The sequence below is a fragment of the Brassica napus genome, chromosome A1, assembly GCF_020379485.1.
Source record: "Brassica napus cultivar Da-Ae chromosome A1, Da-Ae, whole genome shotgun sequence".
Classification (NCBI taxonomy): domain Eukaryota; kingdom Viridiplantae; phylum Streptophyta; class Magnoliopsida; order Brassicales; family Brassicaceae; genus Brassica; species Brassica napus.
This window is the reverse complement of record NC_063434.1, coordinates 20,289,510-20,361,598: the sequence shown is the minus strand read 5'-3', so window position 1 is coordinate 20,361,598 and position 72,089 is coordinate 20,289,510. Positions and strand designations below refer to the sequence as shown.

At 34.3% G+C, this 72,089-nt stretch overlaps 6 protein-coding genes, 2 non-coding genes and 1 pseudogene across 9 annotated transcripts in view; all 9 read left to right on the top strand.

Moving 5' to 3' along the window:
- Nucleotides 1–1,447, top strand: part of LOC106422494 (helicase-like transcription factor CHR28) — a 5,490-nt gene extending 4,043 nt beyond the window's left edge. The window contains exons 9-11 of the mRNA XM_013863275.3: nt 178–666; nt 774–983; nt 1,066–1,447. Coding sequence (XP_013718729.2) covers nt 178–666; nt 774–983; nt 1,066–1,173 — 807 coding nt within the window. The 3' untranslated portion in view covers nt 1,174–1,447. The remainder of the gene's footprint in view (nt 1–177; nt 667–773; nt 984–1,065) is intronic.
- Nucleotides 1,448–5,806: 4,359 nt separating this feature from the next.
- On the top strand, nt 5,807–9,821 carry LOC106422487 (serine carboxypeptidase-like 32). The gene is made up of 10 exons (XM_048736207.1): nt 5,807–6,444; nt 6,547–6,654; nt 6,878–6,973; nt 7,789–7,881; nt 7,983–8,068; nt 8,543–8,836; nt 8,909–9,039; nt 9,137–9,232; nt 9,389–9,494; nt 9,601–9,821. The coding sequence occupies exons 1-10, from the start codon at nt 6,192–6,194 to the stop codon at nt 9,745–9,747; spliced, it is 1,410 nt and encodes a 469-aa protein (XP_048592164.1). The 5' UTR covers nt 5,807–6,191; the 3' UTR covers nt 9,748–9,821.
- A 9,580-nt stretch (nt 9,822–19,401) lies between these two features.
- LOC125579310 lies at nt 19,402–19,508 on the top strand. The gene has a single exon (XR_007317297.1). It is a non-coding gene; the product is annotated as a small nucleolar RNA R71 (small nucleolar RNA).
- Nucleotides 19,509–24,927: 5,419 nt separating this feature from the next.
- On the top strand, nt 24,928–25,034 carry LOC125579309. Its single transcript, XR_007317295.1, has one exon. It is a non-coding gene; the product is annotated as a small nucleolar RNA R71 (small nucleolar RNA).
- Nucleotides 25,035–34,390: 9,356 nt separating this feature from the next.
- On the top strand, nt 34,391–37,065 carry LOC106422445 (TIR-only protein). Its single transcript, XM_022691630.2, has 2 exons — nt 34,391–35,008; nt 35,334–37,065. Exons 1-2 carry the CDS (start codon nt 34,527–34,529, stop codon nt 35,500–35,502), a joined length of 651 nt encoding a protein of 216 aa, XP_022547351.2. The 5' UTR covers nt 34,391–34,526; the 3' UTR covers nt 35,503–37,065.
- A 2,149-nt stretch (nt 37,066–39,214) lies between these two features.
- LOC125576253 lies at nt 39,215–39,574 on the top strand. Its single transcript, XM_048735826.1, has one exon. The coding sequence runs from the start codon at nt 39,215–39,217 to the stop codon at nt 39,572–39,574; it is 360 nt and encodes a 119-aa protein (XP_048591783.1).
- A 3,537-nt stretch (nt 39,575–43,111) lies between these two features.
- Nucleotides 43,112–46,916, top strand: LOC106422502 (COP1-interacting protein 7-like). 2 transcript variants are annotated; one of them, XM_048736202.1, is made up of 9 exons: nt 43,112–43,307; nt 43,401–43,577; nt 43,647–43,774; nt 43,863–43,897; nt 44,236–44,273; nt 44,391–44,543; nt 44,630–44,811; nt 44,892–46,291; nt 46,536–46,916. In XM_048736202.1, the coding sequence occupies exons 1-9, from the start codon at nt 43,249–43,251 to the stop codon at nt 46,656–46,658; spliced, it is 2,295 nt and encodes a 764-aa protein (XP_048592159.1). In that variant the 5' UTR covers nt 43,112–43,248; the 3' UTR covers nt 46,659–46,916. The 2 variants fall into 2 exon arrangements, with proteins under 2 accessions (XP_048592159.1, XP_013718735.2); XM_013863281.2 differs by having other exon boundaries at nt 43,113–43,307; nt 44,630–44,826.
- Nucleotides 46,917–56,513: 9,597 nt separating this feature from the next.
- Nucleotides 56,514–60,614, top strand: LOC106422475 (annotated as a pseudogene).
- A 5,072-nt stretch (nt 60,615–65,686) lies between these two features.
- Nucleotides 65,687–66,411, top strand: LOC125576349 (defensin-like protein 5). The gene is made up of 2 exons (XM_048736199.1): nt 65,687–65,830; nt 65,955–66,411. The coding sequence occupies exons 1-2, from the start codon at nt 65,698–65,700 to the stop codon at nt 66,122–66,124; spliced, it is 303 nt and encodes a 100-aa protein (XP_048592156.1). The 5' UTR covers nt 65,687–65,697; the 3' UTR covers nt 66,125–66,411.
- Nucleotides 66,412–72,089: the final 5,678 nt, after the last annotated feature.

Below are 72,089 nucleotides of genomic sequence, written 5' to 3'. Positions count from 1 at the left end.
AAACTACTTGATTTTTCTTTTGTGTTTCCTGATGAATGTGAAAGTGAAGTCCTGAAGCTCGAGTGAATGTTAAAAATCATAATGCAGATCTTTGAGTTGTTATCTTATCTCTTGCTGTCAAACCATAATGTAGATATCTCGACTAGGTCTAAATCTATCTCTCTACTTTACTTTCAGGATTCACCTGAGGATGCTGTTGTGTCAGTCTGTGGTCACGTATTCTGCAAGCAGTGCTTTTATGAATGCCTTACGGGAGATGATAATCTATGCCCGATTGCAAACTGCAATGGCAGTCTCTCTGCTATGCCTTCCATGCATGATAGTGCCACTTCAGTTCATGTTGAGACTGTTGACTCTTGTTCTGAAGGTCTTCCATATGAGTCATCAAAAATCAAGGCTGCTCTAGAGATCTTACAATCACTTGCCAGACCGCAAGATTTGACAGATATGAAGCAACTCACTCAAAAGGGAGCGGACTCCAGTCTTTCTGCAACTCCACGCAAGGTTGTTGGAGAAAAAGCCATTGTTTTCTCTCAATGGACGAAAATGCTGGACCTGCTTGAAGCTTCTCTTATAAGTTCGCGTATTCAGTATAGAAGGCTCGATGGAACAATGTCAGTTGCTGCTCGAGATAAAGCAGTGCAGGATTTCAACACTCTCCCTGAGGTACATAGCAATTAATGAAATCTTGAAGAATTGGGTTTGGCTCGCTTTTTTGATATGTCAAGACATGATGATAGTTGATTGATTGACTTTATTTTTTGTTTGGGTAGGTTACTGTAATGATCATGTCACTCAAGGCTGCTAGTCTCGGACTGAACATGGTAGCAGCGTGTCATGTTCTAATGCTAGACTTGTGGTGGAACCCAACGACCGAGGATCAGGCTATCGATAGAGCACATCGCATAGGACAAACAAGGCCAGTAACAGTGGTTCGATTCACAGTGAAAGAAACAGTCGAAGATCGCATATTAGCCCTTCAGGTATGTGTAATTGGTTGACTTGATTCTCTTTCATCTTTAATATTTCTCGCATTTGATCTCTGAACAAGTTTTGTCAATGCAGCAAAAGAAGAGAATGATGGTAGCGTCTGCATTTGGTGAAGATGAAAAGGGAAGCCGACAGTCTCACCTCACAGTGGAGGACTTGAACTATCTGTTTATGGCAGATTAATGAGAGCTCTTTTTGACCAGTGCATGGGTGGGTACATACATGGTAGGATTTTTCTTTGTGCAGTTTATGGAGGGTGGAAGAAACTATTGGTATAACTGACTACAGGTATGGGGGAATATGAAAATAGGAAAAAAAACTGAATTTGATTGGTTACTATTCTATTTGGACTTTTTTAGGTATTGCAATGAAGACATAGTCCTTTGCTTTTGAATCACTCATTGTAAGAATACATTTTGATTGGTCCGTCAGGTTATTAGAGCTTTTACTTCTTCAAGATCTTCTCTTTACTCGTTACATTGCTATAAGTAGTTTTCACAAATTGTTTTTGTTTTTTTTCTGTTTTAGCTTAGATCGAAGTTTGGTATAGATGGATTTTTAGCGAATTTGATAAAATATGGTCAAGCATCTTAAACCGAGCATGTCTTACTTCACAAAAACTACTAATCAAATTAGGATTTGAATATTGGTTTCCATATATCATCTCTTTAGGTTACACTGAAAAATTACTAAAAAGCAATGCACTAGAAAGCATAAAAGACAAAAACTACTAATCAAATTATTGTCAACCCATATTCAATATGATTAGTAGTTTTTGCCTTTGAAAGTCTAGATTACCCATCAACAGCCATATATCATCTCTTTAGTTATAGTAGTTTTTTCCATATACCTTTTTGGCATGGGTTGACAATAATTGTCATTCGATCTTCAGTGTCTTTCTGCTCTTCTTAATTCGTTTTGGGAACACTTCACCATATATCATCTCTTTAGGTTACACTGAAAACATATGAACGACGTTGCTTCATAATTTTTGTATTTGGGTTTTCAGTCACTTGAACCCCCAAAATCTTCTAACTTCTTTGTTTTACTTGTAACAATAAGCCCTCTTGGTTAAAGCTCATCATGTCTATTGTTCCTAGACAAAATCATAGAGCTTAAAGATTACAGCTAACTATGAAGGAGAATAGCATTTTTCCTGCCTCATTTAACTTAATAAAGATTCCATGCTTGGGTTCGTAAAACAAAAAGCCTTCACCTCTCTCAAGACAACAAGTGTACAACAATAACAATGGAATCAGAAGAACAAAATCTAAACCAGGTAAGACATTACAAAAAAAAAGAGAGTATTTGTAGGCTACACAGTAGTAACCTTTACAACAACTAGGATATTATAATGGGTTTTGTTAATGGAGTTTTAATGGGTTTTAAAAATAAATAAATGCACATTTAGATCCATTTAGATCCATTTAGTTTAGATATGTCGATTCAACTCCACCGGTTTGGCTTGCTAGATCGGCTAGAAATTCTAGTTAGTATTTGAATGTTGTTGTCAAAAAAAAGAAAGAAAGATCTATTTAGTTAAATGGGTTTTAAATAGATAGTTATGTTAAGACTCATTTATTAAATGAGTTCTATTTAAAATTAGTGGGGGGCCCTGTTAACTCATTTCACTTAATATAAGAAAAAATCGCATAAAAAACTTTGAAAGTGTCATTTACTATCACTTTAATTATTTAATTAATAAAATAAACAAAAAATTAATAAAATTAGAAAAATTTAACAAAAAGCTCATAAATTAAAAAAATGAGAAAAATAAATAAAGATTTAAAAATTAAATAAAAAATAACAAAAAATTCAAAAAATAAATAAGATCAAATTAAATGGAGAAAAATAATAAAAAAAACTTTTTTGAATTTTCAATTTTTTGAAATTTATTATTATTTTTTCTGTACTTTAATTTGATCTTATTTATTTTGAATTTTTAGTTATTTTTTATTTAATTTTCTAAATCTTTGTTTATTTTCTCACTTTTTGTAGGAAAATGTGATTTTTTTCTGTATTTTAATTTGATCTTATTTAATTTGATCTTGTTTGTTTTGAATTTTCAATTTTTTGAAATTTATAATTATTTTTTGTAGGAAAATGTGATTGTATAGTTTTGGCGAAAAATTCGATTTCACGATTTATGCGGAAAAATTCTGATCTTGCAGTTTTGGCAAAAAAATTTGGATTTTATAGTTTTGACGGAAAACACATTTCATGGTTTTGGCGGAAAAATCTGATTACGCGGTTTTGGCGAGAAAACTCATTTTTACGGTTTTGGCGGAAAAGCTCGGTTTTTTGGTTTTAGCTGAAAAACTCGATTTTACGATTTTGGCAGGAAAACTCAATTTTTATGATTTTAGCGGGAAAACTTGATTTTTACGGTTTGGGGGGGGGGACTCGATTTTACGATTTTGGCGGGAAAACTCGATTTTTACGGTTTTGGCTGGAAACTCGATTTTTACGGTTTTTGGGTGGAAAACTCGATTTTGTGTTTTGCCGGAAAAACTCGATTTTGCGTTTTGCTGGAAAAACTCGATTTTACGGTTTTGGCGGAGAAGTCTGATTTTGCGTTTTGGCGAGAAAACTCGATTTTACGGTTTTGGCGGGAAAACTCGGTTTTACGGTTTTGGCTGGAAACTCGATTTTACAGTTTTAGCGGGAAAACTCGGTCTTACGGTTTTGGCGAGAAAACTCGGTTTTACGGTTTTCGCTAGAAAACTCGATTTTACTGTTTTGGCGGGAAAACTCGGTTTACGGTTTTACCAGAACAATTTGATTTGCGTTTATATAATAAAAAATTAAAAATCAGTTTAATTTTTTTTATTTAATTCATTTGATTTTTGTTAAAAACCATAAAGTTAAAACAATTAAAAATTAAATCAACAATAGTTTAAATGGATCTAAATGAGTTAGTAGTTAGTACAAAATTTGTGGATCTAAATGGGTAACCCTAATAGACCTATTTTTAAATGGGTCTAAACAGGTATGGTTTTAAATAGGGTGGGTCTTAAACGGAGTGGATTTAAATGAGGTGGGTTTTACCATTTTAACTAGGGGTGGGCGTTCGGGTTCGGGTCGGATATTTCGGATATTCTGGTATTTCGGTATAAGAGTATAGAACCCGTTCGGGTATTTTGACATTTCGGATCGGGTTCGGGTTTTTTCACTTCGGGTTCGGATATTTTCCGATATATCCGAACTTCAAACAAATTTTTTTTTTGAAACATGTTTTGACCTGTATTGAAACCATTCCTGAAACATTATACAAACAGGAGCACAAACAAGTAAATCAAACCAAACTTCTACTGAACACAAACAAGTAAACCACGTTTCATTCCTCTACTTGTAATAAACTTTACAACCAAAAGTCAAACAAAATCGACGAACTTTTACGCATCAAACAAACGGAATCAAACTTCTAATCATCGTACACGCAAAATCAAAACAAAAGAAATAAATTGAAAAAAAGATCGACAATTACATTTGTTCGGTTTCTTTACATCACCGAGTAAGAAAAAAAAAGATGAGTATTTAAGGTTTCCAGTTTGTTAATTTATGAGATTAAATCTTAACCACTTAAGAAGAATCTAGGAAACATAATTTTCGGGAACACTAAACGATTTGTATGATGCTTGGATATATTGCACGACACAATTTTAGGAAAGAGAATAAATCATAAATGGTAAGGTTTTGGTTAAGTTCGGTTATGTTCGGGTAGGTTCGGGTATCGGGTAATAACCGATCGGGTTCGGTTAACCGAAAAGGGATAGGATGAAAACCGATCGGGTATTTGGCACTAACCGAACCCGAACCGAACCACTTACTTCGGATCGGGTTCGGGTTCGGGTTCGGGTATCGGTTATTATGCCCACCCCTAATTTTAACATCCTTAACTTCAACTCCGTTAACAACTATTTATGAATCCTTTTTCGGATTACACCCAGTATCTCAAGTTTTGGATCGAACTAATCTATTGATTGAAAATGCATTAACGGAGTTGAAGTTAATCCAAACCCATCAAAATCAACCAAACACAAACTGAATGTCTGTGTTTCTGAATATTTATTGATCACTGCTATAAAATAATTCAGAACTCGCATTCAAAAACATAATAATGTTGATATAAACGTATTAAAAACAGATTTAATTAACAAAAAGTTATACACAATATAAATCTAAAAAATCAATAAATAAAGCTAAGCTTTAAAAGCATATATGATTTATAGACACGAAGGTACATTCTTCTACAACAATGAGACAAATTGAAATAGTTGAAATGAAATTTGGTAGTCTATACATAAAAGTGTTAATTTATAATATGAACAATCAAACATTATAACAAATACTAAACTTTATGTTACACAATTAACAAATATTCCGTGCGAACCGCAGACACACCACTAGTATAAAAACTTCAAAACATATTATGTGCAAAAAATCTGTGTTTTTAATATGTAATGAAAAAGTAAATAATTGTGTTAAAAAAAACTAAAAGTAATTAAATTAAAAGGCCAGCTATAAAGAAAAAAAACAGAAATTAGCAATACATATATCTACATATACGGGTGATTTAGCAATTATTATATAATATATAGGATATATTCTAACCATTAAGTTGCTATGTGTATTTGGTTAATTATAGTTTTTTTGTTATACAATAAAATTTCCTTAAATAAAAAGGTAAGAAGAGTAAATATTAATAATGATATTAATTATATATAATAAATTTAATTTATCAAAAGTATATATGTAGTTGATTTTGGTGAAAAAAAAACATAAGTGCAACACGTTAAAAAAAAAAAACATAAGTGCAACACAAACAAAAAAAAACTAAATTTGATTTTTAATACTATTATATAATTATTATTTTTGCAATATATAACATGTCAGTTCATAAAATTTTCCGTTTCCATGTTCTATCTTTGACTAATAAGATGGCATAAAATCTCTTTTTCTTGGTCAAGGTCATTAAATCTATTAACTTCCACGAAAGAAAATAATTCGTATTCACCTAAAACTAATTATTTCCATATACAAAAAAATACAAAAAGTAAAAAATCGAATCACAATCTTTTCCATATTAAATAGATTAAAATTCAAGCCTTACCTCTAATTGCAACAAAATCTCACTTCGTTGCGTTACGTATCAACCACCCATCACATCTTCCAGTCTTTTCTCAAAATCTCACTTCCTAATGATTCATCAAACTATTTACAATGTGTCAATTGCATTGTGTCTTTGCACTCTTTTCGCGTTTGTTTTTTCTGATAGCCCAGAAGCAATGAGAGATCTCGTTACGGATTTGCCTGGTCAATCTGGTGTGAGGTTCAGACATTACGCCGGCTATGTCCCGGTTGATAAAAAACATGGAAGGGCTATGTTTTATTGGTTTTTCGAGGCTATGAGTCTTCCAAACCAGAAGCCTTTAGTACTGTGGCTTAATGGAGGTAGTTAAACTCAATTTTAGCATCCAAGGCAACACGTTCATGTTAATGTCTTAGATTTAGCGGGACGCGTGGTTTGATTCGTCTTTTCAATTAATTATATAGGGCCTGGATGTTCTTCTGTGGGATACGGAGCAACACAAGAGATTGGTCCATTTCTTGTGGATAACAAAGGAAACAGTCTTCAATTTAATCCCTATGCATGGAATCATGGTATACCAAATTTTTTATATATTAAAAGTTCATTATCAATTCATATCATTACTATGTATATACCGTACATATATATAGTTTCATCTCTAGGTGCATGGTCTTTTGGCAATGGATGAAACTTGTCTTTATATATTACTGTAATTCCATTTCCTTTACCAGTGTGAAAATTGTTAATTATATAAATAAATGTTAGTAAATACGTTAAATTTGGTAATGCGTGCAGAGGCCAACATTCTGTTTCTAGAATCCCCTGTTGGTGTCGGGTTTTCGTATTCAAACACAAGTAGTGACTATAAAAAGATCGGCGATGAATTTACAGGTATGTATGGATGTATTTATTTATTTTGTTTAATCAGTATGTTCATTCACTTAGATTAAGGGTGACCATGTACCATGTAATAGATGTCCGTTTTTTTTTTCTGTGATCCATTTTGTTATTTCGAAACTCGTATTAATGGTGGAATATATATGTGCAATCCGTATATATATTCTTCCAAACCTAGTCGGGACTCGTAGCTGTCATGAATACCCAGCGCGTCCGTAAATGTTATTTGAACTCTAAGTTTATATATTTATTTAGATTTTACATTTTATGAAAATAAATTGCAGTATATGATTATATATCAAAAAGATTTTTAGTCTTTTCTTCCTTAGATTTCAAGTTTTAAAATGAAATTTATATATTTCTGTTTATCCATATGTATATAGTTAACAAATATGTTATACGAATCATATCGTGTATAGGGGGGATCTAGAAACAAATATAATTGGGGACACATGAATTTTCTTCACTGCGTTTTAGTTTTTGGGTTGGAGGCATTTCTATAGACCTTATGGTATTTGTTAAAGAAAGTTAGAAATTAGACGGGGGCACCTGACCCCGTACGCTACTCTCTCCGTTCGTGTATCTGTGTCGTCAAATTTGAGTACTAGTGACCGGTTTTCTTTAAACGAGTTTTTGTAATCGATATTTTCTTTGTTTTGTAAATTTACGGTTATTTATTTTCAAAATTTGTTTTGATAAGGTATCAAACCGATGTTTACTATATTTTTCAATTACTATCTTAGACGTCAAATATATCACTATAAAATTTATTACACGAACCTGACGACTGCGTATGACATGACCTACAGCGAGAGACGCATACTCCTTTATTCAAAATTGGTTGGAGAGGTTCCCAGCTTACAGAGAAAACAATTTCTATATAGCTGGCGAGAGCTATGCAGGTTTGAATTTAGTACTAAAAAGACTTTATATCATAGTTTTGGGTCAACATCATTGTCTATGGTTTTTATTCATGTTCTTATTGACAAACAAATGCATGCAGGAAAGTATATACCGGAGCTTGCAGAGGTCGTTTATGACAAGAACAATGAAAATTCCTCACTTCATATCAAGCTTAAAGGCATTCTGGTATGTTTGATCTTTATACTACATACAAAACATCATCTTGCTTGATTGATATCTACTACGTTTAGTTGTAATAATATTGGACAAACTTACATCATCCATTATTCAGTTTTCATTTTGAAGTTAACGCTAATTTGATACTTATCATTCTCATAAGGCGTACAAAAGTATTGAACACACTGTTCGAAATCTTGTTCATCTACTCATTCTCTTGATATAATGCTAATGTAAAATTAATTTCAGAGGATCTTTAACTTTAAAACCAATTTTGTAATAAATATAATAATCTATGTCCCTTGTATATGATTTAAAATGATCTCTTCAACTGTGGGATTTTAACAATATTTAGTACGTGGTAACTGAACGTTTTAGTATTTTAATACTTTTGGTTTTATCATGCTAAACAAATTTAATTGTTCCATATATGATTCTGTAAAATTGATGATATTTAAATTCTTATCTTCTCTTGGTGGTTAGCTTGGAAATCCTGAAACATCGGAAGCCGAAGATTGGGATGGATGGGTGGATTATGCATGGAGCCATGCAGTAATATCAGACGAGATGTATGGAGTCATAAAAAGAAATTGCAATTTCAGTAGTAAAACTACTTGGGATGTTAAAGAATGCAAAGACAACGTAGACGAAGTAGTCAAACAATATCACAAAATTGATCAATACAGTCTCTATACTCCTACCTGTAATGGAAATTCAACGCCTAGTTCATCCCTTGATTCCACGAGATTCAGGACTAATCTTCGCAATTCCAAAATGGTAACCAACTAACTAAGACTATGTCGCATTGAATGTTGCAACTAAGATTTAATTACCTGTAACTCTCAATAGATGCCGAGGATGATGGGCGGATACGACCCGTGTTTGGATGATTATACGAAAGTATTCTACAACAGAGCAGATGTCCAGAAAGCTCTTCATGCAAGTGATGGTATTCATCTAAAGAATTGGAGCATTTGCAAGTACTACTACTCTTGTTTATTTATTTTATTAATTTTTTTGCACATATATATATATATCTTATCTAAAATATATTCTTTTGCTTTTTCTGAGAAACAGCGATGATATTTTTGATAATTGGACGGATTCAAAGCCCTCAGTTTTGCCAATATATAAGAAATTAATCGCGGGAGGATTTAGAATATGGGTTTACAGGTAAACTTCGAATAGTTAACTAATAAATAAATATGCTGAATATTATAAACTTTGTCTTACTTTGGCGTGGGATATTTGATTATCATTATTTTGGTATTTTCTAATACATATACGATCATTTGCTTGTTTCTTTCCTTCTCGTTGGTGTTGGCTCAGCGGCGACACAGATGGAAGAGTTCCCGTACTCGGGACAAGGTACTGCATAAACAAGTTGGCATTACCCATTAAGACGTCGTGGACGCCATGGTACCACGAGAAACAGGTCACTATGATAGCATTCAGAAAATTACTTATCGGTATCTTAATAAAATAAGAGTTGTTTTTGATCGTAACCAGATTTGCTTTTTAAAAAAAAAAATAATTATTAGGTTAGTGGATGGCTTCAAGAATACGAAGGTTTAACTTTTGGAACGTTCAAAGGAGCAGGACATGATGTGCCTTCCTTCAAACCCAGCGAGTCGCTTGCGTTTTTCTCCGCCTTTCTCAAAGGAGTTCTTCCTGCTTTATCGCCGTAATAGAGAGAAAACATTTGTATTGAAGATTTCAATAATAAGCTAATTAATAATATATTTTTAATATTTTTGACACATACTATTATGTGTGTTTTTGAATAATGGAATTTCCAGTTCCACCTGAACCACTACAAGAAAACAAGAGGATTCACAACTAGAAACCAATGAAAAAGAATCCATAAAAATTCATTGAATTCATCGACGGATTGTATTCCATCCAGTATTCGTTGGGAATTTATGCGGAATTCCTGACAAAACACGTCCATTGGAAATTTGAAGATAAATTACAATATATATGTTAACTAATTGTTGTTCTAACAAATTTCCTACAAATTTTTAAAACTAATACGTAGTCGTTTGAAATATTCATATTCCTGACAAAATGTCTTTTTCCGTCAGAAATTTGCCTACATACAACTATAAATACCACTTCATCTTATTCACAAAGAAGCACAAAAAATCATTCTCTTAATTATTTTTGTTATTGGATGGTTAAATATTTGAACCTAAATATTTTACAGATCTGAAGAAAAATTTACTTATACAGATGGTATAGCCAAATTCATGGCGGTTTCTCATAGACAACCATAAGCTATAAAAAAATTTAAGTTGAAATGTCCATACTCTACTCGTTATAATAATAGGAATATTGAGGTTGGTGGAGATTGGAAACATTTATATATAAATGGGTTTATGTCATGTTATGAGATTTGATATCTTCATGAAGAACAAAAGGGTTATGGTAGTACTAGCGAACCTCATTCTGTGGATAAATTAGATGAACCTAGCGCAGACGTAGATTATGGTTTAGACACATTTTTACCTTCGATGGTTGAGGAAGGAGATAGATGAGAAAAATGCAATTTAAAATATATGTTAAATACAACTAAGAAGGTATTGTACAAAGGCTATAAATATGGCCATTCACCTTTATTATATGCAAGTAGATTAATGGCGATAAAGACGGATTACGTTTTGGCTGAAGAATGTATGGATGCGATTGTTGGTTTTGTGAGAGATATTATACCTGAGGAAAATCTTGCACCTACGAGGTACATAAAATTTTAGCTGGTCTTGGTTTATTAACTGATCGATGTACACATGATAATTGCATGATTTACTGGAAAGAGGATGAAAATCAAAAGAGATGTCACTTTTTCTCGAAAACCTCACTATCATGAGTCAAGCAAAATATTTTCAGTTCTATATAAATGTATGTGGTATTTTCAATTGACAGAAAGGTTGAAAAGACTATATGAGTCAGAATGCACAAATGACCAATGAGATGACATGCAGAACACTCAACAAATGGTGAGATTACACGTCCTTCTGATGCAGATGAGTAGAATATTTTTCAATCAGTATGTTCATAATTTACGTATGAGATAAAATTTTTTTTTACTTTAGACTATGTAATGATGGTTTCAACCCATTTAGAAAGCATGGAAGATAATATTCATTGTGGCTAGTAATTATGACACCTTACAACTTACCTCAAGATTTGTACAACAACCATGAGTTTTTTCCTCTCTATTATCCCCCAAGCTAGAGCATCCTAAGAGATCACTTGTTGTGTTTCTTCAACCACTAATATATAAGTTCGAACTACTATGGAAGCACTGAGTTCTTAAATACAATGTTTCATTTGAAGAATTTTTTCTTAGAGGTGGATAGTATTATGTGGACAATAAGTGATTTTATGTATGCTTTTTAATTGAAACATGGATGTAAAAAGCGTTGGGTTGAGTGTCACAGAAGATTTCTACCAGAGGATCATTGTTTAAGAAGAAGAATTAGGTGTTTGTCAGTCTCTCTCCAGAATTACTTGGGAGTAATTTATTGGACCAGTAAAAAGGCTTATGTGCTGAAAGGACGCCACAATGAGGTGGAAAAGGATATTATCCAGTAGTGGTGTTGGAGAATACCACAATTTGTATAAATGAGTATTTTTTTTGAGATTTGCCATATTACAAGGATCATTTGTTGAGACATAATCTATATTTCAAGCATGTTGAGAAACTTTTTGACAGTCTGCTGAACATTGTTCTAAATGTCCAAGGGAAAACATAACATAATGTGAAGCCTATACTGGATTTTATTCATATTTGTTTTTGTAGCTAACTTCATGGACATTCACAAGGTTAAGGTCATGTTCCTATTATCGATTGAATTCATCTTCGAAAAAGGATTTTTTGATCGGATTATACATGAAAATAAATTATCAAAAGAGTATGCAGCTAACTTGCATAAATGTGTCAACAAAAGTGAAATATTTTTATTGGTATAAAGAGCCATAGTTGTGATATTATGATGTAGTGATTCTTTCCGTTTGCCTTTTATAGACTATTACCTCGAAACTTTCGTGAAAGAATTACAAGTATATTATACATCTATATTATTAAAGTTGAAGTACACATTGAGATTGTTTGGCAATATGGATAGTAGTTAAAAAATAGTATTGTTTGGAAACATGGATAGTAGTAAGTTAAGAAAAAAAATAATGGGCTTATGCTACTAAAAATTGGAAGTACATTACATTATATTAAAAAGTAATGAGTCTATGTTATTTGATATATAATATATTCAAATCAAAAAAATAATTTAAAATTGATTTATATCAAAAATTCATTCAAATATATATATATATATATATATATATTCAAAATTTGATTTTTACTAACTTATTTTTTAATAACTATTATAAAAATGTTTTCAATATATATAAGAAAAATACAATACAAAGCCCAATTTCAAACACCAACTTAAATTATGGTTTTTATATTTCACATTAAATTTCAAAATATAATATATGTGATTATTTATATGATTGTACGTATAAAATATTATTAATTATAAGAAAACTTATTTGATGGTACATATAAAATATGATTAATTATATGATAACACATATTTTGTAACCTATGATGACACATATAGGATATATATATAATAGTGATTAGGGGTGGGCGTTCGGGTTCATTTTCGGGTCTTTTTGGGATTTCGTGTTCAGTTCAGATCTTTGAGGATTTGGTTCGAATTTGGATAACCAATTTAAATAGGGTTGGTTTAAATATTTGGATAGAGAATTAATAATTATTTAAGTATTTTTGGAGTTTTGAGTATATCTTAACTATTTAAGATATTTATGTTTGATTATTTGTATATATTTTCAAGCATTTAAGCGAACTTAAAAGTTTACATCATATATTTAAGTATTTACGTTTGATTATTTGTATATATTTACATCATATATATTCTGGATATTTTTATATATATTAAATCTAAAAATAATTAATATATAAGTATATAAATCTATTTTGGATACCCAAAATAGTTCGGTTCGGATCGGATTAGATTTCAGTTCTTCAAATACTAAAATTTTGAATAATTCGGATATTAATCAATTCCGGTTCAGATTTAGTACTACTTATTCGGATTGTGATTGGTTCAATTCTTCGAATTCGAGTTTTTTGACCAACCTTAAATAGTGATAAAAAAATCAAATAGCATCATATTTCTAAAAAAATACACCCGCACGGGCGTGCGGGTCAAAATTGAATTACATGTCATTTTAAATTGATTATGAATTATATATATAATTATCAAATTTGTTTTTCCTAATTGTAGATTTAAGAACGAGATTACTAATTGTAGACGACTTCCTGATTTTAGAGGATTACATACCTATTATCCTTTGTAACCTTGAAAAGATGTGTCCTTTTTATTTTCTTACATTATGAAACATCTTCTTGTTCATCTTTTGAGAAAAGCGGCTATTAGTGGTCTTGTACAGTATAGATGGATGTATCCCTTCAAACAGTATACGTCCATCTCAAGACTTAAGTCAATATTTTAAGCAAGGTGAAGGGATCTATAGTCGCAAAAAGCATCAAGGAAGAAACATTAAACTTTGCTGAATACTGCTTTCCATATAAAGTTTATACATAAAGGTAAAGACCTGCTCGCCATGATGACGAAAGTGAAAGGGAAACTTATTATGTTAATGTACCTGCCATTCTCATACAAATTGGACGACATAGTGGAAAATCATAGCACCAAAGACTTATCAGGATGAGAATACTCATTTGCAAACAGATTTTGTTCACCAAGTGCGATGGTATTCTTTAATATGAGAGGTACTTACAAATGTATTTTTAAAAACTGTAAATAATTAAGTTATATTTACCAGTTGTGTAACATATTTATTGTTCATAGACGATTTACATGACACACGCACTTTACTTACATATAATCGTCTTGAACTTGTCAAGTAAAAAGAAATTTCGGGATGTCTTTGTGATTATGTAGGGTGAGTAAAATATTTATAAAACTAATATTCTACATTATCTTTAACTATAAAACACTTATTGTTTATAGTCAACACCATGTTCAATTAGAGGTGGAATATTTCCAAATTGGTTACATGAGGTTTTGTGTGAACCAAACGATGTAGTGAAGTCAAATCCGAGATTTTACACTCGAGGATATGTTCAAAGAAAGCCGTCCAAGGAAAACTTCTGATTTTGGTGTTTTGCCTACATCTGGTGACAATATCTAAGTGAAAATTTTGAAATCCAATACCCAGGAATGAATTGAGGTGAATTGTCTTTTATTGTGATTGGTACGACAATGTTGTTGATCGTGGAATGAAAACATATACACATGGTGGTACATTTGTATATTCGCAAAGGAGACTATAGTTTTACGATCCATATATCCATCATTACTTTAGAAGCTGATCAGTTATGATACAGCCCAAAATCAGGACTATACAATCGGTCGACAGAGGTTCAAATTTGGTTCGACAAGAGCTATGGTCAAACGGCTATGGGTGAGAGAATGATCGCTTTGTACCTGAAACAAAGAAACAAAACTATATGAGATTATGCTGATGAAAACAGAGAATAAATTAACGTAAATAGAGAAGGATGATGAAGGATCATCTGATGAAATTGGAGATGGATCGGTTGTCGGAATATTGATATTACATGTATACGCACACCAAATAACCTAATGTGCACACTACCACAATCGAATGGTATGTCGATGTAGCACTTTAGGATCGAATCCACAGAGACCAACTATTACACTTTATCTTTATGGGATCAATATCAAGCTAAAACAATATGGGGGTTTTAAAGTTGAGGAATCGTAACAAGCAAGTAATAGATTGGATTAAAGTTTTCAGATGATTAAAAATGCTAGCCTAGGGTGGTTTGATCGGGTGTTAAACAAGTGTGAGCCAAACAATTATTCAAGTTTAATTAAGAGCAAGTCTAGAACTCGGATCACTCAAGTAGAACAGCCCACTGTCGTGGTACTGCTCCCTATGCTGATCGATCTTGATACCTAAACTCTCGTTTGGATCAAGATGCGACAGCAAGCAATAGAGGTCAAGTCCGATATGTTCACAAAACACCCTAACATCTACTTTCGCTGGTTAGGGATGCAATGCTCATTCAAGTTATGTCTAGCAACCTATAACACTTTTGATGAATAGATTAAACCTAGAATCAGGCACTAAGTGGTTAACTTGATGCAAGCCTTAAGAACAACAATGAATGAAGACAATCGATTTATAACTTATTTATGTCAAGCTCACGGATCTAACACCCTAACACCCTAGACTAAGCAAGCTGACTACTCAGCCATGGAGCAAGAAAACACAGAGACAGAGATATAAAGCAACATGAAATATGACTGAAATAAAGTAATAGGGTTCAGGGGGTTCTTCTCTAAATCGAGAGAGATGGCCTTCTCCCTTTACAAAGTAGCAGAATCTCAAGTCTCCAACTCTAAGGTCTGGTTCCTTGTCTCCAAAACAGCGTAGTATGTAAAAAGAAAGAGAAAAATATGATATATCAAAGCCACAGGCGGCTGGGAGAAAAAGATGAGATAATTAGGGCAAATCCCGTAATGACTTGTAGTTTCCTTAAAAATCTCTGCCGCTGGAACACTCACTCGGAACAGTCACTCGGGTTGCTCCGCTATCCGGAACAGTCATCAAGACTGTTCTGCGTGAAAACCACAAAATTGCATTGTTTTCTGCCTCTTTTGTTCCAGCTGGTCCATCTCCCATCCAATGCAACTCCAGACCTGTAATGACTCCAAAAGGACTAGGAAGACTCGATAAAGACTTGAAAACCAATTTAAAAGCATATATACAAGATGTATAAAATACCATATATCAATTCCCCCAGACTTAGATCCTTGTTTGTCCTCAAACAATGTCAAGTATCAAGAACAGGGAGAAAGGTTTGAAAGTGTGGGAACTCTCCTATTCTCAGCAACCATACTTTAACCACGAATCTCTGAACCATACAAGCAGTAAAACTAGGACAACACACCCTTACCAGAACCCCACTGACTGCTGTTCAAAAATCGGCTCCATACTCTTCATCTCAAACCTGAAAAAGCAACACTATCGAGACAGAACTCCCTACATTCATTTAAGAGTAGCGTGAGCTTCTCATCACAGGCATCATTCAGGGTAGACGGTCTAAGTGTGGAACAGACTATTTAATGGTGGAGTTAAGAGTGTTTAGGGGCTACCATTTCATTGAAGAGGATGCAGGATATCACACAAAATGGCAAGAGAGGATAGATCCATTGATGTCCACAGCCTCTACTCGTTTTTGCTCTATCTGGTGCGACTGTTCTGATGACGGAACAGACAACTGATTGTTCTGCTTTCCACTTTCCTCTACACACTCTTCAATACTTGGTACCAACTTCTTGCTCGACCTTTCCAGTGGCTCCATGTTTCTTTTCTTTCTTCCCCTTCTCCATCACATTAATCTCGTTTTTTTTTTTTTTAAGACTGATATGGTGATGTGACGAAGAAGGAGGTAATACATGATCGTTCTGAGTGCCACTGGTGGTTCTGATTTCGCGACCATTCTGGTTCTCCACCCCTGCTCTTGCACAGTTCATTGGTTATAGAGCGGTTGCTCCCTTAATCTGCTTGTTCTCCTTTCTTACTGAATTTCTGTAGCAGTAACGAGTAGCAGACTGCGTTGATCCTTTCCTCTCCGACCTTTTTGCACATATCTGCACATATGACACTGAAAAACAAATGCATGAAGGTGGAATAAAGGCTAAAGTGCAGGGTGGGAACTAGCTAAAGATGAGCTAGCCACTCAGGATCAGCAAGATGGATAAAAAGGATAAGAAGTCCTGAGTGTGTTCTCGTTTCCCTGATCTAATGCCCATAACAAGAAGAATTTCAGTTAAGATTAGGTTCAAGTAAGGTGGAGTTAAGTCTACCCAGTGTAACCTGATCGGCTGAGAACTTCTGGAGAATCAAGTGAGATATATCAGGGTGTTCCAGATCCACATGTGTGTCTTTCGCCACTGCTAAGGTCACTGAATAAGATAACTAAAGCACGAGGTGGTCAGTGATCAACACAGAATAAGGTCCTAATTCCCACAAAATTTTGACTGACTCAATAAAAACTGACTCAAATTGACCCAAAAGAAAAACAAAAGAAAGAAACGAGTTAGTAAACGACGAAAACCCTCCCCCAGACTTACTTCACAACGTCCCTGGTGTGAAAATAAATCAGAGAGAAGGTGAAATCAAGAATAAACATTTTTTTTGTTCGAGATACTTACCTGGCGCGGAGCAGCCTGACAGAGCAAGACGCGGTTGCTCCGGTAAAGGATGCTCTGGAATGAGAGCAGCCAGCTGCTTGCTCCAGTCAAGGGTCTCGGATTTTCTGATTTGTGACCTGAGACTCAACAAACTAAAAACAAAAATAAGTAAAAAGAAATTCCTAATGTTAATGACACTTACCAGTGGGTTGCCTCCCACCAAGCGCTTGGTTTAAGTCTCTAGCTTGACTTGGTGACTGGGATCAGTCGGGTTGAGCAGGAGGGCTTGTTCCAAAACAAGCTCCACAATCAGACATGTTCAGCTTCAGAACTCTACTCAGCAACCCTTTCACAGCAGCTTCTCCTTTCTCTTTCAACTCATGTGTGAGCATTACTCTGACTTTAGAGAAAGGTTTAGAGGTACCCTTGCACTTTACCTCATACTCAATGGAGTTCTCATCACACTTGAGAGGTATCAAAGTCATTGTAGGATCTCCCTTGATCCTTTTCTTCTGGACTTTCTGTTTCACCCTTGAATTCCCTCTGAATTTAGTAGGATCAGTGCTAGGATCTTCATCAGAGAACAGCCTGCTCTCACCCTTATCACCATGCTCCTTCTCTGGAACAACCTTCAGCTTTTCTACATCAAACACTGAGATGCGAGAGGCGTGTGATGAGGAAGATCTGGTGGGTACAGCCTTGTAGAAAACTTTCTTGTTGATGTTGGAGAAGCAGACTCTCTTGTTGGGCATATCGATGGTTGCTCCAACAGTAGCCATGAATGTCCTTCCAAATATTAAAGGCATCTCATGATCCTTGTTCATCTCAACAACTTGAAACTCAGCAGGAACAATGCATTCCCCTACTTGAACATGAAGGCTGCGGATGGTTCCATATGGGACTGCTCTGGAAGAGTTTGCAAAGGTCAGGGTCAGCTGAGAACGCTCAACATCAGCAATACCCAAATCGTCTACAATAGCCTTTGAGACGAGATTCACACAAGAACCAGAGTCACACAGAGCATCCTTGAAGGTTGTTCCTGCGATGGAGCATGGGAAAACAAACTTTCCAGGATCATCAACCTTAGGCAATACCTTCAATGCTGGTGTAGACAGTGCTTTGATATAGAGGACCTTGATCTCCTCTTGAGTCTCTCTACAGTGTTTAAAGAACTGGAGCAATGGACGAATCTGCAGAGCATCTTCGAATGCAAGTTCTTTAGGAAGCCTTCTCACCATCTTGTTAAAACCTATCAGCTGCTCTTCACTAATGGGATCCATCAGATGTCTAGGTGGAATTGGATAGGGAACCTTGGGAACATAGACTCGAGATGGTGGAGTCTCAGCAGGTTCGCTAGGAGCAGTCACTCCAGAGCTAGCAGACTGCTCTGCTCTCTCTTCTGCGCCTGGAGCAGTCTCAGCAAACGGCTGCTCTATTGCATTACAGTGCTCAGTCCTAGGATTTTTATCAGTTCTTCCAGGAAGCGTCTCTTGTTGCCTCTTGACACTCTCAGCTGTTTGAGCAAGCTGAACATCGATCTTTCTTATGTGGATCGCAAGATTGTCATACTTGTTATTCAGCTCAGTGAACATGTTGCCCATCCTGGTATCCATTTCTGTGGTTACCTGATTCAACGTCTTGGCCTGAACCTGCTGACCCTGCAACAATTGTTGCATCATCATACCCAGACCCTTCAGCTCATCTGGTTGACTGTTCCCGTTAGCTGGAACAGCTTGCTGATTGCTCTGCGGTTGTCGCTTGTTCTGGTTCTGAATATGCCCAGCCGTAGCTTGCTCCATGCTGAAGACGTGCCCTTGGTTGTTTTTCAGTAGCTGATCAACCTTGGCAGTCAGCTCATCTATTTTCTGGGCGTCAGAACTGTTCCCTTTGGAGCAATCACTCTCCTCTTTCTTATTAGCTGAGCTAGCAGCCATGTTCTCAATCAGCTTAAACGCTCCAGCAGTGGTTTGAGTCATGAAATCTCCATTGCTTGCAGAGTTTAGAGCACCTTGGTATTTCCAGTCCACTCCATCATAGAAAATGTCCAGGAGATAATCATCATCAAATCCATGGTGAGGACATTCTCTGCGATAGTCATTGAAGCGCTCCCATGTGTCGCAGAAAGGCTCATCAGTGAGCTGTCTGAAGGAGGTGATCTTGTTCCTCAATGCAGCTGTTCTTGCCTTAGAGTAGAAATGGCTTAGGAAAGCTGAACGGACTTGTTCCCATGAAGTGAGAGAGCCGGTAGGGAGAGAGTTCAACCACCGTGCAGCTTTTCCATCAAGAGAGAATGGAAATAACATGCACGTGATGTAGTCTGGTGGAACACCATTCACGCGAGTGAAACTGCAGACTTTTTCGAAGCTCTCAATATGCTCCATTGGAATTTCTGTAGAGAGACCAGAGAACACCTTTCTCTGTACTAGACCAATCAAAGCAGGCTTGATCTCGAAGTCCTGCCTGGTGCAGAGTGGAGGAACAATGGCAGAGCGCGTAATTGGGATGTTACGCGGAAGGTTTCTCTGCCCGATTGGAACAGTCTGCGCCTGTTGTTCCTGCTGCGCGAGAGCAGCCTGTTCAGCAGCATCCTGCTGAGCTTGGATGGTCTGCTGCATTTGTTGCATCTGCTGCTGCATGAGTGCCATAGCCGCAGCGAGATCATCCTGATTGGCGTGATCACCCATAGTGGTGTCAGTTTGCCTTGGCTGTTGACGATTTGTTCTTTCTAACCTTGCTAGCTCCTGGTTGGTAAATGTAACTAACTCTCCTTGTGCGTTTCTCCGAGTATGTCTACTGGTCATGCACCTGGAACATTAGCTGCAACAAAAAGGATAAGGCAAGTTAGAGGTCTTAGACTAAATAAATAACCGAAAAATAAAGGTAAAAAGATGATCCCCGGCAACGGCGCCAATTTGATATTACGTGTATACGCACACCAAATAACCTAATGTGCACACTACCACAATCGAATGGTATGTCGATGTAGCACTTTAGGATCGAATCCACAGAGACCAACTATTACACTTTATCTTTATGGGATCAATATCAAGCTAAAACAATATGGGGGTTTTAAAGTTGAGGAATCGTAACAAGCAAGTAATAGATTGGATTAAAGTTTTCAGATGATTAAAAATGCTAGCCTAGGGTGGTTTGATCGGGTGTTAAACAAGTGTGAGCCAAACAATTATTCAAGTTTAATTAAGAGCAAGTCTAGAACTCGGATCACTCAAGTAGAACAGCCCACTGTCGTGGTACTGCTCCCTATGCTGATCGATCTTGATACCTAAACTCTCGTTTGGATCAAGATGCGACAGCAAGCAATAGAGGTCAAGTCCGATATGTTCACAAAACACCCTAACATCTACTTTCGCTGGTTAGGGATGCAATGCTCATTCAAGTTATGTCTAGCAACCTATAACACTTTTGATGAATAGATTAAACCTAGAATCAGGCACTAAGTGGTTAACTTGATGCAAGCCTTAAGAACAACAATGAATGAAGACAATCGATTTATAACTTATTTATGTCAAGCTCACGGATCTAACACCCTAACACCCTAGACTAAGCAAGCTGACTACTCAGCCATGGAGCAAGAAAACACAGAGACAGAGATATAAAGCAACATGAAATATGACTGAAATAAAGTAATAGGGTTCAGGGGGTTCTTCTCTAAATCGAGAGAGATGGCCTTCTCCCTTTACAAAGTAGCAGAATCTCAAGTCTCCAACTCTAAGGTCTGGTTCCTTGTCTCCAAAACAGCGTAGTATGTAAAAAGAAAGAGAAAAATATGATATATCAAAGCCACAGGCGGCTGGGAGAAAAAGATGGGATAATTAGGGCAAATCCCGTAATGATTGTAGTTTCCTTAAAAATCTCTGCCGCTGGAACACTCACTCGGAACAGTCACTCGGGTTGCTCCGCTATCCGGAACAGTCATCAAGACTGTTCTGCGTGAAAACCACCAAATTGCATTGTTTTCTGCCTCTTTTGTTCCAGCTGGTCCATCTCCCATCCAATGCAACTCCAGACCTGTAATGACTCCAAAAGGACTAGGAAGACTCGATAAAGACTTGAAAACCAATTTAAAAGCATATATACAAGATGTATAAAACACCATATATCAATTCCCCCAGACTTAGATCCTTGTTTGTCCTCAAACAATGTCAAGTATCAAGAACAGGGAGAAAGGTTTGAAAGTGTGGGAACTCTCCTATTCTCAGCAACCATACTTTAACCACGAATCTCTGAACCATACAAGCAGTAAAACTAGGACAACACACCCTTACCAGAACCCCACTGACTGCTGTTCAAAAATCGGCTCCATACTCTTCATCTCAAACCTGAAAAAGCAACACTATCGAGACAGAACTCCCTACATTCATTTAAGAGTAGCGTGAGCTTCTCATCACAGGCATCATTCAGGGTAGACGGTCTAGGTGTGGAACAGGCTATTTAATGGTGGAGTTAAGAGTGTTTAGGGGCTACCATTTCATTGAAGAGGATGCAGGATATCACACAAAATGGCAAGAGAGGATAGATCCATTGATGTCCACAGCCTCTACTCGTTTTTGCTCTATCTGGTGCGACTGTTCTGATGACGGAACAGGCAACTGATTGTTCTGCTTTCCACTTTCCTCTACACACTCTTCAATACTTGGTACCAACTTCTTGCTCGACCTTTCCAGTGGCTCCATGTTTCTTTTCTTTCTTCCCCTTCTCCATCACATTAATCTCGTTTTTTTTTTTTTAAAAACTGATATGGTGATGTGACGAAGAAGGAGGTAATACATGATCGTTCTGAGTGCCACTGGTGGTTCTGATTTCGCGACCATTCTGGTTCTCCACCCCTGCTCTTGCGCAGTTCATTGGTTATGGAGCGGTTGCTCCCTTAATCTGCTTGTTCTCCTTTCTTACTGAATTTCTGTGCAGCAGTAACGAGTAGCAGGCTGCGTTGATCCTTTCCTCTCCGACCTTTTTGCACATATCTGCACATATGACACTGAAAAACAAATGCATGAAGGTGGAATAAAGGCTAAGGTGCAGGGTGGGAACTAGCTAAAGATGAGCTAGCCACTCAGGATCAGCAAGATGGATAAAAAGGATAAGAAGTCCTGAGTGTGTTCTCGTTTCCCTGATCTAATGCCCATAACAAGAAGAATTTCAGTAAGATTAGGTTCAAGTAAGGTGGAGTTAAGTCTACCCAGTGTAACCTGATCGGCTGAGAACTTCTGGAGAATCAAGTGAGATATGTCAGGGTGTTCCAGGTCCACATGTGTGTCTTTCGCCACTGCTAAGGTCACTGAATAAGATAACTAAAGCACGAGGTGGTCAGTGATCAACACAGAATAAGGTCCTAATTCCCACAAAATTTTGACTGACTCAATAAAAACTGACTCAAATTGACCCAAAAGAAAAACAAAAGAAAGAAACGAGTTAGTAAACGACGAAAACCCTCCCCCAGACTTACTTCACAACGTCCCTGGTGTGAAAATAAATCAGAGAGAAGGTGAAATCAAGAATAAACATTTTTTTTGTTCGAGATACTTACCTGGCGCGGAGCAGCCTGACAGAGCAAGACGCGGTTGCTCCGGTAAAGGATGCTCTGGAATGAGAGCAGCCAGCTGCTTGCTCCAGTCAAGGGTCTCGGATTTTCTGATTTGTGACCTGAGACTCAACAAACTAAAAACAAAAATAAGTAAAAAGAAATCCTAATGTTAATGACACTTACCAGTGGGTTGCCTCCCACCAAGCGCTTGGTTTAAGTCTCTAGCTTGACTTGGTGACTGGGATCAGTCGGGTTGAGCAGGAGGGCTTGTTCCAAAACAAGCTCCACAATCAGACATGTTCAGCTTCAGAACTCTACTCAGCAACCCTTTCACAGCAGCTTCTCCTTTCTCTTTCAACTCATGTGTGAGCATTACTCTGACTTTAGAGAAAGGTTTAGAGGTACCCTTGCACTTTACCTCATACTCAATGGAGTTCTCATCACACTTGAGAGGTATCAAAGTCATTGTAGGATCTCCCTTGATCCTTTTCTTCTGGACTTTCTGTTTCACCCTTGAATTCCCTCTGAATTTAGTAGGATCAGTGCTAGGATCTTCATCAGAGAACAGCCTGCTCTCACCCTTATCACCATGCTCCTTCTCTGGAACAACCTTCAGCTTTTCTACATCAAACACTGAGATGCGAGAGGCGTGTGATGAGGAAGATCTGGTGGGTACAGCCTTGTAGAAAACTTTCTTGTTGATGTTGGAGAAGCAGACTCTCTTGTTGGGCATATCGATGGTTGCTCCAACAGTAGCCATGAATGTCCTTCCAAATATTAAAGGCATCTCATGATCCTTGTTCATCTCAACAACTTGAAACTCAGCAGGAACAATGCATTCCCCTACTTGAACATGAAGGCTGCGGATGGTTCCATATGGGACTGCTCTGGAAGAGTTTGCAAAGGTCAGGGTCAGCTGAGAACGCTCAACATCAGCAATACCCAAATCGTCTACAATAGCCTTTGAGACGAGATTCACACAAGAACCAGAGTCACACAGAGCATCCTTGAAGGTTGTTCCTGCGATGGAGCATGGGAAAACAAACTTTCCAGGATCATCAACCTTAGGCAATACCTTCAATGCTGGTGTAGACAGTGCTTTGATATAGAGGACCTTGATCTCCTCTTGAGTCTCTCTACAGTGTTTAAAGAACTGGAGCAATGGACGAATCTGCAGAGCATCTTCGAATGCAAGTTCTTTAGGAAGCCTTCTCACCATCTTGTTAAAACCTATCAGCTGCTCTTCACTAATGGGATCCATCAGATGTCTAGGTGGAATTGGATAGGGAACCTTGGGAACATAGACTCGAGATGGTGGAGTCTCAGCAGGTTCGCTAGGAGCAGTCACTCCAGAGCTAGCAGACTGCTCTGCTCTCTCTTCTGCGCCTGGAGCAGTCTCAGCAAACGGCTGCTCTATTGCATTACAGTGCTCAGTCCTAGGATTTTTATCAGTTCTTCCAGGAAGCGTCTCTTGTTGCCTCTTGACACTCTCAGCTGTTTGAGCAAGCTGAACATCGATCTTTCTTATGTGGATCGCAAGATTGTCATACTTGTTATTCAGCTCAGTGAACATGTTGCCCATCCTGGTGTCCATTTCTGTGGTTACCTGATTCAACGCCTTGGCCTGAACCTGCTGACCCTGCAACAATTGTTGCATCATCATACCCAGACCCTTCAGCTCATCTGGTTGACTGTTCCCGTTAGCTGGAACAGCTTGCTGATTGCTCTGCGGTTGTCGCTTGTTCTGGTTCTGAATATGCCCAGCCGTAGCTTGCTCCATGCTGAAGACGTGCCCTTGGTTGTTTTTCAGTAGCTGATCAACCTTGGCAGTCAGCTCATCTATTTTCTGGGCGTCAGAACTGTTCCCTTTGGAGCAATCACTCTCCTCTTTCTTATTAGCTGAGCTAGCAGCCATGTTCTCAATCAGCTTAAACGCTCCAGCAGTGGTTTGAGTCATGAAATCTCCATTGCTCGCAGAGTTTAGAGCACCTTGGTATTTCCAGTCCACTCCATCATAGAAAATGTCCAGGAGATAATCATCATCAAATCCATGGTGAGGACATTCTCTGCGATAGTCATTGAAGCGCTCCCATGTGTCGCAGAAAGGCTCATCAGTGAGCTGTCTGAAGGAGGTGATCTTGTTCCTCAATGCAGCTGTTCTCGCCTTAGAGTAGAAATGGCTGAGGAACGCTGATCGGACCTGTTCCCATGAAGTGAGAGAGCCGGTAGGGAGAGAGTTCAACCACCGTGCAGCTTTTCCATCAAGAGAGAATGGAAATAACATGCACGTGATGTAGTCTGGTGGAACACCATTCACGCGAGTGAAACTGCAGACTTTTTCGAAGCTCTCAATATGCTCCATTGGAATTTCTGTAGAGAGACCAGAGAACACCTTTCTCTGTACTAGACCAATCAAAGCAGGCTTGATCTCGAAGTCCTGCCTGGTGCAGAGTGGAGGAACAATGGCAGAGCGCGTAGTAGGGATGTTACGCGGAAGGTTTCTCTGCCCGATTGGAACAGTCTGCGCCTGTTGTTCCTGCTGCGCGAGAGCAGCCTGTTCAGCAGCATCCTGCTGAGCTTGGATGGTCTGCTGCATTTGTTGCATCTGCTGCTGCATGAGTGCCATAGCCGCAGCGAGATCATCCTGATTGGCGTGATCACCCATAGTGGTGTCAGTTTGCCTTGGCTGTTGACGATTTGTTCTTTCTAACCTTGCTAGCTCCTGGTTGGTAAATGTAACTAACTCTCCTTGTGCGTTTCTCCGAGTATGTCTACTGGTCATGCACCTGGAACATTAGCTGCAACAAAAAGGATAAGGCAAGTTAGAGGTCTTAGACTAAATAAATAACCGAAAAATAAAGGTAAAAAGATGGTCCCCGGCAACGGCGCCAATTTGATATTACGTGTATACGCACACCAAATAACCTAATGTGCACACTACCACAATCGAATGGTATGTCGATGTAGCACTTTAGGATCGAATCCACAGAGACCAACTATTACACTTTATCTTTATGGGATCAATATCAAGCTAAAACAATATGGGGGTTTTAAAGTTGAGGAATCGTAACAAGCAAGTAATAGATTGGATTAAATTTTTCAGATGATTAAAAATGCTAGCCTAGGGTGGTTTGATCGGGTGTTAAACAAGTGTGAGCCAAACAATTATTCAAGTTTAATTAAGAGCAAGTCTAGAACTCGGATCACTCAAGTAGAACAGCCCACTGTCGTGGTACTGCTCCCTATGCTGATCGATCTTGATACCTAAACTCTCGTTTGGATCAAGATGCGACAGCAAGCAATAGAGGTCAAGTCCGATATGTTCACAAAACACCCTAACATCTACTTTCGCTGGTTAGGGATGCAATGCTCATTCAAGTTATGTCTAGCAACCTATAACACTTTTGATGAATAGATTAAACCTAGAATCAAGCACTAAGTGGTTAACTTGATGCAAGCCTTAAGAACAACAATGAATGAAGACAATCGATTTATAACTTATTTATGTCAAGCTCACGGATCTAACACCCTAACACCCTAGACTAAGCAAGCTGACTACTCAGCCATGGAGCAAGAAAACACAGAGACAGAGATATAAAGCAACATGAAATATGACTGAAATAAAGTAATAGGGTTCAGGGGGTTCTTCTCTAAATCGAGAGAGATGGCCTTCTCCCTTTACAAAGTAGCAGAATCTCAAGTCTCCAACTCTAAGGTCTGGTTCCTTGTCTCCAAAACAGCGTAGTATGTAAAAAGAAAGAGAAAAATATGATATATCAAAGCCACAGGCGGCTGGGAGAAAAAGATGGGATAATTAGGGCAAATCCCGTAATGACTTGTAGTTTCCTTAAAAATCTCTGCCGCTGGAACACTCACTCGGAACAGTCACTCGGGTTGCTCCGCTATCCGGAACAGTCATCAAGACTGTTCTGCGTGAAAACCACAAAATTGCATTGTTTTCTGCCTCTTTTGTTCCAGCTGGTCCATCTCCCATCCAATGCAACTCCAGACCTGTAATGACTCCAAAAGGACTAGGAAGACTCGATAAAGACTTGAAAACCAATTTAAAAGCATATATACAAGATGTATAAAACACCATATATCAATTCCCCCAGACTTAGATCCTTGTTTGTCCTCAAACAATGTCAAGTATCAAGAACAGGGAGAAAGGTTTGAAAGTGTGGGAACTCTCCTATTCTCAGCAACCATACTTTAACCACGAATCTCTGAACCATACAAGCAGTAAAACTAGGACAACACACCCTTACCAGAACCCCACTGACTGCTGTTCAAAAATCGGCTCCATACTCTTCATCTCAAACCTGAAAAAGCAACACTATCGAGACAGAACTCCCTACATTCATTTAAGAGTAGCGTGAGCTTCTCATCACAGGCATCATTCAGGGTAGACGGTCTAAGTGTGGAACAGGCTATTTAATGGTGGAGTTAAGAGTGTTTAGGGGCTACCATTTCATTGAAGAGGATGCAGGATATCACACAAAATGGCAAGAGAGGATAGATCCATTGATGTCCACAGCCTCTACTCGTTTTTGCTCTATCTGGTGCGACTGTTCTGATGACGGAACAGGCAACTGATTGTTCTGCTTTCCACTTTCCTCTACACACTCTTCAATACTTGGTACCAACTTCTTGCTCGACCTTTCCAGTGGCTCCATGTTTCTTTTCTTTCTTCCCCTTCTCCATCACATTAATCTCGTTTTTTTTTTTTTTTTTTAAGACTGATATGGTGATGTGACGAAGAAGGAGGTAATACATGATCGTTCTGAGTGCCACTGGTGGTTCTGATTTCGCGACCATTCTGGTTCTCCACCCCTGCTCTTGCGCAGTTCATTGGTTATAGAGCGGTTGCTCCCTTAATCTGCTTGTTCTCCTTTCTTACTGAATTTCTGTAGCAGTAACGAGTAGCAGACTGCGTTGATCCTTTCCTCTCCGACCTTTTTGCACATATCTGCACATATGACACTGAAAAACAAATGCATGAAGGTGGAATAAAGGCTAAAGTGCAGGGTGGGAACTAGCTAAAGATGAGCTAGCCACTCAGGATCAGCAAGATGGATAAAAAGGATAAGAAGTCCTGAGTGTGTTCTCGTTTCCCTGATCTAATGCCCATAACAAGAAGAATTTCAGTTAAGATTAGGTTCAAGTAAGGTGGAGTTAAGTCTACCCAGTGTAACCTGATCGGCTGAGAACTTCTGGAGAATCAAGTGAGATATATCAGGGTGTTCCAGATCCACATGTGTGTCTTTCGCCACTGCTAAGGTCACTGAATAAGATAACTAAAGCACGAGGTGGTCAGTGATCAACACAGAATAAGGTCCTAATTCCCACAAAATTTTGACTGACTCAATAAAAACTGACTCAAATTGACCCAAAAGAAAAACAAAAGAAAGAAACGAATAGTTATTTACACAAAAAATTTATCAGTATCAAAAGACAAAAAAAAACTCTATCAATGTCCAATATGAGCACCAAACCACCTTTGAAGAAGACCTGATATCTTGAGTTTCTCATAATACCGAGTAGACAGAATCCTAATTAAGATTTATTGTTTTCATAATCAACTTCGCTAGTTAGCCCACTGGCCTGCTTCTCTGTGAATGTATCCTTTTGTTTCTTTCCCGCCAAATGTAATAAATGGCTACATGTAAAGCTAGCCTCAATAGAATAGAGGTTTTCCTATCATGGGAACTTCCAAGAATCTGAGCCAGAATCTCATTCCAATCGGGGGTGGAGGCTGGTTGAAGCAATGAGCCAATGACCTGCAACCAAAGTCCGTATGTGTAGGGGCATGCAAAGAATAAATGCTCTCTTGTTTCCTCCGGTTCACCACAAAATGGACAGCCTTGTACTCTCCCCCAGGCTCGCATTCTAACCCATGTCGAGAGCATGTCCTTTATGACTAACCATGTTATGAATGCATACCTAGGCACACCTTGTGCAAACCAAACGAGTTGAGATCAAGAAACTGTGGCGCGTCGATGCCTAATCATATCCCAAGTTGCGCGAACAGGTATTTACCTTTGTGTATAAACTTTATAATATATATATATATCTTCCCATCCTTCACTTTCATCAATCTGGTTTAATAAGAAAGATAATTGAAATATATTTCTTGTGTCAAAATGTAAGATTCATCCAGTTATAGGAAGTCATCCGTCTGTTTCTAAACCTCTGACGCATATGTACTAGGTTCTTCAACTTCTTTTTTTCATCAAATTTGATCTAAACCTAAAATAAACGCAAAATAACACCAAAACACTCCAACAAACTCTAAAACATTATTTTACTAGATGCAATACTCAAAACAATGTTTGACTCTAGTAAAAAATACCGATATATCACCCCACAAAGAATGTTTTTCCACCGAAAAGACCATGCTATCAAAAAGTGTTCTTGTTATTGTTATTGTTATTGTCTAACACATATGTGGAAGAAGAATGTGCACGTGATTTTGAGAGCAATCCATCCCTGAGATCCTGTCTTGCTAATACTCTCTCCATTGTTGGTCTCTTTTAACTGTTCTTTTATAGATCCAGGGCACCGAGTATGGGGAGCGGTCAGTGCGACTGGCCCGCGGCCCATATCAAATTTTTTTTTTTAAAATTATGTTTAAATTACATATATAATATTACATTCAGATTAATATAGTGTGTAATAAAATATAATTATGTAAAATAATTTAAATTCTAACAAAGTTCAACAAAAAAATAAATGTAAATTTTTATTTTTTTTAATATTTAATAGTTAAAGGGTTCAAAAATTTTTTTGTTCTAAAACTTTTTGTGGCCCTGTATAATCCTACATAGAATCCAATCATCTAGCTGCAATATTTTGGTGAGTTGTACATTAACCAGTACACCAATTATATACATATACTGTATATATGATGATACAATGTGTAGCCTAACAACATTTAATAATAATAATAGCAAGTCAAATCCAGTTGTTTGATCGAGAATAATAGATTTAATGAACTCATGTTTGAATGCCAGTCAATTCTTGATACTGCTCCAATAGATGAGGACATCATGATGATATTGTCCACACTTTATATGAGGTTTGGAGAAATAAAAAAGCTCAAGGCCAGCTTATGTCCATAGCAGATCAAGCACCTGAATAACTAGCATTTCTCCTCAGTCCTGACTTAAAGGCTAGACTTGGTCTATGAACACATGGAGAATGAGGAGTAATAAACAAAACTATTCAAATTGACTAACCATCATTTGTGTTCATAGACCAAGTCTAGCCTTTAAGTCAGGACTGAGGAGTAATAAACAAAACTATTCAAATTGACTAACCATCATATGTGAACAATGAGTGTGTTTCTTTCGAAAAATAGTGAGTTTTGTTTGGGTCTCTCTGGAAGTAGACATCAAAGAAATTGCACCTCCAATACAGATCATGCAACTGTATAAAAACTGGAAAAGATTGTAGCACCTCGTGAGAGTGTAAGCATCAGCTGGTAATATATATGCACGTTATCAAATATATAAATTACTATTATTGATTAATTAATTTATATTAAAACTTATTTAGTTGATATATATCCTATTTAAAATAGAGCACACATGGGAATTAACCTTTATTTTATGTATGATTTACACAAATTATCATTGAGATTAAGATTTTCACTAATGGAGTTTTAGTCATTTTACTACCCTTAATTAACAATTAAATTCTGCTGAATAACTAATTGCATAAATTTAATTTAATTGCATATACACTATAACGGAAGAGTCACTAAATGGACTTTTTATCATGTTGACTCTCTTTCTGGACTTCGTACGTCGCCAAACTGAGCCTGCCTAATCCGAGGATGACTCCTCCCGTTCCCCCCCACCCAACGTCTTGTTTAATTATGTACAATTTTTTGTGTTTTTTCTTCATACCCATAGTAAATCGCAATGGAAACGATGTATGTTGTCAATCTTATTTGTACATATGTCACAACTATATTTAATTCAACAAAAAATGATAACATGTCTTATAAAAATAATGGACACATGTACAATTTTTCTTAAAATTCTTTTTTGCAAGTTTTCTTTTAAGTTCAAAAAAAAAAAGTTTTCTTTTAATATGATAATAACTATTAACTCATATATTACCATTAATATAATTTTATTATATAAATATTTATTTTGAGAAAACTGTATAAATAAATTAATAATTAATCTCATATATCACTATTAAGTTAATATAAATATATATCACATAATAAAAAATAAACTAAATATAATTTCAAATATATTTTACAGATAATATATGATCTAAAGTTTCAGATCCTTTATCCCGCATCCTTAGATTCATTTAGTTGTCATTGAACCGTTTTTTTCGAGGAGTTGATTCTTCTCTTGTTTTTGCTTGAATATCTTCCACATCTTTTTAATCTTTGATTCTGCTTTTATTTAACAACCAAATCATTGAGAAGTTTATTAATGGTTTCTTAACATTCACTTCTGCAATCTTTTTGTTTGGTTTTACCTCTTGCGCAACATGGTCTAATTTAGGCATGGGCGTTCGGTGGTCCGTTCGGTTTTGGTCCGGGTGATTCGGATTTTCGGATTTTCGGATTTTCGGATTTTCGGTGTTATGCTCATAAGTACCATTCAGTTTTTACTAATTATCGGATCGGGTTCGGTTCGGTTCCTTCTAGGTTTGGTTCGGTTCCTTCCGGATTCGGTTCGGATCGGATTTAACCAATGTTTAAAATCGTACAAAAATATATTTTAAAAACCTCGAAAATCAACAAAAATAAATTCAAAATATATAAATTTTTACAAATCTAATTAAAAATTATTTAAACTATCTAAATTAACTAAAAAGTATTCAAAATAACAAATAAAACAAACTACTTAAATATTTTGAATAATCTAAAATATCTAAATCACCTTAATATATATAAAAATATTAACATATTTAACTAATTTCAGATATCTTCGGATCCTAATTCGGATTTCGGTTCGGTTCGGGTTATAACAAAAGTTCAAAGTAGTAAGATCATAAGTCTCATTCAGATATTTTTGTAAAACAGTTCGGATTCGGTTTTTCCGGTTCGGGTTAAAGTCGGTACTTCGGGTTGAGTTAAAAACGGCCAGGCCTAGTCTATTTCAAATATGTTTACTTGGGCCTTCAACATCGCATGGCACTTTGTCTGTTTGGGTAGGCAATTGTTATTTGCATAGCTTCCAGCGCCACCGAAAGATCCTCATCGTGATAGGAGTTGTTGAACTTGTGCCAACAACGTAAAGAAGTATGACCAAACCTTCCACATATTTGACAAGATGGTCTGTCTCCAGATGACACAAATGAAGCGGATGATCCAGAGGATGATAGTTGTTGATGGAACCCGTGGCGTCTTGTGGAGAAGGAACAACAGCCATAGCTTCTACCAAACCTTTGATTAGACTGTTCCCTTTCACCAGTGTTCTAGTTGGCCTGATTGATACTTTTTTGTTCCACATTAAATTCAAGATGTGGAGTGACATTACTCGAGAAGTTGTACCTTTGAATCTGAGCATTGTGGCCGTGAAGACGAGGGATGAGATCTTCAAGAGTTGGGTTCATCAAGGGTTGGGTAACTCTAGGCTTGGTAAGAGATCTACAGCACTTTCAATACTGGTCAGACTTGTAGTCTTTTCTCAAACCTTGCAGAACTACCAATAGAGGTTAACTGGTTACAGATGAGCTTGTCTTAGACTTCTCTTGTTTGGTGATGGTTTGGAGATTACGTTGACGCTCAAACAGCCTGGAAGACGTAGGAAGGTTGTAGTATCTTGTGAGTGTAAGCCAGGTCTCAGGAGATGTTGTGCAGGAAACAACAAGACTTTGAATATCTTCGAAACATGACCCCATCAGCCATGGTTTGATGATTTGATCAGTCTGAAACAAGGTCTGGTGGTCTGGGTTCGTCACTGTGGTTCTTGGAACGTTGATGGGTGCAGCTGGTCGAGGTGTAGATTCATTGACGAATTCATGTAACTTCTGCCTGTTGAGAAACGCTTCAAACAGATTCTTTCAAAGAAAAGAAAGTAGTTTATTTTGGTGAGTTTTACTGTAACTGAGTTCACTATACTGAGCAAAGGAGGTGAATAGAGTTCCACAACATCAGTGGCTCTGATACTATGAAAGTTGGAGATTGAAGATGATGAAAAAGCAATTTTTTTTTCACTCTTGAGGTTTAACATAAAACGATTATAAAAAAGATTAAACCCCTAGTTACATCTCCACATAGCATCATCCTGTAGTCAGTAATGAATCAAGGGCTAAGAAGGAGTTGTACAGTTTGAGATCATTGTCCTCTACCATACCGCAAGCGACCACACTCTTTCCTTTGTTCTTATCTTCACTTCCTCTGCATTTGTCTTGACATGAGAAAACCGATGAAGGTAGTTAAATTGATTTGAGCTCAGCTGGACTGGACTTGTCGTTTTGGCCAACTTTGATCATTTGTGAACCTGAGATTGTGTTGTTTTGTACCTCAGTCTTTAAAGCTGAGTTTGAACTAACGTAAAAAATCTATAAATTAATAACGTTGGAACTATAATATTTAATTAATTCATGAAGCTATTAATTTTAAAAAAATAATCTTTTAAATTTGTTTCTTCTATTTTAATATTTTATTGATAAAATAAAAAATATATTTGATATTACGATATATACATTAACTAAATTTAAAAAAATGACTTTCATATTGTTTTTTATATTATTTTCTGTATACTATTATGTTTCATATAATCTAAATGAAAAAAAAAAATTAACTAAATATTATCAAAATAAAGATAATTTCACTGTGAATATAAAATCATTAATATATTATTTAGTTTGTACTTATATAAAATGTATATATAGATAGATTATTTAATTTATAATTTTAGTGGGACAATATATTTATATAGGATATTATAAAAAATAATTATCTTATTATTTTATCAATTTGTATCATATTTTAAACCGGTCGAATTTTGGGATCGAGAAAGTTTATTAATTTTTAGTATTCATTAATTTATCGAATGTGAATTTATAGAATTTCTAATATAAAACTTGTATCTGCGACTTATTTTCAGTTTAGCTTAGTTATGATTGTGTTTTACACATGCTATCAGCTTTAAAAAAAAAAATTGTGCCTTACGTAGCATTCAGGGGCAACTGCTTAAAGATTTTGCTTTTAGAGTGGTGACCGTTTCAAAGGACGTTTTAGCTCTCCCTTTCTCTGATGGTTTAAAACAAAAGAAAATTAATTAGAATAAGTATATACGTCTTTGAAGGTTTTTTCGTCAAACTATATGAGAGAAGACAAAAGAATACTTGCAAGTCAAAGAGAAAAATTGTTTCAAAGATATACGATTACCAATTCTTTTCTCGAAGTGCAAATGTAAGGAAATGAACGTTGAATTATTCCTTGAATACCAGCGTGAGAAGAACAAATATTCTGCAATATATATTAACAAACCATAGCGAAAACCATTATAAATAAAGACACCCACATGTATCTATTTCTTGCTCTTTTTGCGATCTAGTACTATTTTTCAAAGGAACTAAAAGAGAACAAATTCTTCATCTCTAAATCAGTCTTTCCATTGATCCAATTAATTTTGTTTGTTTCTCGTCGGTTCAAAATTGCTAGATGCAACGTTTGGTAGCATCTTGTTCAAAACTCGCAAACACAAGATACGTAAGAAACCCATCCCTACCTAACCCAAACCTGTGTGATGTTTTCATCAGTCATCGCAAGATCGACACCAAGAAGACAATTTCAGGTCTATTACATGATCATTTCACTAGACTACATTTAAATTCTTTTCTGGATAGCAAGAGTTTAAAGCCTGGGGATAGACTTCTCTTTGAGGTCAATGCAGCGATAAGAGAATGCAGTGTTGGTATCGCGGTTTTCTCTCCTCGTTACTGCGACTCTTACTTCTGTCTCCATGAACTCATGAGGCTCATGGAGAACAAGAAGAGAATCATCCCAATCTTTTGCAATGTCAAGCCATCGGAACTCTGCGTTAAGGATGACCGCACACGTCCGGCTGCCGAGATCCGGAGGCTTCAATTGGCTCTCGAGGAAGCAAAATACACCGTAGGACTCACGTTTGACACATCTAATGGGTATGTTCTTGGGTTCCCCCAGTCAAACATATTCATTTATGATTTATTATCAAATATATGCAATGCGTACTTTCATTGTTTTCTAACGAATCTTAAAATACTATTTGATAACCTTGAAAGATTAAACATAAAACATTAAATTCCTTTATAAGACAACTTATTTTTTCATATATATAAACTCAAGACATATATTGAGCCTAGGCTATCATGACATAACAACAATATTAATACAACCCAATTAGACTACATGTTTATTACTATACCATTAATGTTTTAAACCTGATTTAAAAATTAGCTTATTTAAACGTCTAATACTGTTGTGCAGAGACTGGTCAGAGTTCTTGACTATGGCATCGGATGCAGTCATCGATAATTTGTTAGATGTTGAACAGGGGAGACTAAGGAGCATCAACCCCCACGTACAAGAACATATCTGCGTAGGTCAATCAATACAACAATCAATAATAAAGCGTGTCTTATCTTCCTTTTATTAATTTAATGTAATTTAATTTAATTTAATTTGATAATTAGTTAGTTTTTTTATGGATTTTTCTAAGAATGTAAATATCATGCAAAATGAAAATGTTCAGATATATAAGTTATCTGGAAAGGTATCAACATGGCGAAAAAGGTTTTAAAAAAACGAGGAGAAACAATTAAGATTTGCAGTTTTTTTTTGTAAAAATGTTAAGTATTATCACCAGATTTCAGTTTGAGACATGGATTACAAAGTTCACATGTAGCAGAATAACAGAAATAAAACTAAACAAAAGAACCTAATAACGATTATAGAACAAACGAAAAAACTAGAGAAAGGGATTAGAACCAGACAGCACCAAAGCGATGATGGACCAGAAGAGAAGGCATGAACGGAGTGAGCTAACAGTTGCCATGAGCTACCGGAAGGAAATGCGCCCTCAAACCTTGAAACACACCGTTCCTACAACTTCTGATTCACCCACAACCCACCACCTTCACAAAGAATCACATCTCGAACCTGCTTGTACACCCAAGAGGAACCACACCAGCAGCATGATAAAGGGGTATTTCCATGGGTTTGCCTTGGTATCGTGTTCATACTGTTGTATTGAATGATCCCGGTCGTTGAGGAGAGAGCTACAACCGACGATGCCCTCGCCCTCGTTCGGAGAGAGAAGACTGAAGATTGCTGCCTCCAACCTTCCTACCCGGGACCATTACATCCATTTAACCGAGTGCTCATATAGAACAGCCAGATAGGAAGAGCGCACCCCCTCCGGAGAAGCGCCTTCGAGTAGACAAGAAAGTCGAGAGCACCAGTGAAGCTTATCCTTCACCACAAAACCAGAGCACTTCCAGCTTAGACCAGACCGCACTAAGGTTCACAGGAGAAAGAGACAGCGATACGGAGAGCCACACCGCCGAGCACACACAAAACTTTGAGCAGCAGCCAACACCGAACACGCCAAGACGCACCTGCAGTTGACTAACCTAGACGCGCTGCCACCGAAGACCGAAGAGAGAGAGAGAGAAATCCACTCACCGACACACTTCACGCGCCACCACCAGAGATCATCGGAAGAACACAAATATGGATGAGAGACCTTAGATCCACGGACCCAGACCCCTAAACTGCTGAGAAATCCGACTCCAGCCACACCGAGAGGATGACGAAACCGAAACAGGTTACTCGGATCCTCATGCGCCAATCAATTGTTTTTCTTCTCCATTCTTTTCATGTCTTATGATCTTATCTGTTATCCTCTCGTATTCTTTATCTGCGTTTTGTGGTCGTGGTGATCTATTTTGGTCATTCTTGGGTCAGATCTTGTAGCTGACAAGCATATCCGATGATTTTCGATGAGTACTACGTCGGTGTGGCACTTTGTGTTTGTCTACTTGGGTTTTCTATATGGATTTTGACCAGAGTTTTTAAGAGTTTCTGGTGGACTGATGGTATTCTCGTTAAGTTCCGGATCCTTGTGGAGTGACGGTTTTGGTGTTTTGTTGGTTTGATTAACCTCCTCGACGTTTCGGTAGCATGTTGTTTTCTCTTTTTGTTAATAAGTTATTGGCCACTGTTAGGGTATAATAGGTCAGAATTGGTGGGAATTATCTTATAGAAACAGATTCCTAAAATTTTAACCTTCTCAAGCCGCTATTGTGGATTAAAAAAAAAGAGCTAGTTTCAAGGATCTGAACTTATGTTTTTACAATTTGGCCTCTAGTGTAAACTACCTAGTTATTGTAGTTGATCACCGAACTATTCGACGGAAAGAACGAGTCAACAAAGAGGATGATGTGGGCTGATAAATAGAGGATGAAGAGAATTCGACTTGAGACTAATCGTATTTGTAAAATAATAATTGAAAAACTGCATTCTGTAAACCCTAATTACATATTGTTCAAACTTAATTTAGATTTTTTGAAAAATTTACTTTAAAATTAAATATGTGGATGGGACCAGATGTTGTTCTAACTATAAGTTTAGGGGGGGGGGGGGGGGGGGGGGTGGGGGGGGGGGGGGGGGGGGGGGGGGGGTGGTGGAGTCAAATTTCTAACTATGAGTTTAAACAAGTTTTTTAGAAACAATGTTTTAGCAACATGTTTGTTTTATGACTTTGGTAAAGTAGAATTTGGTTTAGTAAAATCTTTTTATGGATTAAGTAATGGTAGTTGGTAACAAAAAGATTTATTATCATCACTCATATATTTTACTTCATATAGATAAATGCTAGAGGTTATTCTTCATAAAGAAGATGGATTAGACAAAGCATGTACTTTCTTTGGTTTAAAGTGAAATCAGAAACCAAGACATGATGATATATGATCTTATTTTTTTTTAAAGACTATTCTATGATTTGGGTAATTAACCAAACCAGAACAGAACAAACAAAATACATAAAACCTTATAAAAATATATAGCAGCTTTAGCTAAAGAATCTGCCGTCAAATTATCAGCTCGAGTCCAATTGTGGCGTTCTGGAATTCAGTGATGCTATCTCCTTATGTTATGTCAATAAATTGTGTCATGGTCTTGGATTCTCAATCATCCTTATGAAAATCTTGATAATTTGTTTCAAAGTGTTTTTTTTTGAACTTTAATTGTTTCTTTATTGTTTCAAAGTGTTGGCATGTTGATTAATGGAGCATACATTTTACTGCCAATTTTAGAGCTTCACGTTCTGCGTGTAGTGGAGACATTCTTTTCCTTTGGATTATGGTTTCCATAAGCTGCATTTTCCCCAATTCGTCTCACCAAACCCAAACCACAACCATTAAAATGAGAATTATGACGCTAAGAGCCATCAATCATACGCATATACTTTGAAAGCATACTGCTTTTATTGGTCGAGGATCTTGTTGAATGTCAGATCTATCTTCCTCAGTATTTGCCTCATGCCAGACTCTACATTCTCCCTCAGCATGTCTAACAGTCTCCAATAGAGTTCTGTTAATCCTTCTAAATTGATTTTCATTTCGAGCTTTCCAAATGAACCAAATCCATGGGTATGGATAAATGTCTTGTTCTATGTCTTCATTGTCTCTTTTCTTTCCAAAAAATAATAATCTATATTAATGTAAACATGTGACTCAGGAAAAACCCTCTAAGCGAAGAAGATGTAGACGATAATGCCAAATTTGAAAAACTGGAGGCATTCGAATATCGTATGCGTATGGTTTATATATTCTGTAGCTCCACATGTAGGACAGATCACATGGCTATGATCTTTAATATATCTTAAAGTAATAGTAAACCATGAATTATTTCTTATATAATTAAGCGTTAAAAAGAAAATTATGAGGTGTTTTTGCTACATAACTAAGTCCCATATTCTTAATTTTTTAAGCCTCAAGTCACTCACGCATTATGGCTTTGTGGATTTTCTTCGTATGTGTCCTCTCTCTTAGGTTAGTAGAATTTCTGATGTTGAGGATCCACTAACTTCGTAAAAAACAAAACTCAAAACTTAGATTGAAATGACTGTGATACCAGATTTACAAACACGTGATTGATCCAACCACAAATGAGATTTTTAGGCTCAAATGTATATTTTAAATCATGTGTTTAAGGATTCTCAAAAGATATAAATAAGGATTCAAGAGAATACTTTTATAACTAAATTGGTTACTCCCTGCAGCAAGATCGGAGAAACAAGTTCAAATTCAAGTTTTCCTCTCAACTATATAACACTTACTGAGGAAGAAGGTCAATATATGTGGGAAATGAATGGATCGAAATCAACTACCTTCAGTACTGGAGCCGTCTATAAAGCGATCAAACACCACAACCCGCTTGTAGACTGGAGCAAGACAGTCTGGTGCCCGAGAGGAACCCCTAACCATAGGTTCTTGCAATTCCTCCTCAACTGCTGTCCGGCTAGAGATCGCCTGCTGTCTTGGGGTCTAAACACTCCCTCTACATGCCTCTTGTGCAACTCTTCTGATGAAAGCCGAAGCCACCTCTTCTTCGAATGTGTTTACTCTTCGCAAGTCTGGCACAACATTGGAAATCGATCAGGACTAACCATCTCCTCATCATGGGACCAAACTCTCACCGCTCTTCATCATCTATCAGGGCCGTGACATGCAAAGCTCCTCCCTCTCTTCGCGTGGCAGAGCACTATCTACTACATCTGGTCAGAACGAAATGCTTGGTTGCATAGGAAAACGTATCGTCCACCGGATTCCATCTCCAACTCTATCGGCTCCAACATCAGGTCCAAAATAGTTGAGATCAGAACGAGCTCCCCGCGACTTTCCTCCTACTTATTCCAATTGTGGCATCGGTGATCCTCTCGATGGTGATCTTCACCGTTCCAGTTTTCTTCCTACTTGGGTCTATCAATTTGAGCTTTTAATATTGTGGTTAAATTAGTGGAGCTATAGGTTATGGGTTTGTATTAATGGGCAACGCCCACAAAACTATCTGGTTAGGCAGAAGCTTTTTGTATTTTCTTTATGTTTTTAAATAGAAAGCCCTTTAAAAAAAAACTCTTATAACTAAACTCATTTAGCTTAGATTACAACATTCTTTGAACTTTTATATTTACAATATAAAATTTAAAGAATATTTCATAGTGTACTTCTTAAATTTTACAATTTATTCTTTGTACATAATTTTCAATATCATAATAACTATAAATGACATATTTTATACTGCATATATTCGACTCTCTTAATATATTTGTTAAACATAGTTATTATTTATTTATTCATATTATCAGTTGATCACCCTATAATCAAATTTTCATAAAACGTATAATATTTTGTAAAATAAGATTAGTAGTATTTTTGTTTATATATTTAAATTTTGAAAATAACAAATGATATTTCATATTTAATTTAATAATATTTTATGTAGACTTAAATTGCAGATTAAATATTAAATAATTTTACCTGTGGTCTGTGGATGATGATTTTTCATCACGAAAAAGAGACATGTAATTAGAAGACGATTAGGAAAATTTATGAACTATTAAATCATTGTTTGGATATTGGATCAAATAAAACATATGAAAGAATTTATAAAATATTAATATAGGTGATGAGATATCAATGGTGCACCAATTGTTTAAATTGCTTCATGAGAAAGAAAAACAAAGAAAACCCTATTATCAAAAATTAAACATTTTTTAGCCGATCTCCTACTTCTGGTTCCATTCTCCTATTTTCGGTGGTGGTTTGGAGGCTTGAGCTTTCGGTTGATTAGTTTTTTACAAAGCTGTGATGGATTGGTATCAATCAATTGAAGTATATACTTTAGGAAAGCCGATATCTAGCGAGCGTGATCTAAAGTTTATCAAAATATTATTTTTATTTGGCAATGTTTAACTCCAGTCTCCAGTCAAGCTCCTGCTTCTTGTCTATCCATTTAGCTTGTGGTTTACTTGTTCACTAGGTTAAGTTGCGCGGAATGAATATTATATATAAATTATTTTTAAGTATTATTTATTTTTTACATATTATGAAATAATAAATATATATTGAATAATTAAAAATTTAGTAACTATTACGTATATAATTAAATTGGTACAAATACTTAAATAAATTTTATTTATCCACACAAACACTTTTTTCTATTTTATATGTTATAAAATTAAGTTTAAATGATATTAACATAGATATATAGTACATTTTTAATATTGACATATGCTAAAAAAATATTTTATACTCATATTATTTTTGATCATTTGTATTTTTTTATAACAAAAATTTTAAATCAATGATAACAATAAAAAATTTATGGGATGTTTAATAGTTTTAGTAATTTATAATTTTAAAAACATTCAATGCAAAGTTAAAATCTAAATATTAAGTTGTCAATAATTGTTCAAAATGTTTATCAAAAAATTTCAAATAAAATTCGAAATTAAAATACTTACGTATTTTATATGGTATATAATTTATTTTTTGAAAAATATTAATATGCATATATATAATATTTATTAAATGAGACTTCCTACTTATGTAATTTTGTAATCATTTGTATCTTGTTATAACATAAATTTTAAACCATGGATCACAAAAATTTAGTCATTTATATTCGTTTTTTAAAATTCAAAATATAACATATACGAAAATGTATAAATTTTTATTATATAGTTATTGTGGTTGTTTAATTTATTTTAAAATGAATTAAAAATGATAGAGAATAGACTGATTTTTATCAAATCTTTATTATTCAAAATCATTAATTGTCATATATACTTTAGTCACATTAGGTAATTCCGTGATTTTTATTTAAGGAAACAATGAAGAACATTTATGATGAATTTATGGTTAGTTTAATAAAAAGCTTATTATATATTTATATGGACCAACATATTTTTCTAATGATTCTAAGAATGATTGTGGTGATGACATGTGGCTACAAAAATATGTTGTAATGATTCTCTTTTAATATATAGGGATTGTCCACTAGACCATTAGTATTTAGGGCATCTTCAACTATAACATCAAATTTAGTATTGAAATTAAAAATCAATTTTGGTGTTAAACAATATTTTAAATTATTAACGTTTTAGTTTTGGTAATTTAATACATTAACTATTTTTAATTGACTAATTATATTTATCAAAAATAATAAATAATAATAAATTATATTTATCTACTTTAACAAAAAAATAAATAATAATATTTATCAAATTTAGTTTTCATATTTATTTAATAAAAATTAGTAATTTTATCTTTCTGTTTATATATATGGTATTGTTTATTGTTAATTTGTATACTTATTTTATTTAAAATATTAGTCGAAGTTAAAAATTTATACATTTAAAAATGAAAAACATTTCTAGTTTGTTTCAGTTTAATGTAACTAATAATACTCATTTAAATATATTATTAATTAAAATTATACATACAATAATAGTTTAATTTTTTAGTAACGTGAAAATACAAATAAAAATAAAATATTATAATATATTGATTTTACCTAAAAATTAAACTAATTAATAAAAATACTCAATATCTATAATTAGATAAAAAGTAATAAAATATTTTTCTGTGATGAATAGTATAACTTTATTAACATTACACTAAATTGGTGGGATAGTATCACTTTTGGTGTGGAGATAAAATTATACTTGTGCATACAAAAAATAGGATAAAATTAATAAATTTGGTGTTTAGGTGTTTTATTGGAAATGACCTTAAAAATCCTTTTTGTCTTCTATTCTGTTTTATTTTTTTTTCTTTTTCTACTAGTAATGTATATCTTATGTCAAAAAAAATGTTAGTATAAAATTTAACATTTAAAAGTTACAAAAAAAAGTTAACATTTAAACAAAAAAATAGTTTAAAAAAATATCTATACGAAAAATCTATAAAGCACATAAAATATTATTATGCATTTGTCGGCAACAAATAAAATCGTTAAAGCAGAAAATTCCTACTAGTTTCTTATGAGAATGTCGTGAAAGCGTAATGCTTTTCCCTCATGTTGACATCTTTCGTCTGTGTTGATATTTTTGTTTAATGACTAGATTAGATGAATTAGGCCAAAAAAAAAAAAGAGAAAAATAACGAAAAGAGAGGCGGAGCATAAAGATGATTGATGGGGACCACTAAGTCAGACACTGACCATGTGCTGTGGCTTAACTCATCCTTTGCTGTCACCCTTAACGCTTCGAATCCAAAATAAAAACTAATCAAGTCAAACTGTCTCCTTCTTCACGTCTTCTCCTTCCTTCCTTCCTTCCTTCCTCATTGGAGAAAAAGAAGAAGAAGAAGAAGAAGACTTCGCAGATTCTCTCTCCATGGATTCGAGAGCTATCCTTGATTCCGCTTTGTTTCAACTAACTCCTACTCGTACCAGGTCTGTCCCACTTCTTCTGATGATTATGTTTGACGATTGATCTTATTTGTTGAATAGTGTTTTTGTTTTTTTATATGATTGGTATTATGAAAGATTTGATCTGGTGCTCTTCTGTGGGAGTAAGAAGGAGAAGTTGGCATCTGGGATATTCGAACCGTTCATCTCCCATCTTAAGTTCGCAAGAGATCAAATCTCCAAAGGCGGTTACTCAATTTCTCTTCATCCTCCCACTTCTCACTCTTCTTGGTTCACCAAATCCACTTTTGATCGGTACATTTTCAAAATTCAGATTTTGAATTGTTGTGTCGCAATTGGTTTGTGAAAGATCTTGAACTGCAGGTTTGTGAGATTCGTGAACACGCCTGCGATTATAGAGAGATTCGCGACTTTGGAGAAAGAGATCTTGCAGATTGAACATTCTATTCAAGATAATGAGATCGCAAATGCTGAGCAATTATTACAAGATGGTATTTCATTTCCTATTAAAGCTAGCTTGTAATGACAAGTGTTCCTGATTATGTTTTTTTTTTGTTTTTTTTTGCTTATAATCTGCAGGGAGTAATGTGAGAAAGTCAAATGAGTCCTCCAAGGTAACTTTGTGTGTTTCAAGTGGTTACTCTCTACCTACTCCCTCCGTTCCTAAAAGATTCATACTATATTTTTTTCACACTTATTAAGAAAATATTTAAAATTGTATTTTCCAATATATTGTTTTTCTTAATTAATTATTTCTAATAACTTTTAACCAATGAGATTTTATTAAACATAATTGTATTTTTTGAAAAGTACAATTTTTCATTAATTAATGTATTGAAAATGTAAAAAATGTATCTTTTTGAAACAAATTTTTTTTCTAAAAAAATAGATCTTTAAGGAACAAAGTGAGTATTAAGTAACTAATTGTTTTCTTCTCAATGTGTGTTCACAGGAGTCTGAGAATGGCAATGCAGGAGAGGAAACATCCAAGTAACATATAATTACTTTATACTACATGTTTATTGTGGCCAGTCATGCATCTGTTGAACAACTAGTCTTGGTTGACTAACTCCTTTTTTTTTTTTGGTTCATCTTCATTTATAACAGGATTCAGCTTCAACGCCTTCTTGAAACCCGAAGAACATTGCTTCGGAGAGAGCAAGCAATGGCTTACGCCCGAGGTGTTGTTGCTGGTTATGAGATTGATACTATTGATGATCTCATACTATTCGCTGATGCTTTTGGTGCGTCAAGGTTAAGGTATTTAAACAGTGCTTAAACCATTTCTTGTGCTTTAATATCAGTTTGCAAGCAATTAATAGCACGTTTATATCATTATTATGCAGGGAAGCATGCGTAAAGTACAAGGAACTATGGAAGAAGAAGCACGGAGACGGGCTCTGGATGGCGGAATTAGCAGCTGTCAAAGCAATTGCACCTGAAGACATGTCGTTACTAGGTTCCTCAGGGATTATCCTCACCAATGAAGCTGCTGCTGCTCCTCTTCCACTAAACGGGACACACTCAGGTTCCGAAAACAAAGGTACCCTTGTAACCATTCTTTTACTTACGTTCCATTACTAATGTGAAGAAGTTTTGATCTTGTAGACAACCAACAAGCATCTGCTGTTCCAAACTTTCAACCACCAATGGGATGGCCAAACCATATACCTCAGTACTACTACCCGCCTCCGTACCAAGGCTATCCTTACCCTATGATGCCTGGACAAAACCAAGGAAACATGCCATGGCCTGCAAAGGGCAAAGCTTCCAAGAAAGATGAGTCTAGTGGGTCTAGTGAATCTAGTGAATCTGACTCAGCGAGTGACGATTCTGCTTCGTCTTTGGAAGACCAAGGTAAAAGACAGTCTCACACCGGTAAAAAGAAATCTCGTAGGTCGTCAAAGAAAAACAGGAAGAAGGCATCTAAGACTGTGATCATCCGGAACATTAACTACATAACTCCTGAGGGAAGAAACGGAGACATGGAGGGGAGTGAGTTTACTGAGAACGGCTCCATCAAAGACACTGTAGATACTGCTGTCGGATTCCTCAAGGAAAATAGAGCTTACGAGAGTGATGAAATCCTGAAAAGTTCAGCTGAAGGCAATGAGAATTGGGATTCTTTTCAGAATATTCTGATGAGACAAGACGATGATGAACATGTCACACACAGAGGCTCCAAAGGTTTGGAAGAGAATAACAACGCCTCTGGTGATTCCATCGTTTTAACTCAGAAACACATAGAAAATGGAGGAGGCGGAGCGAGGAGATTTGATCAGTTTGAAAGCGAGGAGAGTGCTCGTAGGGTTTCAAGAACGAGAGATTCAACAGAAGAGTGTATGTTATTGCCAAAAAGATCAGAGATGCTAGGAGATGAAGAGAGCAAAGACTTGTATAATGCTGCTGCAAGGGGTGGCTCACTGGTGAAGAAGTCAGGGAGTGGAGAGGATTGGTTTGCTACATCTGATCAACGTGGAGTGAAACCGGAAAGCAACTACGGGAGCATGTCGTTTGATGAAAGCTGCATTATGATGACATCTGGAGGTTCTGATCAGAGCAAGAAACGGGAGTTCGTTGATGATTCCTTCATGGTCCGTTCATCGTCGCTTGCTGGTGATGATGTTTATGATTCTCGGTGGAGACCAGACATGTCTGCGGATATTGACATCGATAACGGTCAGGCGAATGAGAAGCGTGAAGTGTCTGGCTCATGGGAACCAAATGACCTCTGTATGATTCCTGAACGCAACTCGGGAGAGTTTTTGGGGAATGATCACTCCATTGACTTCTCTGTTGAAGCGAACGCAAGGCTAACCAGTAACGGAACAGGCCAGGAGAAAGAAGATAAGACCGTCTCGAGCGGCGAGAAGAAGAACAATGGGAAGAACCCGGAAGCTCGCAAGTCTAGAACTCCAGTTAGAACCAGAGGTGAAGCCATGTCCAAGAGTGTAAAGAAACCGGTTGCAGCTAGCAGAACCATGGCACAGAAGAACAAGTTCGAAAAGGTAACAACATATTTTATCAATGAGGAGTTGGTCTAGTGACTAAAACTCTTAGATCACTCAGTAGGGGTGTAATGGGTCTTATATTTGATTCCCTGTTTGAATGGGTCTGCTAAGTTAATTTTGACATGGTTTAGGGGATGTAAGAGCCTTCCAATGTCTCCTAGTCATTGAACAAAAAAAAAAAAATCTTATAATTGCATTTTCTTTAACGGTTTTGTTGCTACTTAATCTTGTGGGAATGTAGGAAGAGGAGATGAGGAAGAGAATAGAGAATCTTGTTTTGGAAAGGCAGAGAAGAATCGCTGAGAGATCAGCCGCCACTGCTTCTCGAAAAGCTTCGAACCGAGCTCCTAAGGTGGTCCAGTAAAGACGTTGGATTCAGTTAAAACCGTTGGGAACAAAACCGGATGTTTTGCTGCGCCAAATTAGGTGCACTTCAATTTTTTTTTTAATACATTCCTAAATAAGGTGATGGTGATACTCCCTTCATTTTGCTTGTGTCACGATTATTTATTTATTTATTTGTTTTTCTGAATATTGCTTTGTAATTATATATTTGTAATTTGGATTAGAGGTGCTCCACCCAGAAGTGAAAATTTAATATATCCATGTTTGTTTCATTTAACAGGTTGGTTCTTATCAGTTTTAGATGAATATGTAGGATTTTAATGTAATCTAATATATTTAAAGTAAGTTGAATATTTAGAAAATAAATTCATGTTGTGTAAAAGAAAGCATATATACAGTCAATAAAAAGTACATATGTTTGTTCAATCTAATTTCCTAATGAATTAGAAATATAAGTTTTTATCCCAATTATATATATTTCCTCTTTGGAATTTTAGAGTCATCAAAGTTGGGTTGATGTGTGTTTCAAATTAATGTTTAGGTGTGAGGATAGAGAGATCGAAAAAACCTGATAGATCTACTTGTGTCCTTGACGGTTGCGACGATATTTTTGAAGAAGACTGTTATTGCTGCCCGAACACGCCTCTTTGCTATATCGACCAACAATATTGCAATATATATTGTCAATCTCAAATTTAAGACATTTATTAGATTTTGATCCGTACATTCGTGCAGGTATTTTTCATTTTATGAATGTATACTTGATTTATTATAAATATTTTAAGTATATAATTTTAATTTTAATGTTATACATTATGAATATAAACCTACTATTTTATTAAATTGTATATATGGTAGCATCCATCGTATTATTTTAGCAAATTTTATTGATATAGAATAATTTTTAGATGTTATGATATTAAGTTTTATTTTTTTGTTATTAAATTAAGATTTCAAAATACCATACTACTTTAATTTTTATAACATAGTTTATTTTATGTGTTAGATTTCAAGAAGTTATTCTTTATTATCTAGGATTCTACCTTTTCAAAAAATTTAAACACTATCATTTTAAGTTTGCATACTTATTTTGGAAATTTTATATTTTGTCAAAATTTTTTGGAAAATTACGCAACTATATTTGAGGTGGGAGATTATATGATTTAAGAAATTTTTTTTGTTACTAAATTAATACGTTATTGTTTATAAATCATTTTAATTACGGTAAGATTTTTATATATCTCTCAGCATATTTTTATAATTAATATAAATATTAAATTTATAATTAAAATTTGATTCGTCATTAATACTTTAAATGAATTAAAGTTTCATAGTTTTCTAGTAACATATTTTTAAATAGTATATGAACTAAAGGTTAGTTATATGAACTAAAGGTTAGTTATAAACTATTATATTTTCGTATATAATTGTTTTTAAATAATATATTGTTGAGAGTTTCAAAATAAAAAAAATATAATATGTAATTGTAGATATAAAAGTTTAACCTATGTTATAAATTTATGTTTATAAATTTATTTTTCTAAAAAATATAATATAGTTTACAAATTTTAACACATTTTAATGATGAAATATATTTAAATGAAACTATTTTAAAAATAAAATAGATAAATTTACCCATATTTAATAGAGTACTTCTATTTTAATATAATACATAATATAATTAAAATATATATATAATAGAATATAATTTTATTTTCTTGTTTATAATAAAGTTTTAGTTAACATTGATTATAAAGTTATATTAGTATTTATGAAATTAATTAAGTGTTATTTTATAAAAATATTTAGAAGGATAGTTAGATTTTGTTAGATTCTTTCTCAACAGAATTTGTTATATTTAAAAATAAATTTATATTTATATTTGTTTTATTATTAATGTAAATAATAAAATATGTCATATTAAGTAATTTTTTAGATGGTCTCGACTTGTTAAGAATAGATAAAAATAGGATTTTGTTTTAATAGATTAGATTTAATAAAGAATACTAATAATAAATAAATGTACGCACTTTCATATTTAAGTTTACCATTCGCTTCAATCAAAATAAATACAAGTTTGAACCCCCAAAAGGATATAAACGATCGATATATTTGTAATCTGGATGATGGTCTCTTCTCAAAAGCGAAAACTTTTATACATTCACTGTCGCAGTCCATATTAAATAAAATTAAGTAGCAAGTTGACAACCCTATGTCATTTGGATAAATATTGTTGCATTACAAGTTAACAAATATTATGCTTTTCAAAAATATATATAATGCAGAGATTTGTAGCTACATCAAACATGTCATTAAGATGCAACCAACATAAATAACTAGGCTCTACGTCTTAGCACACCTTTCAAACACAAAGAATATATAATGAAGTTGAACATTATTTTTTTTGTAAAACATATATGTTTTAAAATTGATTATGTGTGTGTATAATCAGAAAATAGTTGTTAGTCACATCAAATATATGCCACCACATGATCATGTGTCTAAACAATACAAATGTATCATTAATTACACGTAGTTAACATAGTAGAAATGTATCAACTAATATGAGTTATGTAATTAATATTATAACCACATTTTTGTTGTCGAAAAAATGGTTGGACATTAGAATTCAACAATTCCTCTTGTTAAAACAGAAACATTCATTTGGACCTAACTATTGTTTTGTAAAATTTTAAATTAAATACACTTTCTATTATAAATTTATACACATCCAAATTTATTGGTTACGCATTCCTAAAATTTTGACTGGTTTATAAAATAACAAGTCCACGGTTATTTTCATAACAAAAAATTTTCTACTGATTTACCAAAAATGTTTACATGGTTATAACCCGTGTTCGAAAACGCGCCGCGTTAACCGAGTTCTCGGCCGGACAGGCGCTGCTCGCGTGGCCACCGTAGCGAAAAGGGTCTGATCGGCGTGGCCAGGCGGTGACGCGACGTTTCTCCGAGTTCAATGTAGAACTGAAGAAATCAGCGCACAAAATCTCTATTCCAAACTGTTTGAATCTAATAATATTGACCCCAGATCTTCAAAATCGAAATTAATTGACTAATTTAGGCTGTAAACATCAAGAAAACTAAAAAAAAAAATGAAGGACAATCTGTAACTGGAGAAGAAACACGACTAGGGTTGCAGAAAGATTGGGGAAAGAGACAGTGGCAATAATGTAATTATCATTTAAAAAAGCAAAGTCTAAAAAAAATGACAAATGCGTTACATGTGTTCGAACCGGCGACTTCACGGTCTTACAAAACGTTCTCAACCACCACACCACACGCTATATGTTGGTAATAGATAACTTTAAATGTATAATAGTGTCAAAACTAGGCGCCGATTAATCCCCGTCTAATCTCCGCTTAATTGATTCGGCGCTAGGCCCAGGTCAACCGCACGCGTTGCACCTAGCGAAATTTCGAACATGGGTTATAACATTGTGATATCTTACTATTCGAAAACGATGTATACATGTTAGTTCAAAGCGTAGAAAATTTGATTTTCTTCATCTTAATTGTACTTAATGCTAGTTCTATACTGACAAGCTAGAATCTAATTTTTTGCTAGATTCGAAAATATTAATTGCCTGAACTAATCTTAGATAAGAAAAATACATATCTGCAAAGAAATATGGTTTATAAATTTTGTGAACTTAACAAACCTACATTTGATGCTTGTCTCAACCGCTGAATTTTCAAATTGAATTCTAGGATTATACATAGATAATATGTACAACGAAAGTTTATTAATTTGATTGTTCTGCTTTGAGTTCAAGAATAGTTCTTAATTACTTTAGAAATTTGAGTGATCTTCAATTCTAATTTACCTACAAATTTCTTTGAGTCTAGCGTTTTTCATTAATCATATAAAACCAGTTTTAATTCTCTTTTTTTGCATTATATTCTATTAGTTTGATTCGATAACTGAAATATATTGAGTGATCGAGAATCTTTGTGGATTCGAACCCTTAATATTGCATTGCATCTCTCAATTTTCATAATAGCTCATAGGGAATAATTTAGCATATCAGTGGGATCAAACGCTGAAAACAGTAACGAGAAACATTCTGACAAAACATGCAGCCATCTTTGTTCGTCTCACGTTTCAAGCTTTCATATACTAGATTTGGAGAAATGGTCGGTGACATCAACAACCTTCCCACATATACATCTACAACTCTTACTCACCGGATCGAACTAGAAATTGAAAATCGCATTCTTTCACTCCAGATCCCCCTACCGAGGACACCTCAGTGCTGCAATCTCTATAGGCAATGGCTTGCGACATCCCAAGAAGCTACCTAACGAGAAATGAATTGTCCGGACTAAGTTACATCTAGTTCATATTTTTAGACTAACTCTTGCATTTGATCATCTTCGATCAATATATGTAACATATTTCTTTTGTTGATTTAATCCTCTATATATTAATTGATAAACATTACAACTTCTTTTTGTAGCCACATGTTATCAATAGGATGATTATTAAAATCTTTAGATAAATAGGTTGGTTAATCTAATTATATAATAAGATTTTTATTAAACTAACCATAAATTCATTATTAATGTTTTTATTATTTCCTTAAATAAAAGTTAAAGAATTTCTTAATGTGGCTAAAGTATATATGAATAATAAAGATTTGATAAAAATTAATGTATCTTCTATCATATTTTTTAATTTTAAACTTTAAAATAAATTAAACAACCACATTAACCATATAATAAAAATTTTGATTTTTCTGTATAGGTTATATTTTGAATTTTTTTAAAATGACCATAATTTACTAAATTTGTTAAATTTTCACATTCAAATTTTCTGATCCGTGATTTAAAATTTTTGTTATGACAAGTACAAATGATTAAAAAATCATATAAGTAAAAGAATAAATTATTAAGATTAATATATATATATATATCATTTTAAATTATACTATATACCATATAAAATACATAAATATTTTCATTTTGAAATTTACTTTGAAAATTTTCTTTTGATAAAAGATTTGAACAAACATTGACAACCTAGTTTTTTTTTAAATATAAATTAGTTAAACTATTAATCCGACAATAAAAAATTTGTTATCAATAATTTAAAGATTTTTTGCTATAAAAGATACAAATCCTAAAAAACCATATGAGTAGAAAGCATCATTTAATAGACATTAATATTAAAATACATTATATATGTTAATATCATTTAAATTTAATTATATATCTTATCAAATAGAAAAATATGTTTGGATTAATAAAATTTATTTGCATCAATTTAATTATATATGTGATAATTACTAAAATTTTAATTGTTTAATACAGATTTATTATCTCATAATATATAAAAAACATATAATACCTATGATAATCTCTACTAATAAAAGGGACCTTTTGAGGCTCCATAGAGCGTCCACATCAGCAAAAAAAACTTCTCCCGAAAGATGACACGTAGCATAAAATATAGTTTTACATTTTAATATTATTAATTTTCAAAAATTATTAATAATACCTTTTGAGGCTCCATTGAGCGTCCACATCAGCAGAAAAAACTTCTCCCGAAAGATGACACGTGCCATAAAATATAGTTTTACATTTTAATATTATTAATTTTCAAAAATTATTAATAATATGTAAACATACAGCATAAAAAATGGAAAAACTACATTAAACATATGTAAGATTACCATTTTCACTTAAAAAAAAGAAGGCTTATCTCCATAATGTAACATTACTGTTTTATAAAAAAAACAAAAACATTATATATAATTTTGAAAATAATAAATATATGTAAACATACAACATAAAAAATGGAAATACTACATTAAACATATGTAAGATTACCATTTTACATTTTTAATTTAAAAAAAAATATGTAAACATACAACATAAAAAATAGAAAAACTACATTTAACATATGTAAGATTACCATTTTTCACTAAAAAAGACGGTTTATCTCCATAATGTAAAATTACTATTTTGCAAAAAAAACATTATATATAATTTCGAAAATAATAAATAATATGAAAACATACAACATAAAAAAAATGGAAATACTACATTAAACATATGTAAGATTACCATTTTATATTTTAAAATAACAATAATATGTAAACATACAACATAAAAAAAATAAAAAAACTACATTAAACATATGTTAGATTTCCATTTTTCACTAAAAAAAAGCGGCTTATCTCCATAATGTAACATTACCATTTTATATAAAATGAAAAAAACATAAATATAACTATTTGACTATTTGTCCAAGTACTTCTATTAAACATTGCCGTTTTACATTAAAAATGTAAAAATACACTAAGATTTAAACATCTATCTTAAAATATAAAATATAGATATTAACTAAATATAAAGTATAAGAAAGAGAAATACTCAATATATATAAAAAAATAATAAGTAAATATTATAAATATACGAATTATATATACAATAATAAGTACATGCACAATTTTTAAAAAATGGAAAGAGTACATTAAATATTAAACATCTATCGTAAAATGTAAAATATAGATATTAAGTAAATAAAAAGTATAAGAAAAAGAAATACACAACTTAAAAACAATGGAAAAAGTATATTAAGATTTAAACATCTATCTTAAAATATAAAATATAGATATTACGCGAATAGAAAGTATAAGAAAAGGAAATACACAATTTAAAAAATGGAAAAAGTACATTAGTATTTAAACATCTATCTTAAAATGTAAATCTATCTTAAATTATAAAACTATTAGTAAATAGAAAGTATAAGAAATAGAAATACACAATATAAAGAAAAATAAATAATAAGTAAATATATATTATAAGAAAATACCCAATTTAAAAAATGGAAAATTACATTAAGATTTAAAAATATATCTTAAAATTTAAAATATAGATATTACGTAAATAGAAAGTATAACAAATGGAAATATACAATTTAAAAAAAAGGGAAAACGTACATTAAGATTTAAACATCTATCTTAAAATGTAAAATAGAGATATTAAGTAAATAAAAAGTACAAGAAATGGAAATACATATACAGGAAAATAAATAATAAGTAAATAATATAAATATATAATATATGAATTATATATATAATAATAAGTAAATACACAATTTTTTAAAAAAATGGAAAAAGTTCATTAAGCATTAAACATCTATCTTAAAATATAAAATATATGATAAAATTAAATACACAATTTAAAAAAAATGGAAAAAGTACATTAAGATTTAAATATCTATTTTAAAATATAAAATATAGATATTACGTAAATAAAAAATATAAGAAATGGAAATAAACATTTTAAAAAATGAAAAAAGTACATTAAGATTTAATCATCGATCTTAAAATGTACATCTATCTTAAAATGATAGTAAATTATATAAAAATGGAAATACCACATTTAACAAAAAAAAATAAAAATGTATAGTTTTACATCAAGAAAGTCCCTATAAAACTCATTATTCCATCAACATCAACCTCACACTATCAAGGAAAACTTCAAAGCACTCGAGCAAAAAAATGGTTCCACCATCAACTCTTGCCGTCCCAAAAACCTTTAATGACCTTGAAAGAGATTTTTTATAACAACGAACTTTTTGTTAGGTGGATTCATTGTTGGGAAACCCGCAACTTTCAAAAACCAAACTTATTCATGGGAATTGAATTGCTTTTCATAGACTCAAAGGTATTCTTACAAATTCAAATTAATCAAATCCATAATTTTATTGTTAATATTCGTACTAACTCTTTCATGATCAAACCATTACAGTTAATAATCATTCAAGCGTTTATCCCGAAACACTTCCTTCCTCGCCAAATCAGGTATTGGTTCATGTTGGTTTAGTATTGTTTTTGGTTTATTAACCAGTTTAGGATGGTCCTATTGTAAATATAATTTAAGTTGGTTTAGCATATATTATGCTTAAAATAACTTAAATTAAATAATAGTAATATTATGCTTAAAATATAATTTTAGAGAGTTTTCAAATATAGTTTACAGAACATTATAGGTGATGAATTTAATTTATTAAATTCGTTTATTACTTAAAACTAAGTTTTTTAAAAACATACTGAGTTATAAATATGAGTACAACAAAAATATAAATATTTGATTTTCAAGATAAGAAATTCAGCTTTTATTCAGTTACTCAATATATAATATCTTAAATTTTTTTTTTAAAATATACATAATTTATATATATAAATTAATCTTCCAAACCTAAACTAATATATTATATATGAATAATGTTTTTAAATAAAAATAATTTCTGATTTAAAAAAAATAAAAACAACAAATGGTTATTTTCAAATAATTGATGTAATTTACATTATACTATCATTTAACAAGTATTAGATACTTTTTGATATATCATTATTTTCTATTTCCAGAAAACAATAAATTGTTAAACATCAATATCATCTAGGTTAAGTATACGAACAACACAAATTCAAACATCACAAAAAATATTTACATAAACATTATAATACAATAATTTAATCAAAAAATACAATTAAAAAAAAACAATATTCAAAAGAATAGTTATATACTTAATATTTGAAAATCAAAGATATTTTTGCTAAAATTTTACTTACCTGGCCAAGGAGATCGTCCATCTTTTTACGGATCGATAGATTGTTGAGCATGTGGTCGAACCGAAAATACTCTGCAGTTTAATTAAATATCTAAAACATTTATTCAAATACTCAACAAATAGTTTTGCTAAATATGATAACTAGATAGCCAACAAAATTACAAAAAAAATATTTAAACAGTAAAAAATATGTTACTTTAACGTGTTAAAATTTAAAAATAAATTTTAATTATGACATGCATCTTAACATTTATATAAATATATATCATAACCTAAATATAAATAATTTAACAACTTAAATTAGAAAAAAATAAAAATCCCGGGCTACGTTAATCCCTAGTTTATACATATAATGTTCATCCCGCGCAAGACACAGATATTAACCTAGTATATAATATTACATTTCAACACCACTAAAAACCAGTCCAGTCCAAGTCGAAACCTAACTAGATCAAATTAACCAATTTAAGCTAATAAAAACATTATAAATCGTGTCAATATTTCAATTTGGATGGTAGGTTCTGATATTGGGTTGTCGGATTATAATGCTTGGTGGGTGCACCTTTTCGACAAAATAGAGTTGTGGTGTTAGTTATGTAAGATATTTTAATTGGTACATATATGTCATCTTAATCATATAAATAATTAAATTAATTAATGATCCAGGTTAAAAAAAATTCTGGGTACGCCACTGGCCGTTGCCGTGTAATATCTTTGATGTCACTGACGATCATGTTACTGTAGAATTGTTGTATCCGTTCATAGAAAGCAGTCTTGTGAGTTGTCGTTCGAGGAAATCTTCATGTGTCCGGGATAAAACGATTGGTGGTAATCTGTACTTTCGACTCTTTCCTATTTTGTTTAAGATGTCCTAGAGTGGTTGTGATATAATCTACACCGTCAGTATAGCTACAACCCGTGTCGAGAGGTATGTGATATTGTTTAATGCCCTACCTGTACACAATAATAGTACATGTTATAAGTTTCCAAAAAAAAATATATATATATATACAAGTTATGAAAATTCTGATATAAGATTTTGCTTCAGTTGTTCTATTATTTATTAAGATACCCACAGATTGTGCAGCTCCTATAGTACACAGTGAAGATTTGTTTTCTTTTAGTCTTATCTGAGCTAGTAAAAAATGTTTTGTTTCCTGTTATAGTTAAATCAGAAATAAAGAGGTTTAACCCTTCGAGTAAAACAGAATGGTGTAATAAAGACACATAAGTAGAGGGGAATAACAAGGTGGGAGAGAGTAATTCAATCGTTTAAAACTAATTTCCGATGATATATATATATATTTAGTAATCACACAGATAAAAAGGAAAAACAGAAAAATGTATAACTAAGAAAAGGACAAAGGTTTAGGAAGGGATTATAGATTATTTACCCTTTAAAAGGACAGACTTAACATGTGTTTTCCTTTGGCTCTCTCTTTCTTGAGAAAGTTCCATAAGTCCCACAGCCAAAAGCATCTCTTGAATTGAATCTCAAACCCTAATTAGATTTGGTCTGCACGACTCTGATTGTGATGTTTTCTATTAATTTTTCAGCTATAAGTCATTGAATAAATCTTTAAACAATCTTCTTCTTCTCGTTTTTTTTTTTGAAATCTTCAACATAATTTTGGTGTGAAACAAGAAATTATAAAATTGGAGTCACCGGTAGGTTATGACAGCCGGAGGCTGTTTCGATATTGAAAAATGTTGTTCGGTCGTAAATCAGCGAGCAAGTTACAGGTCTTGTTCTTATTTTCATGTTTTTCAGGAAATCATTTAAATGGTTCATAGAAAAGTCTTGCTTTAATAAGTTTCATGTCCCTCGAGTTCTTATATGACTTTATTTACAAAATGACATACCAGTATTCTCAAAAATCCTTCACCTTGTTCATGTTAGATCATCACAAAATCTGCATTTTTTTTGGTGACATGAAGGCTGTATCCTTGTTCATTTAATCTGTCTACATCAAATTTTAACTATGAAAAGTTTCAAAGTTCAACCCTTCTTTCTATGTTTTCTAAACAAAAAGAAAGTTCTAACAATTTTCCTGAATCACATTTTCAGCCAGTAAATAGCCAATCTTCGCCTAAAGCTAGCAAGAATAATAAGCAGGATGTTAAGCCATCGTCATCACCTAACGCTTCGTCACCTATGCCGATTAGATCATCAAAATCAATATTATCAAGACGTACATCTTCGAATTTGTCGCCTATAGGCATCCTCAAGAATGCTTCTATTAGAGAAGCAAAGAGCCCCAAGACTAGCAGCTCGCCTAAATGGACATGCAACTTTATTCTTATGGTCGAGCTTCGCAGGAAGATCATTACCTTTAGAGATATCATTGATCTTCCTCCTCTCGACGGCTCTCCTTCTATAACCGATGTGTGTAAACCCACAAAGTTTGTTTTCCTTCTTAATCAATCCTTCATATGTTATTTTTACTCACTTTCTTCTTTTGTTGGGTAGATGGTGATGCATACAATGAAAGATCTCCAGAATATTTGTCCTGAGATCATCAACAGCTCACTTATTTCGGAAATAAGACGCGCAAATGTCGATAAGGTATTCAAAACATGAGCTTGTATATATGTATCTCTGTCCTAGGTTCACATACCTTGAATCTAATCTAATGGTTTCTCCCAAGGTTCTTGACCATTTCTTAAATGCTTTGAAATCCATGGGAGATTCATGGATCGATAACTCCGAATGGATAGCTAAATCTAAGTTTTGGAGTAGCAGTGTGGGAAAGAATCAGTCCGATCGACTAGGTATAGCATTTACCTTCACGCAAAAGTCATCTCACCATTTTGAATTTAAACCTCTTTTTTTTTTTAAATTAAAAATACCATTTCCTTTGCAGTGGAAAAGGTGTTAGCAGCATTAGATGGACTGATCAAGATGTCGAAAGAGAGGTTTGATAAGATGGAGATTGATGAAAAGGAAGAAGAGAAGAAAGATTTGATCAGTCCATGGACTGCTAAAACACTGAGCAGTCGAGTTTTATCTCCATGTGAATCATTCTCTGATAGCAGAAGCTCGTTTTGCGGGTCACCAATCACGCCAAGATCAGTTCTTCCAGAACCGGTGATGGGTTCGCCGGGAAAGGGTGGAGACTTTGCAAACTCTGCATCACATCTTCTGTGGAATATGAGAGTCCAAGCACTTGAGAAGCTTAGTCCTGTCGATGTTAAGCGACTCGCTATTCACATTATGTCACTGAAAGAGGCTCAGGAATCAAATCAAAGGAATGTAGAAGATGAAATTAATGTTGTTGAACAGAACAAGCAGAAGAGCAATGATGTGAATATGGAGAAAGAAGAAACAGCTGTTCTTGATGAGCAAGAAGATACAATCATGAAAGTCTCTCCACTTGATTCAACATCTGAACTCTGGGCGGAATCTTTGCCACCACCTCCTTCTCCTCCTCTATCCACTACAAAAACTGCAACTTTAGATTCTTTACCATCTCAACCACCTCCTCCTCCGTCGCCACCACTGATTGCAAATGCTGATGATGTGAGCATATTACCAATGCCACATCCTCCGCCACCGCCACTACACATGCCTTTACAAAGCTCTGTACCACCACCACAGCCTCCTCCAGTTACTGTGGTGGCCGTACAACCACCGGCTCCACCTCCACCTCTGGCACCACTTCCAGGGACTGCAGCGGCATCACTACCACCACCTCCTCCACCCATGAAAAACAGAGCACCACCACCACCTCCAATGCCTACAACTAATAGAGTAGTTAGTGGACCACCGCCTCCGCCACCTACTATGGCAAAGGGAACAGCACCTCCTCCGCCACCGCCTCCGATGGCAAACGGACCAGCACCTCCTCCGCCACCGCCTCGAATGGGTGTGTTGAGCGGAGCGGCTTGTCCACCGCCACCACCAGGAGCAGCAAGAAGCTTGCGGCCCAAGAAAGCAGCTACAAAACTAAAAAGGTCAACCCAGTTAGGGAACCTTTACAGAATCCTTAAAGGGAAAGTAGAAGGTCGTGATCCTGAGGCGAGGACAGGAGGCGGAAGCGGACGAAAAGCCGGAGTCGGAAGCGCTCCCGCCGGGGGAAAGCAAGGAATGGCGGATGCTCTTGCTGAGATCACAAAGAAGTCTGCTTATTTCCAGCAAATACAAGAAGATGTTGCTAAATACATGAAATCAATCAATGAGTTGAAGATTGAGATCACTAAGTTTAAGACTAAAGACATGACTGAGCTTCTTAGCTTTCACAGCCGTGTTGAATCAATTCTTGAAAAGCTAACAGATGAGACACAGGTTAGCAAAATCTGAAACATCTTATTACCATCATTTATTCATTTTCTGTCTCTTCTGTTTTTTTTTTTTTTTTGTGATTCTTGATTGTGAGATATATGTTTTAAAACTTTAGGTTCTTGCGCGCTGTGAAGGGTTTCCACAGAAGAAACTCGAAGCAATAAGAATGGCTGCTGCATTGTTCTCGAAGCTGCACGGAATGATCACCGAGCTACAGCACTGGAAGATAGAACCTCCTTTGAATCAACTTCTTGATAAAGTCGAACGTTATTTCACAAAGGTAAATTGTTTTATTTAACTGTTTACTCAGATCCTATTTTCAGACCATTCCAACAAGACTTTGTGACTAAAAGATGATTAATGTAATAGATCAAAGGAGATATCGACACGCTGGATCGAACCAAAGATGAAGAAGCTAAGAAATTCCAGAGCCACAACATCCACTTTGACTTCAATATACTTGTTCAGATCAAGGAGACAATGGTTGATATCTCATCAAGTTGCATGGAACTCGCATTGAAGGTGGTAACTAACACCTAGAAATATTAAACCACTTTTCTTTGTTACCCTTTTTAACCAAAATTCATATTGGATCAACCTCAAATTAAACAGGAAAAGAGAGATGCAAAGCTTGTGTCGGCTGATGCAAATCCTAGCATGAAGAAGACTGTAGGATCTGCTAAAATGCTGTGGAGGGCATTTCAGTTTGCATTCAAAGTTTACACATTTGCTGGAGGACACGACGATCGAGCCGATTCTTTAACCAGAGAGTTGGCTCATGAGATACAAACTGATCCTCAGAACCCATGATGATTCCATTCATCACACGTTCCAAATATTATTCCTTTTTGCCCTTTCCAACACCTTAAAAATGTTCTAAACTGGAACGATAAAAGAAAAGAGTATATGTATTTAGAGATTTAACGTATTGTTTGGCTTTTGAGTTTGTAGTTTTGAATCCCTCTAAAAAGACTAGGATTTAGAGATTTCATGGGAGCTGGGAGGTGCAGATCCCTTGTTGAGTGAAAGACTTTAAAAACCTTTTGAGTCAATCAATAAAGAAGACGTTTTTATTGCCACAATATGTAATATATGATTTTGTTGTTATAAACTTTTTCTTTCTTTAAAGGTACCGGTCCAAAATGATACATCTTGATCGTATAGAAAAATCCAGACTAATTTTTAAGAAGAAATATAATCCATGAATGAACTCTTTTTCTAAATATTCAAATGAAATTTAAAGCATGGCTCTATATCCTGGATACTAGGTTATTTTAAACTTGGATCACTAGCTTTCTAAATTCTACCTAACACTAAAACACTGATGTATGGTTAATAATGCGACAACGCTGGCAAAGAAATGATATTAATCTTAACATTTGCATCCAATAAATGACATCAATGGAATTTAGCGCAAATTGATGGTAATAAAATGTCTATAAGAACCGCAACTGAAAAATATTACAATTACGATATGAGAAAGATTACATAGACGATTCGTAATTATAATATCTTAATAAATCATCGTCAAAAAAAAAAGAACCGCAACTGAAAAGATTGATCGGTTTTAAAAATGGTTTTAACTATTTTTATTGGATATTTATCTACCTACTTTTAACACCTAGAACTTGAATCTATACTTTTATAGTTATAATTATTTTTAATTTTTGTATTTTTCTTTTGTACCATTTATTTTTTATCAATTAAACTTGTAATTGTTTTTTTGTATTTTTCTTATCCACCTGCTTTTAACACCTAGAACTTGAATCTTTACTTTCAAACAAATTTCTTTAAAAAAAATTATATTCTTTATAATTAAATTATTATCTTTGTTACGTCATTTAACATTTGAATATATTCGAAACTTTAATACAATCCAAATTTTAGTTACTTGAAAACACATTCCAAATTTTCGTGTGGGATACTTTAAACATAATTTTAATTATTTTAGTGTAAACTTTAACTTTTTAAATAACTGGACATCTTATAATAATAACTAAGTGGTTCACCCGCACTCTTGCGCAGACATGAATATTAAAAAATTATAATCCTCAAATATTTAAAAAAACCTCATGCTATTCACTTTAATCTTCCATGATCAAGTAGAAGAAATACAACGGATCAAACAGTGGTTATTAATATTTTCGATCATGCATGTTCCTCGGATTCAAAATATAATGGCGGATAGTGTTATACATGGTGCTCGAGTTCAACCGTCCCATTTTTTCATAGATTTCGAGTCCTTTGTTTGGTTAGCAGAATTTTAATCGAATCTGTCTGATTACAAAAAAAAAAAAGATTGATCAATTTTTCCGATGAAATGGTTTTTTACAAAAAACACATATTTTATGAATAAAAAGAAAAACTCTATGAAGAATAGATGAACATATGATAACTTAGATTGATGTCGATAATTTGATAGTTAGATTTAGAAGTATAATATTCCTAACTAACATAGGTTATTGTATAGTTATCACCTAGTAATCTCTATTAAATAAATAAAATAACTTAATTTTCCTTTTTTTTTTTCTAACTAAATCACATGCAAAATCTATACTATTAAAAGGAAAAAAGTCTTAAGAAATCTACTTATACGAGGTTGTTGGACCTATTCTTAGCTAATTAATTTTTGATCTTACCTTATTTATCTCTAACTATACAAAATTATTACTAATAGCACCCATATTAATGGCAAAATGATCATTTGATTTTTCCCTTTAATTACCTACAAAATCGCCTACCACACTAAAAATCAGAACAAAAATCGGCGGGCTTGGTTTAATTACGATTACAAAATACAAAATCGGGTTGCTTACTCATTTCAGATATTTATTGAATTCAGTAGTAACAGCCTACCAATCTTTATTATATACGTTAAATAAGTGTATGACTACATACTAAAACAAGTTAAGCTAATCAACAACTTGATAAACTATTTTCTTTAGTTTTAATGTATTATTAAAAAGTAAATCAATTTTTTAGAATATTGAATTTTCTGGGTTTTTACTAGGTCGACCAGCATCACATCAAGTCACAAGTTAAAGGTGGATTTTTAGGTTTTCTCAAATTTTTAATTAACAGTGTTTATTAAATCTGAACCGGATTATATATGGATCATCGGGTTTACCAATTTGACTGCAGGTTTGGGTAGAATATGAAAACATTTGTTATATCATAATGTGTCTATAAACTATTTATGTACTCCACTAAAAGGAAATAAATAATTTGTACAAATAGAATGTTTTCTTCGCATTATTTAAATGTAGATAAGCAATTACACTTCAGCATTCCCTTAATGTTCGGGAATTTGTTTTTGAGTTTTCAGTTCTTTATATTTAGGAATCATTAAATTTAACAATTCAAATATTTACAAAGTTCGGTTTGGTTATTTTGGTTCGGTTCAGGTAGGACATAAATAAGAGACCAGGTAATACCCAAAAAGGGTCAAATTTGGTTCCGGTTTGGTTTCCGAGTAATTTCATATAATATAAGTAAAAATAGCAGATAATTCCGGGGGGACGGGGGTTAGTTTAAATAGCATGCAATTCGGGTTTTACAGATAAAAATATCAGATAACTTGGATAAAATTTAATATTTTAGATAAAAACATATTCATGTAGTTTAGTTTTTGGGTAATTCGGTTTATAAAGAGTATTTTAAGATATTTGGTTATTTAGAAATTAAGTATAATTAATATTTGTTTGTTTATAATTTGTATTTTAAAATTTGGGTACTTATTCGGTTTTTGATTTGGATCCGGTTCAGTTTTTTTACCCCAAAAATATAAGATCTGCTCGATTATTTATGAAATTCGTTTTAATTTTGGTTTTTATATTTCGGTTTGCACAGTTCGGTTCTTCAATTCCGGATATATTTGTCCAGACTTATACATTATCTTATACAGAAATTCATATAAAAATATTTATTTAATTTCAAAAATAAACTAGCGCTTTTGAAGCGCGAATCAAAATCTAGTTGTATAGTTAAATAACTAATTAACTAACTTGATTTTTCTTTCTAACTTAGGAATTGAATTCCAGAAAATAGCGAAAAATGTAAATAAGGAAAAATAAAATTCTTATGAAGCTTCCTAATATATTTTATTTTCTTATTAAGAAAATACCTAAAATAAAAAAAATTAAATAAATACGGAAAAGTGTATATATATATATATATTTAAAGGAAATACATGCTTTATTAAATCGACTCAAATTATAATAATTATGTAAATATGAATTGACGTGAGTTTCAAATATATTAATAAGAAAAATATTAATAATGGAAAATATAATCATTAACTCAATTCATTAAGATTAACAATGCACTAAACCACCATGAGAGTTAACGTGAGCGCGATCATATAGTTCAAATATGTATATTTTTCAATAATATGTTATATAGTTTCTTGTCATCAATATTTTCTATAGCTCAAAATTTAATATTGAAACTCCTATGATATTTTTCAAAAACTTGGGTAATTTCAGTACATATTTCATTGTTATTAAAAATCTATTTATATTCTCAACCTCATAGCAAGCACTCCCAAAAATAGAAGCAATGCTAAACCTATTGAACAGAGATCAACGAATCATAAAAACTAATATTGGACAACCACTAATTACCAAAAACTATATATTAACGATGCTGAATTGACAAATACATAATTACTGAATAAATATTAGTAGATTAACTACATTAATTTTCGAGTTATGTTTGGCTTCATTCCCTAGATAGTAACTAATTAAAAAGGGCCACATATTATATTTTTTTATGAAAATAAAAATGAAAAATAATATTAATTGCAAAAAAAAAGAAGAAAATTTGACATTGCAAAATTTTAAACCCTAAACCTTATAGATCAAATTCTAAACACTAGACCATAAATCTTAAAATTAACACAAAATCCTATAGCTCAAACTCTAAACACTAAACTCTAAACATTTAGGGTTTAGGATTTGCTTCTCCTTCTCCCTCCTTTTACGGGATAAGATTTAACTCTAAACTCTAAAAGTTGTCAACAAAACTCTAAACCTTAAAAACCCTAGACTCTAAACTCTAAATCCTAGGTTTAGGGAAACTCTAAGTTTAGAGTTAATCCTAGAGTTTAGAATTTAAATTTTAGGGTTTAATGTGTAGAGTTTGAGCTATGGTCTTTAGTGTTAACCCTAGGGTTTAAGGTTTTGTGTTTAGAATTTGAATTATAAAGTTTACAGTTTACCAAATTTCATAATATCAAAAAACATTTCTGGCACTTCATATTATTTTTTGCTTTTGATTTTTTTTTCATAATCAAAATATTATCTCCCGGAGTAAACACAAGAATAACCCTTAATTCTCCTAGAATTGGTTCCATGTGTGACTGTGTGCTTTCCATTGTCTTCTCTTGCTCTTATGAAAGCACATTCTTTGGCGCATGCAGTTTTTTTGTATGGAACGTTCTTAAGGCATTCAGTTACATACAAAAACCATCATGAACAATAGAAGTATGCAATCTGAGAAACGCGAATGAAGCAATACAATGTTTCCAAAAAGTAAATAGATAATTCCGTTTATAAAATGGGTTTCTTTTCATATCAAGAATCATATTTCATTAGTAGCCAGAAGGTGATGTGGACTTTTAACACTCAAATAATAATCTTGTCAAGAGTGAGTATAAGCTTCCAATACTCTATTCACCGAATTTTTTTAAAAATGAATTTAAACTGTGAGACCACTTCGACTGGCCAAATAGGATATGTTAACTAATTTCAAGTTTGAGGCAAATCAATCCTTGATCTAAACCTGAAAGACAACTCCTCTCTAAATGGAACCACTAAACCACCACCACTTGGTTTAGTTATCTGAAATTTTCTTGATTACATTGCAAAAATATATCTAAATATTCTATACAGCCTATACAGTTGCAATATGTCTCACTTTTCACAAACTTTATCTAAGTTTTCACATTTTTTACTTCTCCTCATTTGCAGGTTATTCATGAATTGTATTCCTCAGCTTTTATTTTATTTACCAATTTTTTTCCTTTTAAAGAAAGAAAAAGAAACGTAAATAGAGCAAGATTCAAACAAAAACGGCGATAGTGTGGTCTAACCACTCTGGGATAATCAATACGAATGTATTCCAAATAAATCGTCTACCATAATATATACATGCATATGTAGTCCCTTTATATGGATGTCATCTTCTTCCCTATTTAGCTCAGCAAAACTCTTGGGTTCAACTCTCTATATCTCTCTTCAAAAAATGAAGCTCTCTTTTCGTTTTATCTCAGCAGTTGCGCTTTTGTTCATGCTCCTCGTCGCCACAGGTTCAGATGTCATATCACCATGATATTTCTAAATAAAAATCTCATGTCAGTATGCAATATTCGTCAGTGTTTGGCTATAGTTATGTATATTCTTGTATATGATTACTTTGTGTTATACCTTTAGGGATGGGTCCGGTGACGGCGAAGGCACGCATGTGTGAAACGAGTAGCCAGTTGTTCAATGGACCGTGTCTGAGCACAACCAATTGCGCCAATATTTGCCAGAATGAAGGTTTTCCAGATGGTGACTGCAAAGGATTCCGCCTTCGCTGCATTTGCAACAGACCATGTTGATGAAATTACAAAGGAAAAAGACAGACTATGTTGATCCATGATCGTTTTATGTTGTTTTTTTTTTCTTTCTATTTTATCCTTAGTCCTTCAAATGAGTTAATGGGATATAAATCTCGAAAGCCCTTTAGTTTGTATATTTCTATTTTCTTCTGAGGTTAAATTATAATAACACAGTTTAGCAAGTTGTAAGTTTTATAAACTATGACTCATTGACTTGTCATCTTTCTTCGCATAGGAGATGTATTCAGTCTAGAAGTTGAATTAATTTGATTTTAGTAGGTTTTATATGATTTTGGATAAATCGAGAATTCACTATGATTTTAGTTAAACCACTTTAGAGCCTCATCTAAAAAAATTGGCTTTTATTTTTACTTTAATTAAGGAAATCAAGCAAAACACTTTAAAATTACTAGAAGAATTGAAGAACTATAGTCATCAGATCAAGTACAAGAAAGGTCCAAGTGTGAAGACCTCAAGAGAAGTCTTTAGCTAAGTGTGGTAAAGACTCTATTAGAGTCCAAAGATTTGTAATACACTAAGTTGAGTCTTATCACGTGATCTCATCTCTGAAGCTAAACGTGTGATATCACGTGTGTAAATAGCTGAAGTATAAAGCTATTAGCTTTACTCTCTTGAGCTGATTAAGGGTTCATGTTAGATCACTCAGCCGAGAGATAGAGATAGAGAGATCACGAGTCAAAGCTGTAACGGAGCTCGCTTGTGAGCAGTTAGTGTGTTGCTGGTTCGATCCCAGCTCCGGTGAGCTATAGCGGCTTCTCCTAGTTTGGAGGAGTGCGGTGAACACCGGGTCAACATATCGCGTTGTTGTGTTCTTGATTCAAGTAAAGGTCGAGTTGATTGAGAGCAAGAAGAGAAGATAGATTGAAGAAGCGTTGTACTATCTTCACAAATTGGTATCAGAGCGCTAGGTTATGGTGTTCTTGTTTCTCAATCGAAGATGGAAGCGATTCGATTCAAGATTGCTAGCCATCAGGTCATGATGACGATGATCGACGGATTTGGTGACGACGCGAGCTCCGGTGATGTTGAATCGGCGATAAAGGAATCGAAGGGAAGAGATTCAGGTGAAACGAATCTCATCGCTGTGCAGAACAAGATCGATACATAAGAAAAGCAAGGAAGAATCAAAGGATCTTGGATTCTCCAATCGTCGCAACTCGAAGAGCAAGGTCGATGCAGAGGAAAGAGTGAAGAAGAATCGACGATGATCGTTCCGAGGTATGCGACAGTTACGCGACGGAAGGTATGCGACTGTGCAAGAAGACGGAAGGATGAAGATGATCTTGGAAGCTCTCGTCGAAGTTACGGATGTTTGAAGAAGACGTCAAGCTCGAGATGAAGAAATCAACCAGATGATTTCAAGATTATGAAATCATGGAGCTGTAAGTTAAGAACTCTCTATCTCTCAGTGATGAAGATCTATATTATTGCGAGAAAGGAAGATGAAGATCTCGCAGGTTCTTTGAGATGAAGCAAGAACCAATGATGATGATCCTTAGATGGAAGACTAAAGTTTCAGAACAAGTGCAAAGATAGAAAAAAAGTGTATAGCGGTGATGTTTCACAAGCAAGGAGGTTGTATACAGATTCAAGGATAGGATAGTTCTACATGTGAGGAATCAGCTATAAGTCAGATTCAAAGCATCGTACAAGGAATCCATAATCAGGAGACAGTTTCTCAGTTTTTCGCAGTGAAGTCACAAGATTGTATTGTGATGGTTCTGCATCAGATGTTTCAGGTTTCAGTTTCGTCTGCATACTCAGGGATCAAGTTTAGTGGAACACAATTGTGCTTATGTTGATTCTACAGAGAAGCATCAGAGATTCTCATGCTATTTTCAGTCTGCAAGGTGTTTGTAGCAAATCCAGTAATGTGAATCAGAGATATTCAGTGTTCTTACAAGTTCATAAAGCAAGCTGTCGTAATGGGATTCTTCAGTCTAGGGGACGCCTTAGAGTTCAGAATCTTATGTGTGTTGATGGCTGGTTGGAAAAATCATTTAAGGTTAATGATTCTGGAATGGGACTGCAGGGAGAGGATGAAACAAGTTGAGAAACAGGTCAAGATAAACAGATTAATGGTTTGAAGGATTCAAGGTTTATGGTTTTGGGAAATGGTTCTGTGTTGGCTCAGTCTTGAAGATAAGGATCAGGTTATTAAGATTAAGGTTCAGAGAAGCTTTCAATTTAATTGTGGCAGACAATTGAGTTCATGGGATATGGACTAAGTTTGATGAAGTCGGTGTTGATTGGATAAGTGACGATGGATGGGATTAAATCAGATGGTTGTCTACAGAAATCACAGGAGAAAATGCTAAATATTTGGGTCAGAGAAGACTCATTAAAGGAGCATAAAGAGTCATCAAGTTAGTAGCATAAGCTGAGAAAGTTATCTCTCGAGAAGAATCAGCTGGAGCAGAGACAAATTCAATGTGATATCAACATGAGATTGTGGGAACAAAAGTTATTTGTGGTAACGGCAGTTGGTACGTTGAAGAAGTGTTGTCAGTGGAAGATTCAGTTTCGTGCTTCAAGTCTCAGTGGCTCACTCAAGGAGTTAATGAGAGAGCAGGAAGTGATGTAATCTTCATAAGGCTGATGAAAAATCAGTGATACAGAACATGAAGAAGCAACAGAGTTTCTGGTATTTAGTTCATGTGGAGATGAATATTACAAGTTCAGGCATGCGTAAGATATCTCAGAAGGTTGCTCAGGTTTCATTCATTTGGAAGTTTCAGAAACGCCATTCGGAATATTGAGATTTCAAGAAGGAGAATGGTGGAGTATTTGAGATTATTGCACAAGGCGCTAGGTATAACGTGTCAAAGCTCAAGAGGATATGTTAATCATTTATGTTGTCTGAGGTTAAATCAGGTTACAGCATAATCAAGGAGCTTAGGGATTATTCAGTTTGGTGACACAAGATCAGATTGAAAAGTTTTAAGGAGCAACGACTCTTGGTGATTCTACAAGTGACTAAACTGAAGTAGCTGCAGAATGTACTCATAAAGGTCAGAGGGTTTTGACCTCATTTTTCAGAGTAATGAGCAATGTATATTCAGTCAGTTACACTGAACAGCTAGATGGATCAAAGAAGAAAGAGCAGAAACATTTGAATTCTGAGAAATGGAACTAAGTGTGAGAGAATCAGTGTGAGGTCTGAAAAGGGTACTGTTTCAGGTGGAGTCTTGTATCTACAAGTATTGTAGAGCACATCTCAGATGTTTTTTTTGTCTTCAGGTGGAGCATGGTTATTTTCAGAAGGTTTCTCAAGACAGTTCAGTTTAACAGTGGTTTAAGTGTATGTTTAGCAACATACATGAAAGGAGATCAAGATTCAAATTAGTTCAGTGGAGAAATAAAAGTAAAGTCCAAGAGCAGATGGGGTTTTCAACAGGTTCGAAGTTCAGATACGGGTTTTGATCGAATGAACTGCAAAGGTTAACAGTTGGAGTATAAGGATTCAGTTGCTATGGGATGAGCAGGAGTGTGTAATCAGTCAGTCAGGATGTATTCATCAAAGAGGATACACACCACAGAGACGTGAAGAGAAAGAGAAGGCATAGTTCAAGGTGGAGCTACTTTAGAAGATGATCAAGCTTGACAAATTCATGGTGCTCAAGGAGAAGCAACTGAACGTGCATACAGTGGTTTGTTAGAATCTAGTTGTTGGAAAGCTCATTCAGAAGGTCTCAAAGGAAGCTATTGAGAGAGGTGTGGATCAAGTTTGTTGTGCTGTCTCAGAGATAATGTTTCAAGAAATGTCAGCTATTGCAGTGGTTACAGCAAGTTCAAGCAAGGGTAATATCAGAGGCTTGGTGAAGTGGAGCTGAGGGACAGAGAGGTTTCGGTAAAGTCTGAGAAGCAAAAGCGCAGGTACCAAGGTCTGGTAAGGTTTCGCAGGACAGTGATGTACAGGTTCTTTGCTACAGCAAAGGTGTCTCAAGGTTTATCACAAGTTGTGTGAGGATGGAACAGAGATAAAGAAGTCAGCAGGTGGTTAACTCTGTTGGTTAAAGGTCTGTTGGTACAGATGTGTTTGAACAGAAGTTGAGCAAAAATTCTCTACGTCGAAAGTCTACTTAACCGAGTGGAGTTAGGTGGCGTGTTCTTTTGGCAACGGAAGCGGTGCAGAGTGATGCTCAGGTCAGGTTCAGTGTGTGTTCAAACAGGCAGAGGTGATTCAGTTTCTTCAAGAAGGTTCAGCTAGCATCAGAATGGATGGTGATTCAGTTTTTGGGGCAGAACAGATGATGATCTTATCATAGCAACGGGTTCATGGCATCAATCATTATAGAAGGTTTTCTGTGATTGAGGAAGGGACTAATAGGCTGATCTATACTAGTTAAAAGGTGAAGCTTATGGAAGTTTGTGCTGTTGGGATTGCTCAGTGATCATAGAGTTTCAGTTCTGAAGAATGTCAATGGTGAATCAGTGAAGAAGTAAGCATAGCACGAGGTTGTGAAGTGCTAGAAAGAGGCTGTGTAGCACAGAGGAATCAACTTAAGAAGACTTGGTATTGTTAATAGCTCGGGAATGGTGGTGTGATACATATCACAACTAGAGTTTATTGAGTTTGTTCAAGTCTGGTTTGTTGGTGGTTGCTTAAGTAGTTGAAGGCAGGAGATGTGATTTAAGAGAAGCAGCAAGACGTTTTCAAGTTACCAATACGCACTGGAAGTTGAGTTGGAAGCGCAAGTGTGGCCAGTAGATAAGAAGTTGGGTGAGTTTTATCCATGAAGATATGAAGCTGAGAAGGTGAATTCTCAAGAGACTGCAAGTATATGCAGGGAGCTGCAAGAAGATGCAGGGAACTGCAAGAAGATACGTCCATAAAGGATGTGGAGTCTGGTTAAGGATTCGGATGCTTGAGGATTAAAGCACAAGAAGGTTATAGAGGTTGATCTGTGCCTAAGGTGGAGATTTGAAGAACTATAGTCATCAGATCAAGTACAAGAAAGGTCCAAGTGTGAAGACCTCAAGAGAAGTCTTTAGCTAAGTGTGGTAAAGACTCTATTAGAGTCCAAAGGTTTGTAATACACTAAGTTGAGTCTTATCACGTGATCTCATCTCTGAAGCTAAACGTGTGATATCACGTGTGTAAATAGCTGAAGTATAAAGCTATTAGCTTTACTCTCTTGAGCTGATTAAGGGTTCATGTTAGATCACTCAGCCGAGAGATAGAGATAGAGAGATCACGAGTCAAAGCTGTAACGGAGCTCGCTTGTGAGCAGTTAGTGTGTTGCTGGTTCGATCCCAGCTCCGGTGAGCTATAGCGGCTTCTCCTAGTTTGGAGGAGTGCGGTGAACACCGGGTCAACATATCGCGTTGTTGTGTTCTTGATTCAAGTAAAGGTCGAGTTGATTGAGAGCAAGAAGAGAAGATAGATTGAAGAAGCGTTGTACTATCTTCACAAGAATCATAAAATTCACAATTGTTTAGTAACAGAATTTCAAAATAGTTTACCAAATAGTAAATTCAATAATAGTAGATTTTTGAATCAATTTTAAAATTCATGTTTGAGTAACCGTTGATTTTTTTAGTTCAAATCACCCCAAACTTTCAATTTAATAAACCCCATATTTTAATGACATCCATATATATATATATATATACATGCCTTTCTTTGTGTTTGATTTACATTTATTCACAACACTTCTTTTTATTTGTTGGTCACTGCAAATCAGTCACTAATCAGTAGTAAAATTTAAGAAACTGAGTCACTGATCAGTTGTTATTCGGTAGCAGAAATATACCAAATGTTTTCCTACTAATATAATTACTCGCCACTGTAGTCGGTAATTGTGTCGTTATATCAGCTGTCAAATTCAGTCGTTAAATTGAGTCGTTGAAAAAGTCACTAAGCCATCGTATTATACTCACTAAATAAATCGTAAATCGGTCGCTAAATTGCCTACTCATTAGCAACTGGAGTCACGACTGC

Bases quoted from the DNA above. Each gene is read 5' to 3' on its own strand.
- LOC106422487 (XM_048736207.1), top strand. From the start codon at position 6,192: ATGATTCATCAAACTATTTACAATGTGTCAATTGCATTGTGTCTTTGC. The intron at 6,974-7,788 runs GTATGTATGGAT...CATGACCTACAG, and splicing joins GATCGGCGATGAATTTACAG to CGAGAGACGCATACTCCTTT. The intron at 9,233-9,388 runs GTAAACTTCGAA...GTGTTGGCTCAG, and splicing joins TTTAGAATATGGGTTTACAG to CGGCGACACAGATGGAAGAG.
- LOC106422445 (XM_022691630.2), top strand. From the start codon at position 34,527: ATGCAACGTTTGGTAGCATCTTGTTCAAAACTCGCAAACACAAGATAC. The intron at 35,009-35,333 runs GTATGTTCTTGG...ACTGTTGTGCAG, and splicing joins ACGTTTGACACATCTAATGG to AGACTGGTCAGAGTTCTTGA.
- LOC125576253 (XM_048735826.1), top strand. From the start codon at position 39,215: ATGAATGGATCGAAATCAACTACCTTCAGTACTGGAGCCGTCTATAAA.
- LOC106422502 (XM_013863281.2), top strand. From the start codon at position 43,249: ATGGATTCGAGAGCTATCCTTGATTCCGCTTTGTTTCAACTAACTCCT. The intron at 43,578-43,646 runs GTACATTTTCAA...CTTGAACTGCAG, and splicing joins ACCAAATCCACTTTTGATCG to GTTTGTGAGATTCGTGAACA. The intron at 44,274-44,390 runs GTAACATATAAT...CATTTATAACAG, and splicing joins GCAGGAGAGGAAACATCCAA to GATTCAGCTTCAACGCCTTC.
- LOC125576349 (XM_048736199.1), top strand. From the start codon at position 65,698: ATGTCATCTTCTTCCCTATTTAGCTCAGCAAAACTCTTGGGTTCAACT. The intron at 65,831-65,954 runs GTTCAGATGTCA...TTATACCTTTAG, and splicing joins CATGCTCCTCGTCGCCACAG to GGATGGGTCCGGTGACGGCG.